Below are 72089 nucleotides of genomic sequence, written 5' to 3'. Positions count from 1 at the left end.
GATTTCACTGAGTTTTCGGTTTGGTTCGGTTCGATTTTTAGAAACGGTTCGATTTTTGTGGTTTGAATGACCACCCCTAGAATCAGTAATGCACCCCTACTTGATGCTCTTCCAGACTACTGCCCTTCCATTAAGAATGAACACTGATCGTGATGTGGATTTCCTAGAATCCTCATTAGTCTAGAAATTAGAGTATGTTTATCCTATAAGGATCAAATCCTTATAACTATACATGAACATGTAGTCCCTTATTCTCCGTAGATACTTGAGAATGTTTTTAACGGTGGACCAGTGATCAAATCCTGGATTAGACTGATATCTACTGACTATCCCCACCGCATAGCAGAGGTCAGCTTTAGTACATAACATTGCATACATCAGGTTGCCCACAGCTAATGCATAGGAGATCTGTCTCATTTTCTCAACTTCTTGAGGTGTCTCAGAACACTGTTCCTTAGACAATATAACTCTATGCCTAAAAGGGAGTAAACCTCTCTTGGAGTTTTGCAACAAAAACTCGAAAAGCATCTTGTCAATGTACGATGCCTAAGATAGGGCTAGCGTTTTATTCTTTTGATCTCTAAAGATCTGAATGTCCATAACAAACTGTGACCTCTCCCAAATTTTTCACTTTGAATTGGGTTACTAGCCAATTCTTAATTTCAATCAGTAGACTTACATCATTCCCAATGAGTAGGATATCGTCTACATAAAACACTAGAAAACTATTAAACTATCGATGATTCTCTTGTATACACAATGCTCATCAACATTTTGATCAAAGCCATAAGATTTGATCGTAGTATCAAGTGTTATATTCCAAGATTGAGAAGCTTGCTTCAATCCATAAATGGACCGATTGAGCTTGTAAACCTTTTGCCCTTGACCTTGGATTATGAATCCCTCAGGCTGCTCCAGGTCTTCTCAAGATTTTCATTCAGAAAGGTAGTCTTGACGTCCATTTGCCAAATCTCATAGTCATAATATGAAGCAATGGATAGGAGGATCTTGATAGACTTCAACATGGCAACAGGTAAGAAAGTCTCCTTATAGTCGACTCCCTCAACTGGGATATAACCTTTTGTCATAAGTTTAGCCTTAAAGGTTTGCACATTCCCATCAACACCCTATTTTCTCTTATAGATCTACTTGCAACCTATAGATTTAACACCATCAGGTTGATCTACAAGATTCCAAACAGAATTGAAGTACATGGACTCCATTTTTAGATTCATAGTTTTGATCAACTCATCTTTGTCAACATCCTCCATTACCTTCTTGTAAGACAATGGATTATCAACATCTCTGTCAGCTACGATAGCTAGGGTTTCTGTTAAACCCATATAATGAACAGGCGAGTTCGTAAACCTCCCACCACCTTGAGGCTCCCTCAACACTTGAGGTGGATTTGACATGCTAGATGATCCAACTTCAACAACCCTTGTTGAAGGTTCAGTTGTTTCATTGGAAAGTTCACTCAACACAATCTTACTGCAGGGTTTATGCTTCCTTATGTAGTCCTCTTCTAAAAAGTAACGTTTGTTGACACAAACACCTTATTATACTTAGGATCATAGAAGTAACCACCTCTTGTTCCTTTAGGGTAATCTACAAATAGGCACAATTTTGGATGAGATTCCAATTTCTTAGGATTTGCCTCAAGCACATGTGCTAAGCAACCCCAGATCCTGAAATAGTATAAACTACCTTGACGACCATTCCATAATTCCAGAGGTATTCCAGTAACACTTTTGGACGAAAAATAGTTCAAAATGTAAGCTGTAGCCTGTACCGCATAACACCAAAACGAGTCTGGTAGGGAAGCATAACTCATCATAGACCAAACCATGTCCAACAGGGTTTGATTTCTCCTTTCTAATACACCATTATGATAAGGTGTACCAGGTGCCAAGAGTTGGGATACAACTCCATGTTCTATCGAATAGTCTTGGAATTATATATCAAAATACTTTCTACCTCGATCAGATCAAAATATTTTAATGGTTTTATTTAATCCGTTTTCAACTTCAGCCTTGTACTTCTTGAACTTTTCAAGGGCTTCAGACTTATGTTGCATTAAATAAACATACGCATATATGGAATTATCATCAGTAAAAGTGATGAAATATTCAAACCCTCCTCTTGCCTTAACATTCATCAGACTACAGAGGTTTAAGTGTAAGTTCTAAGGGTATTTTGGCTCGTCACCTTTTCTAGTAAAAGATCTTTTAGTCATTTTGCCTTCAAGGTATGAATCGCACACATGTAAAGAATTTTCTTCCAATTTACTTAGAAGTACATTCTTGACTAGTCTCTCAATTCTATTTGAAGGAACCATTGAAGGTCCTTGAGCAGAAAAAGGGACCAGACCTAAAAATCAAAATTTACAGAATAATGAATTTTATAGCAAACAGACATTATGCATCTAATATTTAATTTCAACATGTTGAAGAAAAATTACAAAAGAGAAAAAATTGGGTTTAGAAACCCTTACCTTTGAAAAACATTCTTCAACAAAGAACCCTCGATTTGATAGGAACACCACCACAGTGGAAACCTCTGTATTCTTTAGGTGAGAATCCAAGAGGTGTGGGCTTTGGCTATTTTGGAAGAGGGAGATTTTTTTGAGTTGGGAGGAGGAGAAGATAGGGAAAAACTCAGAATGTCTTTGTGTAAAACTATGTTCTCTATTATTCTCTGTAAAAGCCAGAATGAGAAAAAGAAGATCAACTGAACCAATCCCCTATTCTCACTAACGTAGTAAAGAGAGAAAAGAGGGAGAGAGTTACAACTCCCTCCCTAAAGATATATTTCAAAAAATAAAAAAATAATAGATCAAAATAATTTTAATACAAACTTTAATATATAATTGTGTGATAACCACTTTATCATATAATATATATTAAACTATATGTTATATCAAATATAACATGTAACCTATAGTTTTATATTGTATCCAATACAATATAACCTATAGTTTAATTCTCTCTCACTAATGGCTTTTAATATAAATCACATTTATATTAAATTTAATTATATGAATCCAATTTAAATAATTCATATTTGAATCATATTCAAATATTTATTTTCTCTCAAATAAATTTTATATTATAATGTATCAAATACATTATTGTAACTATATCATATATAATTAGATTTAATTAATTATATCACATATAATTAATTCTCTAAATTAATTTGAACAGTTCAAATTAATCCAAAAATTGATTCTCATTAATTCTTGTAGAGCTACAGAGGAGACCTCATGGACCTGTACTTGAAACTCCAACGGTACGTGAATAATTACATAAACTCTTTAATTAAATTATTCACCATCTGTTAACTGTCGGGTACTCCACTAAAGATTGACAGTTGCACTCTTCGTACTACAAATATATTTCTATGTCCATTGTATATAACCAATCAACAGTATGGTGACCCATCACAAATTGCTCGTAAGTATAGTTGTCAATGTTTTGCCCCTATAGTTACATCTAACTTCTTAAGTACCACTGATCCCTCTAATGAACAATAAATCATAGTTCAACTATGAACAAACCTCTCTCGTGCCAATAATGAGTGTGGTGCTACATTGTTCAAGTCTCGGAATCAACCCTTAAGGGAGCAATTTATCTACTTACCCTGACGTTGGGGAAGGAATGAATTTCTTTTTGTGTAGCTGTGTTCCCAGCTCCCCAATCAGATAAATCACCAAAATGATAGGCTTGTTAAGTTGGCGATCTGGCCACTCTCACCCATACAAATCAAAGGACCACCTTCATAGGTAGGAGTTTACAACTCACTCAAGATTCAGGGAATGTCACCTATGGTCATCCTGGTAAAATGTAAATCTCTATTATGAACACCGTTATATAATGAGACTAGTCATTTCGTGGTCCTACCTTACACAAAATCCTTTGTATAGAATATCCTCACTCACATGTCTCCACATGAATGATTATACAATATACAATTATAAACTATAGAACCCTACGAGATTCAGGGCACCAACCCCAACAATCTACCACTTAACCTAAAACTAATGGGGTATACAATATAAAAGTCATACTAATATATAAAGTACACAAACAATAAACTGGGGTATAACACGACCATTACAAAATCTCCTACTTGCCCTAGACTATATATGGTCTATCCCATAGACCCACACTCTGTAGGTGACCTTCAAACACCTTAGCTGTGAGGGCCTTTTGTAAATGAATCGAAAATGTTGTGCTTCGAAGCTATTTGTGTGACGATCACGTCCCTCAATACACATTCTCGGATGAGATGATAATTTTGCTCTATGTGTTTTCCGCGTTTGTGACTCCCAGGCTCTCGGGAATTAGCCACAACACCACTATTATCACAATAAAGGGTGATGGGTTTTGACATATCTTGAACCACTTTTAGATCAGTCAGGAATTTCCTGAGGCACACAAATTTCTTAGCAGCTTCACAAGTTGCTACGTACTCAGCCTCCATGGTGGAGTCAATAATGCACCACTATTTGGTGCTCCTCTAAACTACTGCTTCTTCATTAAGAGTGAACATAGATCCTGATGTGGATTTCCTAGAATTCTTATCAGTCTGGAAATCAAAGTTTGTGTATCCTATAAGGATCATATCCTTAGATCCATACACGAGCATGTAGTTCCCCATTCTCCGTATATACGTGAGGATGTTCTTAATGGTGATCCAATGATCATATCTTGGATTAGACTGATATCTACTGATTATCCCTACCACATAGTAGATATCAACTCTAGTACATAACATCGCATACATCAGGCTGCCAATAGCCGATGCATAGGGGATCTGTCTCATTTTCTCAATCTCTTAAGATGTCTTAGGACACTATTCCTTAGACAATATAACTCCTGCCTGAAAGGTAGTAAACCTCTTTTGGAGTTCTGCATTGAATACTTGACACTCTCCCAAATCTTTCATTTAGAATTGGGTCGCTAGCCAATTATTAACTTCAGTCAGTACACCTACATCATTTTCGATGAGTAGGATATCGTCTATATACAACACAAGAAAAGCTACTGAACTGTTGATGATTTTCTTATATACACAAGGCTCATCAACATTCTGATCAATGCCATACGATTTTATCACAGTATCAAATCTTATATTCCAAGATCGAGAAGCTTGCTTCAATCTAGAAATGGATCGACTAAGCCTACAAACCATTTTCTCTTGATCTTGGGTTATGAATCCCTTAGGTTACTGCATATAAATGGTCTTCTCAAGATTGTCATTCAGAAAGGCAGTCTTGACGTCCATTTTCCAGATCTCATAGTCATAATATGAGGCAATGGACAGGAGAATTCAGATAGACTTTAACATGGCAACAGGTGAGAAAGTCTCCTCATAGTAGACTCCTTCAACTTGGTTATAACCCTTTGCCACCTGTCTAGCCTTGAAGGTTTGCACCTTCCCATCAGCACCCCGTTTTCTCTTGTAGATCCTTTTGCAACCTATAGGTTTATCCCCATCAGGTTGATCTATATGATTCCAAACTGAATTAAAGTACATTGACTCCATTTCGAGATCCATAGCTTTGATCTGTTCATCTTTGTCAACATCCTTCATTGCCTTCTTGTAAGAAAATGGATCCTCAACATCTCCGTCAGCTACTAAAGCTAGGATTTCTATTAAACTCATATAACAGATGTTTGTTTGCTATCGTGAGATGCTTTAGGAGTGTATAAAGTAAAACAAATTAGAAGAATAAAGTCTAAGTATTGCGTTCTGCCTCGATGCGTTTAAATGAATGCAACGCGTTGGGGCTTTAATATTATGCACAGAAGGCATACAACTCCTTATAATAACGTTCAAGTTTTCCTAGATTAAACCCAAGTATAAATCTAATCTAGGTTCCTGGCAAGTCCAGGGTCGATTACAGGGATTCAGTTTCACTAACACGGATTATGCGTTGTACTTGCAGTAGGAGGTTTTTCCTAAATAAATGTGAAAGATGTATTATTTACACTAACATACTATGCCTGTGTAAGACAATACAAAAGAGTTGAGTGGAAAATGAAGAATCATGTGAAAATGGAATTTAAGTAGGTGGACACGTCGGTTAAAGATAATTGCACACAACTGATGTAATGTGGATGAAATGGGATGGGTTGCTTATCTTTCTGTTTATGCGTTAGACATCATTCAACACTTCTCAATGCGAATAACATACAAGCCTATCTCTAGGGTGCATGCATCTAACTTAGAATGCAAGAAACACAAGTAAGTCTATCTCTGGTTGTACTAGGCGTTCTACTTAATGCAGTTAACTATTCTTTCAAACAACTAAGTAAAGAAGCTTTCACCAAGTTGTCAAGTTGGTTTAGACGTTGGAACAAAATTTTGCATGAAGTATTAATGCTTTCAACAGAAGATAAACAGTAACAAAAGTGATGATAAAAAATATGAATTTTATAAAGGATCAATGAGTCTTTATAAAGAACTATATTCAATCAAAATGAAATGAAAATGATATTAAGAGAGAAACTGAGTTAAGCCAAAGAATACAATCTCTTGTAGTTCTTTGGCTCAATCTTGTTGTGTACAATCACTTTAAAGAGCCGAGGACAGAGTATCTTTCTCAAGAACTTTCTCCACTCCCTGGCTGGTAGTGGTGATGGTTCTCAGCTCCTTCGATCATCTTACACCTCGACACAGCTTGTACAAACTAAAACCAAGTCTACAAATTTACAGAGAGTATGGAGCTTTTGATTGTCTGAACTCTTAATTCTGGAGGGTCTTCAAGTATTTATAGGCGTTGGTCTCGTCCACTTGGAGGATGGGCTGCATTTAAGTCCATGCCCTGGTCAGTATTAAACTCCATGTCCTGGTTGGCCGCCTGACCTTTGGAAGCTTTTTAGACGCCACCTGCTGCTGGAAGCTTTTTAGACGCTGCCTGTTGTAGGTGCCCATGCTTGCAAGTGGTGATGTGACACAATCAGCCCGGAGCATTGAATCTTCTATGCATTGAATTCCCTCCGACGCATGGCTCATGTGTTAGCGCATTTCCTGCGGCATTTGTCTAATGCGTTATTGTCAGTTCATGCGTTGAAATCTTGCAAAGTAGTGCGTTAGCGTTGCGATTTTTAGTGATAAACTTATTTTACATGAAATTGCTATTGTTTAAGTAAATCCATGCGTTTATATTAAAAATGAGGATAACTTATCATTAAAAACCCTAATTGTTCTAACTTAAGAGCACAGATAACTTGTATTTTTACAAGTTATCAACAGACAGACGGGTTCGCAACCCTTCCACTATGTCGAGGCTCCCTTAACATTTGAGGTGGATTTGACCTACTAGATGATACAACTTCAACAACTCTTGTTGAGGTGTTGGGTTCTTCAACAACTCTAGTTGAAGGTTCAATAGTTTCTTTGGAAAGTTCATTCAACACTATTTTACTGTGGGGCTTTTGCTCACTTATGTAGTCTTCTTCTAGAAAAGTAACGTTTGTCGACACAACACTTTATTTTCCTTAGGGTCGAAGAAGTAACCACCTCTCGTTCCTTTGGGGTAGCTTACAAATAGGCACAATTTTGAATGAGGTTCCAGTCTCTTAGCATTTTCCTTAAGCTCATGTTCTGGGAAACCCTAGATTTTGAAATGACGTAAATTAGCTTTACGACCATTCCATAATTCCAAAGGTGTTTTAGTAACACTCTTGAATGGAACAAGTTCAAAATATACGCTACAGTCTGTACTACAAAACTTTAAAACGAATCGGATAAGGAAACGTAACTCATCATAGACTGAACCATGTCCAACAGAGTTCAATTTCTCCTTTCTGATATACCATTCTACTGAGGTATACCAGGTGCTAAGAGTTGGGATACAATTCCATGCTTTATCAAATAGTTTTGGAATGTAAGATCCAAAAACTCTCTACCTCGATCAAATCAAAATATTTAAATTGTTTTATTTAATGCATTTCAACTTCGGCCTTAAACTCTTTGAACTTTTCAAATGATTCAGACTTATGTTGCATTAAACAAACATATCCATACTTTGAATAATCATCAGTAAATTTGATGAAATATCCAAACCCTCCTCTTGCTTTTACATTCATCGGACCATAGAAGTCTGAATGTACTAGCTCTAAGGGTTCTTTGGCCCTGTGATCTTTTCTAGTAAAAGATATTTTAGTCATTTTACCTTCAAGGTATGACTCACACACAGGTAAAGAATTTTCTTCTAACTCACTTAGAAGTCCATTCTTTACCAATCTCTCAATCCTATTGAGATTAATGTGTCCTAATCTCAGGTGCCAAAGTTAGGCATTTTCTTTAGGAGAAATTCTAAGTCTTTCATTTTGAGTTACCGCAATTTTAAACATTTTAATGTTAAGTAAAGATTATCTTCGAGATTTGCAGAATAAATATATATGTCATTTTTGTAAATAAATACTTTAGTTACATTAAAAGGCATAGTATAATTTTGTTCTAACAGACATTTTACAGAAAAAAGGTTCCTTTTCAAACTTGGAACCAAAACTACATTATCTAGTATAACATATGATTTCTGTAAACAATGTCGAAATCTTCCCACTGCTTTAGCTGAGACGACGTGTCTAGTTCCAACCCGCATTTTCATTTCCCCAGCTTCCAATTGTCGTCAGGAACTAATTCCCAGAAATGAAGAACAAACATGGTCAGGAATGAATTATCCTGTCCGAATCATTATTCTCAATTAAACAGGTTTCGAAAACAAGCAAATCATATTTATCTTGCTTGACCTTTTTCTTTTCTACAAGTATTTGAGACACTTTCTCTTCCAATATCCCTTTTGGTTGCAATGGAAACAGATTCCCTTTGCAACCTTGGCCTTCTTGCCCTTTTGGACAGCTGTTGGTGGGTTAGCTTTCCCCTTTCCACCTTTATTTTTCTTCCACTTTTTGGTGCTGAAAGAAGAAGGCACAGACTTTGTCCCAACCTCTGAAGAACTTCTTAGAAGATGAAGCAACATTTGCCTCACCCTTATTTCCTTGGTTTTCATCAAGGATTGGAAGGTCTATAGCTCATTGAGCAAGGTGAACAGGATGTAGTCAATCTTGTTCATAACAACATTGTTAAAAAACTGCAAGAAACTTTCAGGAAAAGATTCCAGTACGAAGTTAACTTGATTGGCGTCATTGATGACAGACCCATTCATCTCTGCCATGTTGAAGTGGACCATCATGTTGAAAACGTATTTTCATACAAATGCCCCTTATTGCATACGAGCATTGAAGATGCTTTTTAAAGCGTCATGCCTAAGTTGTGCAAACATTTTTCTGTGTTGAGGATGATGCCCTAAACTCTTATGTCCTGTAGTTTGTAAACACAGTTTTGAACAAACGCTTGTGATGTATAATATATGATATTTTCTTCACTTCTGTATATAATCGTTGGATGTTTTATTTGCTTTATCACAAACCAATAAACTAAGATCCCTGGTTGTCGTTTGTAACTTAAGCATGTATGTGGAGACATACAAATAGATCATGTCTAAAGTGATAACCAAAATGGTCTATAGTGTAGATATAGGAGGGAAACCTTATCTTGGAAACGCTACGGGTGCGGCTCGCTTTGTAGAATAGTTACAAGTGTTATAACTTGCTACAGATGGTCAAATCCTGATCATTCATGTAGAGACATGTGAGCGGGGGCGTCCTATACAAATGAGTTTGTATGAGACCGGACCACGAAGTGTTATAGTATCGTTATATAATGTCGTTCATGACAGGGACTTCACTTCACTAGGATGACCATAGGTAACATGACCTCAATCCTGACTGAGTGGGAACTCCTGCCTTTGAGGGTGGTCCTTTGATTTGCTTGGTTGCCAGTGGCAGTTCGCCAGCTCAAAACCTACCACTTTGGGGATTCATCTAATTTGGGAGCTGGGAACTCAGCTACACAAGATGGAATTCACTCCTTTCCGAAGTAGGGGTTAGTAGATAGATTGCTCCCTTAAGGGCTGAGTCCGGGATTGAACGATGTGGTGCCACACACCTTCTCATGGCCCGCGAGGTGTCCACATATAGTAAGACTATGTTGTATTGTTCATTAGAGGGATCGGTGGTACTTAAGGAGTTAGATGTAACTACAAGGGTAAAATGGTAAATTGGCCCAACTGTACCTACGTGCATCTGTGAATGGTTATCGTACTATTGATTGGTTATATTCGATGGATACAGAAATATATCTGTGGTGAGAAGAGTGTCGCTATCGATCTTTAGTAAAATGTCTGACAGTTAACAGATGGTGGATCTCGTGGCTAAAGAGTTTAGTCAGCTATTCACGTACCGTTGGAGCTTCGAGCCATAGGTCCATAAGGTCCCCTTGGTAGCTCAATGAATTCAAGTAGAGAATCAATTTTTGGGTCAGTTTTAAGTGTTCAAATTCACAAAAGGGAGTTTGATTATATATGATTGAACTGGTCAATTATATATGATATGGTTGACTTTATGTATGAGATACATTAATTGGAGGAAAATGATATAAATATGGTTTATATCTAGTGGAGGAGAAAAAGACTATGGTTCATAGGTTGCATTTGATGTGATATTAAACCATAGGTTAATGAATATAATATGATTATATTTATTATTTAATTTGACAATTATAGGATAATTGTTATGACGATTTTTTCTCCGTAACTGTGTGATAGTGGGAGGTTGTTTTCAGTTTTCGTAACTGAAGGATAAAATGAAAATTGTTTTCATTTTGCAAAGAGATCAGACATTCGCTCATGTTTAGTGTATACTTTCTATCGCATAGCAATCTGAGAGCCTACATGATAGCTCAACATTTCTAAATGATCGTAAACCGTCGCGTAGTTTACTAAACGATCACATAGAATTTGCTAAAAAATCGTCTAGTTTTTTCCTACACAATCGCTCGCTCGAGAGTTTACTAAACAATTGTCTATATGATCGTGGCCTATTTACTAAACGATCGTGTACCTCTTCCTAAACGATCAAGCATCGTCTATACAATATACTTCAATATTCTTCTAGTTGCTTGGTCGTGGTATATGATCTTCTCTTCCTCCTTCCCTCTACCAAATCCAACAAAGCCCACACCTCCTGGATTCTCACATCGAGAATACCGAGGGTTCTAAGTGGTGGTGTCCTCCCTACTGTTGTGTACATGATGAGGCTGTTTGTGGCTAGACGATTTGGTGGACGATTGCTTGGGCATTCTCAACGAGAGCGAGAGGAGCAGTCCTTGTATGAGAACAAGTTCTAAGGCGAAGAAGGGTTCTTCAACTGGTACATTTCTTGTTCTCTTGTTGTTTAAGTTTCAAAGCATGCGTGTAATTAGTTGTTAAATGCATATCTATTTTGTTTGATTATGATTACATTAAATCTGTCACAATGATTTTGGAACGTCTCGTTTCCGCTCAGAGGTACTCTTTGATAAGAGTTCCTTCAATTGGTATCAGAGCTAGGTTCTGATATTCCAAATTCATTGATGCAAAGAATAACATTTACTTTCTTGGTGGGTAAAGCATGTTTGCTGCCTGTTTAAGCGTTAAAGAGTTTGTGGATGTGGGATTAATGGAGTTTCTGGGATAAAGCCTCTGGTTGTTTAAATTCTTTTACATTTGAAGTTAATTGTAAGGGCCCCTGCATTTTGGGTGTATTAACTTGCTATCGAGTCTGTAATTTCAAAGTTGTTTGAGTCTGTGAGTCGCTCATGAAGAAGCTTAATGGCAAGGATTTGTTGTTCTTCGAAGATGAAAACGACCAAGCATTGGTCGAGTCATGTAAACAATGGGGTAAATGATCGTAAAGTATCGGATACTCGGGAGCAGGTTGACACGCGCACATTAGACGATCATGTAACTCAGCAAGCTTCATAGCTTAGTTCCTGACTACACAATTGCGGAGTAAATTTACTTAATCGTTTGTTAAGTGATTGTCTAGACGATCGCGCTTCACAACTACGTTGTCATCTAAATGATCGTTTAGAACTCACATGTTTTGTCTTGTGCGTTAAACGATCGGGTATCTCATGCTTCATCGCATAATTATTGGTACTCAATCGTAGCTAAATAATTGTATACCCAGTTGTGTTTACTAAATGATGGGAGCTTCGCCCGACGATTCAAGACCCAGTTCGCTTGTGAATCGGTTTGCTCGATGGTTTATGTAATAGATAGATTTTTTCTTTCCAGTTTTAAAGTGGTTCATCCCAGTCCATTAATCTTTTTTGAATGTACATAGGATGTATGTTTATTTATATGTCATATGGTATGCCATATAGAAGAAATCCTACCTTAGGTTATGTATTGGTCATGCATCTTCTCTTGATTATAAATGTTATGATTTAGAGAAGTATGATTTAAATTACGTAAAAGCATGCTCATCTCAGGGAAACTCGAGAGAGAACCCAAAGGCGTGGAAAAGCAGAGAGTGGGTCGACTCTCGTGAGAGCGAGACTATCTTTTGAACAAAGTAGAAAAGACAGTGTAAAAGCCTTGGGAAGCAAGAGATTGCTACCAGACTCTTTATTCTTATCTTGCATTGTTATTTTGTACTTCAACTCTATATCTATACAATGGAATTTCTTTATCTACATCTGTTCACTCTCTTGAAAGCACACATGAGTAGCTAAATTTACTGAATGGGTTGAGAAGAACTAAGCTAACATGACCTAGGATCTTCATCGAATGCGATTATCTTGTTTTATGCTTTGCCCAACACCCCTTTAGAGCTACTCGAGAGAAAGTCTAAAGAAAGAACCTAAGACTTAAGAGAGCTAGGTTAGAATTTAGACTCGAGAGAGCAAGATTAGATATGCATAAGCAAGAGATAGGGACTTAAAGATAAGCTCTGTTTGCCAACCTGCATCGCATGCACCCTAGAGATAGGTTATGATATTATGTGGTCGCCATATTTGTTTGTGTGTCATTTTGTCATCACATAAATAAGAATAGAGGCTTATGTGTAGGTCCTATAGACTCATCACATATATCGCATGCGTTCTAGTATTAGAAGCCGTAGCATTTGCGTCAAGAGATGGTTTGCTATTGTATGTGTGTTGCATGATTGCATAACATGAACATATCTTAGGAAGTGTTAGCCGAACCCCTTCTCAACTCGTTCACCGCATATTCATCGCATCTTCCGTATTATCAACTTTTTTCGTGACTCTGCCACATTCGTTTATTTTATTACCGCAACAATAAACCAAAAAAACTATTTGATTTCTTGGTTACCGCAAAATCTTCTTGAAAATTACCACCGCATACCATTTTCCTTAGTCCCTGAGTTCAACCCTGGACTTACCAGGAAACTCAGTAGGGTTTATAATTGGATTCCGCTGAGAAAACTTGTTGCTCAACGCATTTCCGTCACCGCATTTCATTCCATAATTTCACCTCATAAAATAATGCATCAACAGTAGATGATATCCTACTCATTGGGATTGATGTAGGACTACTGACTGAAGTAAAAAACTGGCTAGCGACCCAATTCCAAATGAAAGATTTGGGAAAGGCTTAGTTTGTTTTGGGTATACAAATCTTTTGAGAGCGTAAGAACAAAGTGCTAACGCTGTCTCAGGCATCGTACATTGACAAGATGTTGCTTAAGTACTCGATGAAGAACTTCAAAAGGGGTCTACTTTGTTCAGGCATGGAGTTACTTTGTCTAAGGAAATGTGTCCTAAGACGCCGTTGGCAGTTTGATGTATGTGATGCTCTGTACTAGACCAGACATCTACTATACTGTGGGAATAGTCAGTAGGTATCATCCTAACCCAAGCAAGGGTCATTGGATCGTAGTTAAGAACATCCTCAAGTATCTTCAGAGAACGAGGGACTACATGGTCGTGTATGGAACTAGAGATTTGATCCTTACTGAATACACAGATTTTGACTTTCAGACTGATAAGGACTCTCGCAAGTCTACTTCAGGGTTAGTTTTTACTCTTAACGGAGAAGCAGTAGTGTGGCGAAGCACTAAGCAGGGGTACATCGCTGACTCCACGATGGAGCCGAGCATGTAGCGGCTTATGAAGCTGCTAAGAAGGCTGTTTGGCTTAAGAAGTTCCTATGACTTGGAAGTTGTTCCAGAATGTCTAGGCTCATCACCCTCTATTATGACAATAGTGGTGTTGTGGCGAACTCCAAGGAGCCCAAAAGTCATAGGCACGACAAACACATAGAGCGAAAGTATCATCTCAAATGCGAGATAGTGCATCGAGATGTAATAGTCACAAAGATCACTCTGGAGCAAAACGTTGCTGACCCATTTACGAAGGCTCTCATGGCTATAGTTTTTTAGGGTCACCTTCAGAGCATGGGTCTACAGGACCGCTCGCGGCTGGACTAGGGGAAGTGGGAGATATTTTTGTACTGGGCCTTAGTGCCCTAGTTTATTGTTTTGTACTAGTTATTTGTACACTGATGACGGGCATAAATGCACGTAATTGTAGGCCTTTTATTTAGAATTATGAGAGCTGTTAAGTAGAATATGCGATGAATATGTTAGGAATTCATGAGAAAACGAGTTTGCGCCGATCGGCATTAAGAATCTCAGCTAACCCACTATTATGCATTATTATACATTCAATTTTTTATTTTTGTAGCAACCGCAGAAAGAGATCGCATGCCTGTCTCTTATACACATCTAGATGTGTATAAGAGACAGACCGTAAGGTTGGTGGAATGCAAACATGAACGCATACCTTGGGAGTATCAAAAGATGATGTTGACATTTCACCTACCACGCCGTTAGTAGCAGAGATTTAGAAAAGGACCATCGCATCGCGAATGTCAGATTTAGAGCAGGTCCAGAAATGCTATTGGCGATCAAGCTCTATAAATAGAAGTTGTAAAGCAGAATTTCAAATCATCCAAGTTTCTACCTTTGGGTGGATCCTTGTGATCCAGACCAAAGCGTGAGAAGATAGCTTGAGAGTTCTTCATTCTGAGTGACGACCGGAGCCTTCGCCAGAGTCAGAGCTCGAGAGAGTCTACTCCACCGCCCATCCATGGCACCACCGGCAGCCTTGACACACATCTACTGTTAGCAAGATATTGCTTCCAGCTGGCCCTCCATTTCTCTTCTTTCCTTGTATTGTATTACAATTTGGCTTAAGGAATTAATACATTTTGTGATCAATGCATTTCTATATTTTCCTTCGATTCCATCTCCATCTTCATTTACTTAGCATCATTTACTTTCATCGCATCACTAAGTAATATTGTTAGAGTATCGCATACTTAATCATGCGGCATAAGAATATGAAGCATCTAACAAACCACTGGGAGGTGTGCGTTGCGCGAGTGTTGTGAGAAAACCTTATTTGCTTAGGGTGAAGCTATAAAAACGCTTGTTGGATGTAATGCTTGTTTATGAGTAGAATCAGCAGCAACTAACTGTGTGGGAGGGTAAGTGGTTGGTTGTATTAAGCAATATAAGCAAGTGTTCACTAGAGATAGGAATAATTTTACGTCAACTAGGTTTATGCGATTACCTTGTCTTATGAGCGCATCATTCATCATTTAGGCATACTTAGGAGAGTAGTCTAAAAACCAAATCTAAGTCTCGGAAGAGCGGATTAGATCGCATAAGCAAGAATGGGAACTTAAGAATAAGCTTCGTTTGCTATTACACAGCGTATGCACCCTTTAAGTAGGATATGGTCGTATGCGGTGATTTCGCTTATGTGTGAGAGCATGTGAGCGGGCATATGGAGGCTTAGAAATAGGCTTTTCAACACTATTGCATATACATCGCATGCGTCTACGTTAAGTATGTATAGCATGATCGCATAGCTTGCGTTGGCCGGGGTTGCCCTTACGGTCAAGTTTAGTGTTGTAGTGAAGACACCCTCACCTTTTCATCTATTTTTCCATGCATTTTACTATGCATTAACAGTTTTCGTGTCTCTACCTCTTAGTTATACTTGGCTTTGTCTGTTAGTTAGGAGTAGGAGTAGTGCTTAGCCCATAACACTCATCATTCTTTTATATATTTGCTGCATACACATTACCGCATACCATTTAGCTACAAGTCCCTGAGTTCTACCTCAAATCACCCAAGAAACTTGTGTTCTCGTTATACTTGGCGAGAGCGCAAGAAAACTTGTGACAGGAATGCATGGTCATTGCATATAAGATCAACATATACATTCCATTCCAACGCATGACCACCGACGCATGAGAACTAACGCATAACTTAAGACATGCATTGCAATATTATGTTCACAAATTTACGTCACCAAGTTTTGGTGCCTTGCCGGGGACTTGGTAGCTAATTGTGTGTTGAGTTTTGTGTTTTCGCAAGCAACCTTTTTACTTTGGGAGTATTGTAGCTTGTGCGACCAAGTTACAAACAATATTGAAGTGTAGGCGATGCGCCGAAAGCCAGTATTGACCCTAAGATAGAAGGAAAATCAGTCACATGAGCTAAAGGTAGTTCTAAGCGCATGACGGCCGACACGTGCCCACCAATTGTCGGTAGTTCTAGTGGTCAGAACGAGCTTCTTGACCTAAGCAGTTGAGAGCGATCTCTTGCATGAGAGACTCCTTGCGGTGACCTCACTCCAATTTCTCCAGGGATGTCTTCTACTCTATCTTTACCTTGCTTTCCTAGTTAGTTTATTTTTATTGTTATTTTAGATATGCGACTGCTTTCTTGGATGTGGTGCGTTTGCTCTTTGTAGGTGCGGCAATTATTCTCCTTGGTGCACAGTTACAACGGAAGGATCCTTCTCATCATTCAAAGCATGGCTTCGACCGCATAAATTCCAAAGCATGGTCGCAAGTGTTATTCTACTTAAAGTTCTTTTCTTGTTATCTTTTATGCATTATCCTTTTGAAATTCTCTTTGTCCAATTGCTTTCCTTTGTGATGCATCTATGATGGTACATATAATTCACTACATCCGCTAACTAAGTATTGCAAAGCTCACCTTACTTTTAATAGCATCGTTAAATTTTAACAGTCTAAGTTTTATTAGGTGCAAACCTCTACTCAAACATTTGTTACTGCATTCCTGTTGTGTTTGTCTTTAGCTTTGCGGCGAGAGCACTGCCAACCTCTAATTTGGGGGTGGCAGCGATCACGGAGAAATGCGTTCACTATATTGCGATGTTATTCAAAAAAAAAAATTGGGAATAACAACTCCACTGTCAGCATAGGGGAAAACCATGCTAATAAGAGTTAAATTGTGAAAGACACTTACCCGTAGTTGGATGTCCGCATGATACCTGTGGGGGCAAGCTAAAACGAAAGTAAGTCGCCAGGATCAATGCATAAGTGCAACTTCTCTGTCTGGCGCAAGCCAAATTAAGCAAAGACAAGAGTTAAATTGAATATGGCACACAATCAAAGTTGGTTGTCTGCATGACACACGTGGGGGCAAGCCAAAACGAAGAGTATAACCAGGTTCAACGCCGCATTCTAATAAGAAATCGAAAAACTTTGAATTGTTCCAACGAATGCATTCTTAAAAGCTAAATGCAAAGTTGCGGGGAATGAGTAGAAGCTTTTTGAGCAGAGGCTTTCCGGATTTAAGCTTAGAATAGGGAAGTAGCCAAAGTGGAGGCGAGCGTGGCTACCATGGTTAGAGGTATGAGTAAATTATATCCTGAGAGGCTGGTCATCGCAAAGGAAAGTCAGAGGATGAGTTATGAATTTCTTGAGTATAAAGCATGCTTGAGGACATGCATGATTCTGTTTGGGGGTATGATGATGGGTAGAAATGCATGTCATTATAGGCGTTTTATTTAGAATTATGAGGGTTGTTAAGAAGAATATGTGGCGAATATGTTAGGAATTCATGAGAAAACAAGTTTGCACCGATCTGTATTAAGAATCTCAGCTAACCCACTATTATGCATTATTATGTGTTCAATTGTTTATTTTTGTAGCAACTGCAGAAAGCGATCGCATGGGCGGAAGCCAGGCTATCGTAAAGATGACTGCATGCGGGGACCTCTCCATCGCAGAGGCGAATGCATACGTTCAACGCATGGATGTTGCGGCCATCAAGCGAATTCGGTCATCACACAGAAGTTGTGGCTACAGAATAATAACCATAATAGAGGGATGACCTCAAGGTTGGTGGAATGCAAACATGAACGCATACCTCGGGAGTATGAAAAGATGATGTTGACATTTCACCTACCATGTCGTTAGCAGCAGAGATTCAGAAAATGACCATCTCGCCACGAATGTCAGATTCATAGCAGGTCCAGAAATGCTATTGGCGATCAAGCTCTATAAATAGAAGTCGTAGAGCAAAATTTCAAATCATCCAAGTTTCTTCTTTCGGGTGGATCCTTGTGATCCAGACCAAAGCGTGAGAATATAGCTTGAGAGTTCTTCATCCTCTTCAATCATTCTGAGTGACGACCGGAGCCTTCGCCAGAGTCAGAGCTCAAGAGAGTCTACTCCACCGCCCATCCGTGGCACCACCGGCAGCCTTGACAGACATCTGCTGTTAGCAAGATATTGCTTCCAGCTATCCCTCCATTTCTCTTCTTTCCTTGTACTGTATTACATTTTGGCTTAAGGAATTAATACATTTTGTGATAAATGCGTTTCTATATTTTCCTTCGATTCCATCTCCATCTTCATTTACTTAGCATCATTTACTTTCATCGCATCACTAAGTAAGATTGTTAGAGTATCGCATACTTAATCATGCGACATAGGAATATGAACCACCGAGAGGTGTGCGTTGCGCGAGCGTTGTGAGAAAACTTTATTTGCTTAGTGTGAAGCTGTAGCAACGCTTGTCTATAAGCGGACGCAATGCTTGTCTATGAGTAGAATCAACAGCAACTAACTGCCAAGGAGGGTAAGTGGTTGGTTGCATTTAGCAATGTAAACATAGTTTTGAACAAACGCTCGTGATATATAATATATGATATTTCCTTCACTTTTGTTTATAAATATTGGATGTTTTATATGCTTTACCACAAACCAATAACCTAAGATTCCTGGTTGTCGTTTGTAACTTAAGCATGTATGTGGAGACAAACAGGTGGATCATGTCTTAAGTGATAACCAAAATGGTCTGTAGTATATGTATATAGGAGGGAAACCTTATCCTGGTAACGCTACGGATGCGGCCCGCTTTGTAGAATAGTTACAAGTGTTGTGACTTGCTACAGATGGTCTGATCTTGATCATTCATGTGAAGACATGCGAGCGGAGGCGTCCTATACAAAAGAGTTTGTATAAGACCGGACCACGAAGTGTTATAGTCTCGTTATATAACGTCTTTCATGATAGAGACTTCACTTCACTAGGATGATCATAGGTAACATAACCTCAATCCTGAGTGAGTTGGGAACTTCTGCCTTTGAGGGTGGTCCTTTGATTTGCATGGGTACGAGTGGCCAGTTCGCCGACTCAAACCTACCAGTTTAGGGATTCGTCTGATTTGGGAGTTGGAAACTTGGCTACACAAGATGGAATTCACTCATTCCTCGAAGTAGGGGTAAGTAGATAGATTGTTCTCTTAAGGGCTGATTCCGGGGCTTGAACGATGTGGCGCCACACACCTTCTCATGGCCTGAGAGGTGTCAACACATAGTAGGACTATGTTATATTGTTCATTAGAGGGATCAATAGTACTTAAGGAATTAGATGTAACTACAGGGGCAAAACGGAAAATTGTCTAGCTGTACTTACGAGCATCTGTGAAAGGTTATCGTACAGTTGATTGGTTATATCCGATGGACACAGAAATATATCTATGGTGAGAAGAGTGCAGCTATCGATCTTTGTGGAATGCCTGGCAGTTAACGGATGGTGGATTTCGTGGCTAAAGAGTTTAGTCAGTTATTCACGTACCATTTGAGCTTCAAGCCATTGGTCCATAAGGTCCCCTTGGTAGCTTAATGGATTCAAGTTTAGAATCAGATTTTAGGTCAGTTTGAAATGTTAAAATTGACAAGAGAGAGTTCGATTAGATATGATTGAATTGGTTAATTATATATGATATGGTTGACTTTATGTATGAGATACATTAATTGGAGGAAAATGATATAAATATGATTTATATCTAGTGGAGGAGAAAAAGACTATGGTTCATATGTTGCATTTGATGTGATATTAAACTATAGGTTAATGAATATAATATGATTATATTTATTATTTAATTATACAATTATATGATAATTGTTGTGCCGGTTTTTTCTTCGTAACTGTGTGATAGTGGGAGGTTGCTTTCAGTTTTTATAACTGAAGGATAAAATGAAAATCGTTTTCATTTTGCAAAAAGATCAGAAATTCGCTCACGTTTAGTGTATACTGTCTATCACATAGCAAACGTTTCTAAACGATTGTATACACGCATGAAGTTTACTAAACGATCGCATAGGATTTGCTAAACGATCATCTAGCTTTTTTCTAAACGATAGCACGCCTGAGCATTTACCAAACGATCGTCTATACGATCACAGCCTATTTATTAAATGATTGTGTACCTTTTCCTAAATGATCAAGCATCGTCTATACGATAGACACCAGTATTCTCCTACTTGCTTGGTCGTGGTATACAATCTTCTCTTCCCCTTTCTCTCTACCAAATTCAACAGAGCCCACACCTCATGGATTCTCACACCGAGAATACCGAGAGTTCTAAGTGGTGGTGTCCTTCCTACTGCTGTGTACGTGACGAGTCATAATGAATTTGCTGAAACATACAAATTATTTACATTAGAAATCAAGCATTACCCATTTGAAAAACCAATCAAATTTAGCAATAATATCATGCACCCTATGTGACATCTATTTTGTAATGATATTTTAGTGAGTTAGGGTAAAAGTCACCGTAGGGTGATCAGGTACCCTTCACTAAAATGGGATCGTCTCAACCAATATACAGAACAACTCCTTGTCATTGTAAATATTAGTCACCATTGTTAGGTCCAAAAACTGTTAACTTTCTTAACATTTTCTTGCAAGTGTAACTCCTCATTTTAGATTCTAGAGTTCCGCCCCAATGAGCCAATCGTAGGGAAAACCGATTCAGGAAAGATCAAGCATTGCCTTAAAGGTTTGCACCTTCCTATCTACACCTCGTTTTCTCTTGTAGATCCAGTTATACGTTATAGGTTTTACCCCATCATGCTGATCCACAAGGCTAGACTCGTGGCAAAGAGTTATACCCAGGTCGAGAGAGTGGACTATGAGGAAAATTTCTCACATGTTGTCATGTTGAAGTCTATCAGAATTCTTCTGTCCATGGCCACGTTTTATGATTATGAGATATGGCAAATGGACGTCAAGACTGCCTTTCTGAATGGTAATCTTGAGAAGACCATCTACATGGCTCAACTAGAGGGATTCATTGTTCTAGATCAAGAGCAAAAGGTTTGCAAGCTTAATAGGTCTATTTATGAGCTGAAACAAGTATCTAGATCATGGAACATTAGATTTGATAGTGTGATCAAATCATTTAGCTTTGATCTAAATGTTGATGAGCCCTGTGTTTACAAGAAAATCATCAACAGCTCAGTAGCTTCCCTGGTGTTGTATGTGGATGATATCCTACTCATTGGGAATGATGTAGGTTTTCTGACTGACATTAAAAAGTGGCTAGTCGCCTAATTCCAAATGAAAGATTTAGGAGAGGCACAGTTTGTTCTAGGGATCCAGATCATTCAAGATCGTAAGAACAAGAGGTTGACCTTGTCTCAGGGATCATATTGACAAGTTGTTGATCAGGTACTCAATGCAGAATTCCAAGTAGTGTTTATTACCCTTCAGGCACGGATTCCCTATGCTTCGGTTGTTGGAAGCCTCATGTATGCAATATTATGTACTAGACCTGACATTTGCTATGTAGTAGGGATTTTCAGTTGATATCAGTCCAATCCAGGATTAGATCACTAGACGGCGGTCAAAACGATTTTCAAGTATCTTCGAAAAACGAGAGACTATATACTCGTGTATGGAGATAAGGATTTAATCCTTATAGGATACACAAACTCTGACTTTCAGACTAATAGAGATTCTCAGAAATCAACATCGGGTTCAATATTCACTCTGAATGGAGGGGTTGTATTTTGAGAAGCATCAAGTAGGGATGCATCGCAGACTCCACTATGGAAGTGGAGTACGTAACCACTTGTGAAGCTGCTAAATAGGCTGTTTGGCTTAGGAAGTTGCTTACAAATTTGGAAGTTGTTCCAAATATGTCTTTGTCGATCACACTTTATTGTGATAACAATGGGACTGTGGCAAATTCTAAGGAACCTCAGAGTCACCGAAGAGGCAAGCATATTGAACGGAAGTATCATTTGATCAGGGAGATTGTGCATCGTGGTGATGTGATAGTCACGAAGATCGTGTCGGAGCACAACGTTGTTGATCTGTTTACAAAGGCTCTCACGACGAAAGTGTTCGAGGGTCATCTAGAAAGTCTGGGTCTACAGGACATGCGACACCTTGTCTAGGGGAAGTGGGAGATGATACTGGGGTATATAGTATACCCTAGTTTATTGTATATTGTACTATTTTTTATATGTATTGTACATTATCTCCCGAGGTATTAGGACAAGTGGGAGATTGTTGGGATTGATGTCCTAATTCTCCTGGTGGTCTCGTAGTTTGTAAATATTTTGTACACATTGTTATTAATAAAATAAATGTTATTTTATATGCATTTACTCAAATCCAATAAACTAAGATCCGTGGTTATTTCATGTAACTTAAGCATGTATATGAGACATACAAGTGGATCATGCCTTAAGTAATAACCTAAATGATCTGTAGTATAAGGATAAGGGAGGGATACCTTATCCTGGTGACACTACGGATACGGCAAATGAGTTTCAAGCTACATGTCCATGAGGTCCCCTTGGTAGCTCAATGGGTTCAAGTTAAGAATCAGATTTTGGATTGATTTGAAGTGTTCAAATTAACAAGAGGAAATTCAATTATATCTGATATAATTGATATGATGTATTAGATACATTAATTGGAGGAATTAATATAAATGTGATTTATACCATAAAATAGAAAAAGAACTATGGTTTATATATTTCATATGATGAAATATTAAAATTATGGGTTATAAATATAATATGATAAGTTGGTTATCATATTTATTTATAATATATTTATTATATGATAATTAATTCTTTTTCTCTAATAACCGAATTGAGTGGGTTATTGGAAATTTTATGGTAACCGTGAGATAAAAAGAAAAATTATTTTTCAAAATTAGATTGATGATTCATTTGAAAAATCTCACGAAAAAGGCTATCGAATAAAAAGTGTTTTTACTAAGCGATAGCGTTGAGAGCATACACGATCGAGCTACGAGTTGACTATACGATAATTACTCGCTTGATTATTGCTACATGATCGAGTAGCAAAGTCTATACGATGGGCTTCATCTTCTAAACGATCGAGTACATCGTCTATACGATAGACGATCTTCATCTCCCACTTACTCGATCATCTACGTCCTGTCTTCCTCAATCCAAGATCATACAGAGCCCACAACTCTTGAATTCTCACACCGAGAATACCAAGGTAACATTTGTGGTGGTGTTCTATTTCAGTTCTAGGATCAAGTTGGACTCGATTGGGTTTGAGGTGCATCTAGTTGTTTGTGTTGTTGACTGTTCCGTTTGTTGCATTTGAATGCTTCATTGGACGCGTAAGAAATCGATCGAGGGATACTTGAAGAATAGTTCTTCAAAGGTACGCATACTCTATCCCTTGTATCTTCTTGTAGCATGCTGTAATCTCTGTTTATGCATAATCTGTTCGTTTCCGTTAAGACTGTAATTGTTGTGTTCATTCTGAATGGATTTAGAACAATCCACTTCCGCTGCTCATGGAGATCTCTATTTAGATTTTCTTTAGGTACGAAGGGTATCTTCTGCATCAGTTTAAGGGGGATCATCATTATTACGAGGTCCCCTATTATTGTCATCATCACCATTATTATCATCACGAGGCCCCTCATTACTATTACTATCCTAAACAAATCAAACGAACTATTATGTCAAGGGAGGTAATACATCGTTTAAGATTATGTAAACGATCGTTTAGACAATCTAAAAACTATCATCTGAAAAATCTAAAAGATTGTCTACAAAATCTAAACAATCGTCTACAAAATTTAAACTATCGTCTACAAAAGCTAAATGATCGTTATCGCCTCGAATTTCATACCTCATTCGGACAATGGACCATCATCTCTATTTCGTTCAATTGGCCCATTAGATGATGTTGGATAGTAAATGTATCTACCATCTGACGGACCATGGTAGTTAAGTTCACCAAATCTTTGCAAACTTCTTTAATTTCCTCCTTAAGAATCTTGTATGATTTGGAATGACGATGCCTTGAGGACTTCAGTTGCCTATGTGGTTTCAGCTCTATTGGGTTTGCCTAAATTGGCATATGTGGTTCTGACTCTATACCTTGCAAAAATTCTGAGCTTTCTACATAGGGTTCATGCTTTTCGTGCCCCCCCAAAGGACTCGTGAGTATCGATTGAGTGTTCAACCCCTTCAATCCTTCTTTCTCCAACAACAAGAACACCATTACGTTCTTCTAGTCGGTTCTCCTTGTACCTTATCTCCTTTGTGCTAGGTACAAGTCCCGACACAACTATAGTCTGTATATAAACAAATGAGTAAATCAGAATGCATGAAAATATAAACAAATGAGCAAGTCAGAAGTGATCAGTTATGTACTTTTTTTGGTGAAAAACTTTATTGCTCAATGATTTATAAGATGGAGCACGAGAACAAGTCCATCTAAGAATTCTAGGAATTTCATTCTTGCTGACTTTGGTGGCTATAAACTTACTTGATGTGGATAAAATTTCATAAGTCCAAACCTACAATATGGAAACTTTATTACACGTACATTACACATAGATTCAATGTATATTAAAGTGAATTAGAAACAAAAGTACAAACCTGGAAAGAAAGTACGAATCCTTTTATATAGTAATGTGAGGCATGATGATCACTTTGGCTTTTTTTGAATCATATGCCTCTTTCTTCCCACGCATGATATTCTTCATGCTATTCAATGTATGTTGGTAAAAGAGAGAAGACCAGTCGTAATGTACGAAGACGTCGTGGTCATCGACAATCCCAAATGGTTTTTTTGTCTTTCCCAATCATCACTGTTTCAATAAACAGTGCCAATGCAACCTTGACAGCGTCTTCGTCATTAGTAAAATTGAAGTTCTCGAATGTGGTCTCCACACCCTTGTAAGAACTATCCTTTCCATTTGGGTCCTTCGATCCAAGAATGAGTTCTCACAGCCTTTCACCGCTTGTTTCTCTTTCTACTGTTTCCCTGGTCGGCCACAACCCAGTTGTCAAATTAAAATCCTCTTAGGAGAATGTTACCTTCTTCTCTAGAATATTGAATGATATAACGTCTGGGTTCGTATCTACTACCTCCCTTAATAGAAAATGGTGCAAAATTTGTCCATTAAAAATAATATCTATATAAAACAGTGGACCAAAGGCCCTTTTTCTATATAATCCCATCTGTTCTTTTATCAACTTATTTTTAATCATAGGGGTAATTTTGTGGACTTGGCAAGCGACTGTAGCAGGAAAATATTTCTTAACAGGGACGACCATCTTAACAATCTGACAATTGTGTACATTACAAGTAAATCTAAACAACCGTCTAGAAAATCTAAATGATCGTCTAGAAAATCTAAATGATCGTCTAGAAAACCTAAATGATTACATAACAAAAATTAAACGATCGCATAATGAAAATTAAACAATCGTATAATAGATATCTAAACGATCGCGTAACAGTTGGCTAAACGATCACACAAATACGCGATTAAACCCTAAAAGATAGTCAAACCTCGAATATCAACATGCATTCTTCAAGGAGAAGAGTCTCATACTTTTCAGATCATAACGACGGTGGAAATGAAGCTCGAAGAGAAACCTGTGAGGAGTTCTCGGCTGAAGTTTGGAAAAAAACAGAAGTAAATTTGAGAGAAAATTCTTCGAAGATAAATGCTTTGAGAAGGAAATGAAAGAAATGAAGTGAAAGGACCTATCGTTGTAAAGTATTTGTAGAGACACGCAAACGGTCTAAAGGATTTTTAAAATTAGGGGTATTTTTGGAATTTTGCATGGGAAAAAGGTTAGTGGTTGAATAGTTTTTAGGAAGAGGTCATTGGTAGAAAAGGTTTTGGTTTTTGGGTCATTTTGTGAAATTTTCTATTTTTGCTCAATCTTTGACGAGAAACTGAAGTTATTAGAATTCTTCAACATAATGGGCAATTCGCATTTTCACTCTATAAAATGGCACACGAGCAATTACAGGAACCCGCAATATCAGGACAAATTGGGGAAAATGGCCTATTAGAAGTTTGATATTGTATTTTTTACTCCTTTTTTAAAAACAAGTTTTTTTTTTTACCCCTTGATGATGAAAATATTGTAAGCATGGTAAATATTGGTTGTATAATTAATCTTATGCCCCTTATTAAATTCCCACTTTCAATTTCAACCACCAAACTACCAAATTACTTCACATTCTCCATCTAATTTATTCACCAAAAATTAATTTATCCAAAAATCATTAACAAAAAATTATTCACACAAAAAATTCCAATGATTCTTATGCCCTTATTAAACTCCCACCTCCAATTTCAACAACCAACCTACTAAATTAATTCACCAAAAATTATCCACCTAAATTTATTCACAAAAAATTAATTTATCCAAAAACCATTAACAAAAAAATATTCACACAAAAAATTCTCCACCACCAAATTTGATTTGTTTACAACCCCACAAAAAGTTCTCTTCACCAAATTATTTCAGAATGAAATTTGTCAAGTCCAAAACTTATATTTCACGAAGTTGTAATTTTGTACACTCCGTAAGAAGGTATGTATTTTATTTTGTATGTATTCAATAGTTCGATCATTTCTGAAAAAACTGACAAAAGTAAATGACCTTTTTGGAGTTTGATTTATTCTTTCTTTTTTGATTGTTTCTTTTCTTTCTATAATGCTTTGCATTTGATATTTATAAATTAAAAAAAAAACATGAAAAAAATAGATTTTTTTTTTTGAAGATACCCGGTCGGGCTTCATCGAATATTCACCGGGTAGGAAGCAAATGAGTGAGATTACTCGGTCGGACTTCATCGGGTACAAAATAATTGTTGGAATAAGTTTCATTCCCAGTTAGGCTTCATCGGGTCGTCACTGGGTAGAAAGAAAATGAGTTGAAATTACCCAGTCGGACTTCACCGGATACAAAATAATTGTTGAAATAAGTTTGATTCTTGGTTGGGCTTTATCGGGTCTTCATCGGGTACAAAATAATTGTTGGAATAAGTTTGATTCTTAGTCGGGCTTCACCAAGTCTTCACTGGGCATGAAATTAATTGATTGACCCGGTCTGTCTTCCCGGATACAGGATAGAAACTGGGTTAGGACTGGTCTAGGGCTCGATAGATTTAAATTTGGCCCGGTCTGGCGTACAAAAAACTAAGCATTCTATTTTTTTGGCTCGGTGTTGTACCCGGTCAGGTGGACGATCGAGCCTTTTTTTTAGTTTCTTTTTTTTTATTTTTCCTTTTCTTTAACTTTGTTATAAATTATAGGAAAATACCTCGTGTTTGAATGTGTTTCGGTGACGTTTGGAATGAAAGAGAAAAGGATTACAATGGAGGAGAGTTGTGGGGTATGACATTGAGGTCGACACGACCAAAAGGATAAGTGGTATAATGTCAGATGAGTATAATCTTGTTATAAGATGTTACTTCAATTGAGATCTAAAACCCCTGCATTTGTAATTCAGAATGATGAAGATCTACACACATTCCTTACATGGGAAGAGGTCTCAATAATACCTCTTTACATATCCACGCTTCCAAAGTGTTCAAGTAATCAAGGATTTCATCTAAAACATTCATATATCCGACGAACTGAAGAAATCCCTTCAACATCTAGGTCAGTACATTGCAAGATGGAGTCGGATAGTCCATTTTCTCACATATTTTAACTCATCACTTACTTCGTCGCCTAGTAATTTGGCGACTTATAACTTAGGGGATGATGTATACCAAGGTCAATATTTCAATGATTGGTCTTAGAGGGAGAAGGATGATGGAGAGGAACCCAAGATTAATACCCACTATACACTGCATGGAGAAGAATGAACAATCGAAGACTATGGAGGTTCGTCACATGCAACGGGTTGTAACTTGACACATTCATCTAGAAGCACAATCGTCATACTAGGTCAATCTTCACATCCATCTAGTAGCACAATCGTCATGTTAGGTCAATCTTATTCTTCTAAAGATGTGCAACTTAGTGACATATTAATGCATGGTTAATATGATGAAATAATAGTGTATAATACGATGGTGGTGTATGCGTTGTGCATGCAAGTTTTCCTAGCAAAATCCAAGTATAAATTTTACTAGGTTGCCTAAAGCCCAGGGTCAAACACAGCGACTATGGAGACAGTATGCGACAGTGATTTCTGATAACTTTGCGATGACAAATAAAACAATGCATTGGTTGGTATGTTGTTTAAGGTATAGTAACTATGTAGCGGAATTGAGGAAAGAGTTAATAACACGAAAGATACAATGAGTATGCGGGGGAACAAGTTAAGAAGGGTTTTAGCTAACACTTCCTAAGATTGCGTTCGCGTTATGCGATCATGCTACATATATACAACAGTAAGTCATCTCTCAATGCAAATGCTATAGCTCCTAGTTCTAGAACGCACACAATGTATGCGATGATGTCTATAGGACTTATGTCTAAGCCCCTATTCTTGTCTATGCGATGATGAATGACACACACATACACAAGGCAACCGCATACTACTATAACCTATTTCTAGGGTGCATGTGATGCATGTTAGCAAACAGAGCCTATCTCTAAGTCTCTATCTCTTGCTTATGCGGATCTAATCTTGCTTTCTCAAGTTTAGATTCTAACCTAGCTCTCCAAGTCTAGGTTCTTTCTTTAGACTCTCTCTCGAGTAGCTCTAAAGGGGTGATGGACACAACATAAGACAAGATGATCACATTCAATGAAGATCTTAGGTCATGCTAGCTAAGTATTTCTCAACCCATCCGGATGTTTAGTTACTCATGCGTAATGTAAAGAGAGTGAGCAAATATAGAGATGCAAGTTCCATTTTATAAATAAATCAAGATACAGGATGATAATGAAAGGTAAAGATAGGGCGCCTGGTAGCAATTTCTTGCTTCCCAAGGCTTTTACACTGTTTTTCTCTACTCTGCCCCAAAGAATATTCTTGCTCTCGCAAGAGTCGGCCCTCTCTCTGTTCTCACCACATTCTAGCACTCTGCTCAGGCTGACCAAGGAACGATCTTCAGCGTCTTCTTCTCTCTCGCCTCTGCCTTCTATGTGTAAGAAACTATGAACAAAGGCTAACTATCTTTTATGTGATGACTCTCTATATGGCTCAGCTGAAATGAACCGAACTTCTTTAACGAAGGTGGCTTTCGGTATTTATAGAGCTTCAGGGTGAAGAGCTTTTCTCTCAAAATGATTGCATTGATGGGATGTCATTAATTCTCTGTCTGATGCGGCCGATTTAATTGTCACCGAAAAAAGTTTGAGTGTATTGCTAATAGTTGGTGTCGTTAATGACTAGTCAACTAAATTCGGATTCGACCGTCATTAGCTTTTTGTCCCATCGTGATTTATTAAGCTATCACCTTGATGCGCGGGCTTTATGCGATCACCTTCTGAGCGGTCTTCGCGACGTATATGAATCAAATAGCCTTGCGGTTGCAATTTCTTAATGCGCTCGGACGCTGAATTTCTTGGATCTCAATTCTGCCTTATGACAACGTCATTTTTCTGGCACAAAATACTAAATTAGCCACTTTAATGCGATGGACACATGCGATTGCAATGTTTCTAAACTTAATGCTTTGGAACGATTTTATATATTTTTAAACCGTCGCAATCCTGCATTGTTTTATATTTTTGCGTTGTAATAACGGCATTTCTGCGCCGTCATCAACCCCATGTAAATTTAAAAACAATGCTTGTCCTCAAAGCATAAACTAAAGATTTTCTCCTAGAAAGTCGACCAAATTTCTCAGGTTGCCTTATTTCAAAAAATCCTATGTACTAAAATCTCCTTAATTCTTATCTAGGTATCTTCTTAGAATATTTTTAAAAATTTAGGGATAGCAAGTTTAACCTTAAAAAAAGTCTTTACTAGTTTCCACGACATCACATGATTTATTTCATTAAAAAAAAAAAAAAATCAACTGGGGTGTTTTCAAAATGATTTTTATCCTTGCGTAGTTTAGATATTTTTTCTATGACCTTGCACTGATCCGAGTGCCTAGCCTTTGTTTTGGCTTATCCCCACGGGTGTCATACGAGCATCCAACTACGAGCAAGGCGTTCTTCCTCAGACTAAACTATGCTCATTTAGCAGTGGGAGTTGCGATCAATTTTTATTTTATGCGTTGATCTCGATTCCTGCCTTCGTTTTGGCTTCCCCCATGGGTTGTCATACAGACATCCAAACGAGTAAGGATCCGATTCACAACGTTATGAATTATTTTTTGAACTGCCAAAAATAGCAAGGTTGAAAAATGACTACCGCACCCCCAAATTTAAATGCAGCAATGTCCTCATTGTTGAAAGATTGAAAGAATTCATGCGATGCTCTTTGGAGGTTTCGTACAAGTCAGTTTGAAAGGAAGCTGGTGGACCACTAACTTCTAGAAATATTTTATGAATTGACTGTCCTAAGATTAAGTCAACTCTAGTGCATGTGATGAAAAATAAAGGCATACGTTTCATCATTGAAATCATAATTGGCAAAGAAAAACAATGTGGTGACTTACTAAATTAATCAATGTATAATGATTGCACTGACTAAAGAGGATGCGATGATAAAGTTGTCGAAGTTAGAGTGAGATGCGATAGTGCAAAATTTGGAATAAAGTCAAGGAAAGATACAACCCCCAAATTTTCTCTGTCGCCCGCATTATTTGTTATCGCATCCTTCTTTGCGGCGAGATAATTTCTTCGATTGCGGTGGCTAATTGCGTCTTTCGGTTATCGTGTGGCTCCCCCGCAATCGTTCACCACAATCGTTGCAAAAAACATCGAGAGGGTTAAATAAAAGACAGATTTAATAATTATTTGTTTTTTTAGAGATGCAAAGGAAAAAGAAATGATAATGAATATAAAGAGGTAGAATTAAGTTCATGAATCGAAGGTTTCAAAGGATACTTCATAAAACTTGCGTCCCTGATGAATTTGAATCGTATGATTGTGCAGGGACTGCCCACTTCTTTTTCAGTCAGAATTCCTCAGGTGCACGGAGGTGTTCTCGCAATGCAAGTCTTCTCCGTGATATATTTTGTCTCTTTGCCCATTGACTTTGAATGTGTTGGTTCCATCCTCATTGGATAACTCAACCGCTTGATGCGGGAATACCTCTCTGATTATGAAAGGACCAAACGACCGTGACTTTAATTTACCGAGAAAGAGTCGTAATCACGAATTGAATAGTAAGACCTTTTGTTCGACTTGGAGATTCTTCTCGCATAATTGTTTGTCATGCCAACATTTTGCGTGCTCCTTGTAGATTTTGGCATTCTCATATGCGTGAGTCCTCCATTCATCAAGCTCGACTAATTGAAGTTTCCTTGCTTCCCCTACAGCCTTTAAATCAAAATTAAGCTTTTTCACTACCCACAATGCTTTATGCTCCAGCTCAAGCAGTAAATGACATGCCTTTTCGAACACCAGCGCATACGAAGACATGCCTATAGGTGTCTTATATGCGGTCCTGTATGCCCACAAGGCATCGTCCAGCTTCATTGCCCAATCTTTTTGTGAAGGTTTTACCACCTTCTTTAAAATCAGCTTGATCTCCCTGTTGGACACTTCAGCTTGACCATTTGTTTGTGGATGGTATGCGATGGCCACCTTATGGAGGATATTATACTTGAGCAGCAATTTGTTGATGATGTAATTAACAAAGTAAGAGCCTTCGTCACTTATTATAGCACGTGGAGTGCCAAAACGAGTGAAAATATTCTTCCTCAAGAACTTGGAGACTACTGCCACATCGCTTGCGATGCACGATACCGCTTCTACCATAGTCGACGGCTAAAGAATGTATCTGTGACCATTTGATGGTGGAAATGGTCCCTATGAAGTCTAATGCCCCAGACGTCAAAAATAGTTCCAATTCTAAGATGAATTTTTTCAATGGGCAATAGCATGCTTCCATGAAATGTTTCCCGTGCGTTGGCACCAAGTCATCATTTCATTAACATAGTCTCTTGCATCCTTAAAATAAAGTTGGCCAAAAATAATTCCACTTTGTAGGCACCTTTGAAGCTGTGCGTTGGCCTTTAAAGTGTCCCTCCATATGGTAAGTCATGACATTGTGGGACAGTATAGTGTTGGTGAGCAGCGTCTGGTACGCAATAGGCGTAAAATCTGTCTGATCTCCTCTTATAAAGATTCGGCTGTCCCAATAATGATGGATCTACATTCCATGTCTGAGTCGCCTTTTCTGGTGGGCTGTCAACCTTAGGGAATTGTTCGCAAAACCAGAAAAATTGACCACTATCCGCATACCAATGTAATTCTTCATTTTAAATAGTTGGCTCGTCTGGGAAAGGTTGCGTTTCACCTCTGACTAGTTACGGTCGTACTTCCTGGATTTTCTTAGTCTTACAATGGTCCGCAACCTGGTCTCCGTCCTTTTGGAATCAATGATTTCCCATTTTGAAATTCTGAAGAAGGAGACCGATCAAATCAATCTTGGCTTTCAAAAACGTCTTTCTTTGTCATCAAAATATTTTAATTGCCAAAGTTGGTTAGTGTGAACTATTACTTTAGCTCTAGCAGGAAAGCTCTGAAATTTTTTCAAGCAAATATACCGCAAACAATTCTTTTTCTTAGTAGTGTAATTTGTTTGAGCAGGGTTAAGGTTTTACTTGGCCTATGCGATGGGGTGTAGTCAATTGTTTTTCTTTCTTTTGCGCCAAGCTACTGCCCCATCGCATAACCTCTTACATCGCACATTAGCTCAAAGGGTGTATCCAGTCCGGTGCAATCAACACAGGTGGGGGTTGTTATGCATTCTTTAATATCTTGAATGGTTTGAGGCATTGGTCATCGAAGTCAAAACGCTCTTTCTGCCTTCAGCAACCGCCTCAATGGTCGTACAATCTTTTGAAAAAGTCTTTACACAAAACGTCGATAAAAAGCCCGCATGTCCTAACAAGCTCTTTTGAAAACCTTCACATTTTGGCTGGAGTGGGAGCTTTTTAATCGCCTCAATCTTTGCCTTGGTCCACCTCTAGCCGTCCCTTGGAGATTTGTGCCCAAGCACAATACCTTCCTCACCATGAAGTGGCATTTCTCCCAGTTCAAGCACCAGGTTCGTCTTCTTCACATCTCTTCAGTATTTTCTCTAGATTGTTTTGAGACAGACTTCGTATGTTTCCGTAACAACCGAGAAGTCCGTCCATGAAAATTTCTCTACCCAAAAATCTTCCAAGATACTCTGGAAAAGATGGCCATCGTACACTCTGGAATGTGCTCAGCGTATTGCATAGGTCGAACGACATGTGGTCCGAAAACGCAAATGTTCCATAAAGGCAGGTGAATGTGGTTTTCTCTTGATCCTCAGGAGCAATCATGATCTGGTTGTAGCTGGCATATCCATCCAAGAAGCAGTAGTAATCATTTCCTGCTAGGCGGTCTAACTTCTGGTCGATAAAAGGCAAAGGAAAATGATTCTTCTTTGTCGCCACATTCAGTTTGCGGTAGTCTATGCAGATCCGCCAGCTAGTGACGGTTCTCATCGGTATTAGTTCATTATTTTCATTTAGGACTACCGTCATCCTTCCTTTCTTCGGCACACATTGCACAGGGTTGACCCAGGTGCTGTTGGCGATTGGATAGATAATCTCTGCGTCCAACCATTTGATTTTTTCCTTCTTCATGACCTTCTTTATCGCAGGGTTGAGTCTATGTTGATGTTCGATCGATCCCTTTCTAATTGTTCTTAAGACATATCCTGTGCATGATATATGCGGGGTTGATTCCTCTAATGTTTGCTAGCATTTAGCCAATTGCTTTTATGTACCTTTTCAGGATGCTTAACAGTGCATTCTCTTTATCTTCATTAAGTGCAGAGGAAATTATTACAGGTAGTGTTTCATTCTGCCCTAGAAAAGCATACTTCGGGTGGTTTGGAAAGGTTTTCAGCTCTATTGTCGGTGGTTGTTCCAAGGATGGTTTGTGGGTTTTTCTTTCTTCATTCACTGTCAGCTTTTCTTCTCTGGTTGTTGTTTCTGTGATCGCATTGCAGGCTTCTATGGATGCGGTCGCATCGTCATCTTTATTTTCATCTTCAGACTTTTCTTCTTCATTCAAACTAGGATTATCATCGAATTCAGTGAGGTCTTCTTCTTCTGGGTATTTCATGACTCTGATAATATCAAACCTGAGCTTCTGTCCATTCACGCTCAGTGTGATCTCTCCCTTGTACACATCAATCTGAGCGCGACCAATGGATAAAAATGGTTATCCTAGGATGATGGGTACATCCTTGTCCACTTCATAATCCAGGATGATGAAGTTTGTCGGTAAGATAAATTTGTCAATCGTGACTAGGACATCCTTCACCTTCCCTTCTGGAAGCACAAGGGATCTGTCAGCTAATTGGAGAGTCACTGTCGTGGGCGCCAGCTGTCCCACATTTAGTTGCTTAAAAATTGAGAGGGGCATTAAGTTGATGTTGGCCCCGAGATCGCAAAGCACTTGACCAATATATAACCCTCTAATTGAGCAGGGTATTGTGAAACTCCCAGGGTCGCACATTTTCGGTGGAATAATGGTTTTTGCCCTTTGCGTCAATGCCATCGTTGAGAACTTACCTGTGCTTCTTTCTTCGTCACCATATCCTTCAGAAACTTTTCATATTTCGACATTTGATCAATCGCTTCAGTGAAAGATATGTTGATATGCAACTGTTTCAGCATGTCCATGAAGCGTTGATACTGCACTTCATCATTTTTCTTCTTTTTAAGTCTCTGGAGGAATAGTGGCAACTGTATTTTCACGGTTCCCTATTCTTTCGGCTTTGAAGTGGATGCAATCTCTGTTTCCATCACCTTCTTTTCTTTTGTTTCTTCTTGAGTCAACGGGGTCTGTGGTTCCATCGCAATTGGAGTAGTCTGGCTAGGCTCATTCTTCTCCTCCGCTACTGTCTTTCCACTTCCCAACATCACAACTTGACATTGCTCTTTTCCCGTACTCCCTGGGTTGCGCGGGAGTTCTGTTGAACTCGGCAGTGCCCCTTGCGGTTTATTCTTGAGTTCGCCCGCAATCTGTCCTATCTGAAGTTCAAGATTGCGGATGGACGTCGCTTGATTCTGAAGCACTGTTTTATTCATCTCAATATAATGCTTCAGTAAGCTTTCCAAAGATGAAGATTGTGGCGCCTGCGAACTGCTGGCTTGATTTTGCGTTTGACCATTTGTTCGCGGGAAAAATCCTTGTGGCCCTTCTTTTTGTGCCATTGGTTGAAAATTTTGTTGTTGATTTTTCCACGCGAAATTAACGTGGTTTCTCCACCCAGGGTTGTAAGTATTGGAAAAAGGATTATTTTTCACGAAATAGATAGACTGTGGGTTCCTCGGACACTCTTCCATTGGATGGCCTTCACTGCAAGTGGTACAACTTACGCTCATTTAGTCGATTGTGTTGACCTGCCCCTTTGCATTCCTAGACTGCTGATTATTATTCCTTGTATCAAATTCATCATCGCAGCCATTTGGTTCTGTAGGGATGCGATGGCCCCGTTATTTGCATCACTGTCCTTAATTCTTAGTCTTTGATCGCTTTCTCTCTAGTCTTCATGGTTCTTTGAAATGCGATCAAGTATGTTCTTAGCTTCGTCATAAGTTTTGTGGAGCAGACCTTCAGTTGTTGGCGCATTCGCAGCCTTCTACGATGCAAGGTTCAAACTATGGTAGAAAATTTCCATATGTAGACAATCTGGTAAGCCATTATGCGGGCAATCTCTTACCAGCCTCTTAAACATCGCCCAGGCGTCACTGAGTGATTCATCGATATCTTGTTCAAAATTGGTAATCAGCTTCCTCCTTCTGGCGTTTTCCATCAGAGGGAAGTACTTCTTCATGAACTTTTCCACTACATGTTCCCATGATGTAATCTCCCCTGGTTCGAGAGAATAAGCCCATTTCTGTGCTTGGTCACACAACAAAAACGGGAACAGTGTTAATTGAACCTCCTCAGCAGAGATTTTTGGGAACACAAACGTATTGCAGATCTCAATAAAACTCTGGAGGTGGGCGTGCGGATCCTCGCCACGCCTACCGCCAAACTGTTCGGTAGTTTGAATCATCTGCAACATCACCAATTTCATCTCGAATCTCGATCCGTCAAGAGCTGACCTCATAATTTGTGGTGAGAAATCATAAAGGTTGGGCGACGCATAGTCCTGGATGGGCCGATTGCAGTCGTTTGCCAAGAGGATGGGATTCGCCATGATATTATTTGCGTTTGGTGCTCTGTCTTTTGGTTGCTCCGCCATATTGGGATCTTTCTCTTGTTGTTGTTGTTGGCGGTTGTTTCTTCTTCTTCTTCGGAAAGTTCTCTCAATCTTTAGGTCGTAATTGGGCTCAGGATTTTGTCCTTCACTCATACGACGCCTGCTTCTTCCCTTACCTAAGGAGAGGCAATGCACAGAGACGGAGAGTCTGCAAAGAAAATAAAAAAATTACCATTAGCACGATGTATTGTCGTAGTCCCCAGCAACGGCGCCAAAAACTTGATGTGTGGTTAATATGATGAAATAATAGTGTATAATGCGATGGTGGTGTATGCATTATGCATGCAAGTTTTCCTAGCAAAATCCAAGTATAAATTCTACTAGGTTGCCTGGTAAGCCTAGGGTTGAACACAAAGACTATGGAGACAGTATGTGACGGTGATTTCTGATAACTTTGCGATAGGAAATAGACAATGCGTTGGTTGATATGTTATTTAAGGTATAGATTCTATGCGGCGAAATTGAGGAAATAGTTAATAACACGAAAGATACAATGAGTATGCGGGGGAACGGGTTGAGAAGGGTTTTAGCTAACACTTCCTAAGATTGCATTCACGTTATGCAATCATGCTACATACATACAACAACAAGTCATATTTCAATGCAAATGCTATAGCTCCTAGTTTTAAAATACATGCGATGTATGCGATGATGTCTATAGAACTTATGTCTAAGCCCCTATTCTTGTCTATGCGATGATGAATGACACACACATATACAAGGTAACCGTATACTACCATAACCTATTTCTAGGGTGCATGTGATGCATGTCAACAAACAAAGCTTATCTCTAAGTCTCTATCTCTTGCTTATGCAGATCTAATCTTGCTTTCTCAAGTCTAGATTCTAACCTAGCTCTCTCAAGTCTAGGTTCTTTCTTTAGACTCTTTCTCGAGTAGCTCTAAAGGGGTGATGGACGCAACATAAGACAAGATGATCGCATTCAATGAAGATCTTAGGTCATGCTAGCTAAGTATTTCTCAACCCATCTGGATGTTTAGTTACTCATGCGTAATGTAAAGAGAGTGAGCAGATATAGAGACGCAAGTTCCATCTTATAAATGAAATCAAGATACAGGATGACAATGGAAAGTAAAGATAGGGAGCCTGGTAGCAATTTCTTGCTTCCCAAGGCTTTTACACTGTTTTTCTCTACTCTGCCCCAAAGAATATTCTTGCTCTCGTAAGAGTCGGCCCTCTCTCTGTTCTCAACGCTTCCCGGCACTCTCTCGAGCTGACCAGGAACAATCTTCCGGTGTCTTCTTTTTTCTCTCACCTCCGCCTTTTAAGTGTAAGAAAACTATGAACAAAGGTTAATTATCTTCTGTGTGGTGACTCTCTATATGGCTCAGCTAGAATAGAACCGAACTTCTTTAATGAAGGTGGCCTTCGGTATTTATAGAGCTTCAGGGTGAAGAGCTTTTTCTCTCAAATGATTGCACTAATGGGATGTCATTAATTCTCTGTCTGACGCGCCGATTAATTGTCATCGAAAAGTTGAGTGTACTTGCTACAGTGTGTCATTAACGGCTTGTCAACTAAATTCGGATTTGATCGTCATCAGCTCTCTGTCCCATCGTGATTTATTAAGCTTTCACCTTGATGCGCCGGCTTTATGCGACCACCTTCTTGAGCGGATCTTCGCGAACGCATACGATCACATAGCCTTGCGGTCACAATTTCTTAATGCGCTCGGACACTAAATTTCTTGGATCGCAATTCTACCTTGCGCCAACGCATTTTTCCGCTCAAAATACGTAAATTAGCTGCTTTAATTCAATGGACGCATGCGATCGCAATGTTCTAAACTTAATGCTTTTGGACACGATTTTATATATTTTTACAGTCGCAATCCTTCATTGTTTTATATCTTTGCGTTGTAATAACATGCATTTCTGCCCGTTATCACATATTTATATCTAAGAAGGATTTAAAGATGCAGTTATCTATGTTAGCAATTAGAGGTAACTTTCAGTTTAGGGTAAAGAAGTTGAACACAACATTATACAAAGGTATATGCTTAATTGAAGAATGCAAATGGAGATTTCGAGCCGCTAAATTGAACAATTGTGAAATATTTAAGATCTCTAAGTATGACAATGTCCACACATATAGAAATGAAATATTTACTAACGATCATAGACAAGCTTCTAGTTGGGTTTTCAGACATTTTATTTCATCGAAGTTTGAAGACTTTAGTCATTCATATAGACCGAAGGACATTGTGAAGGATATAAAACAAGAGTATGGTGTGAGTTTAAGTTATGACAAGACATGGAGGGCAAGGGAAGAGGCGTTAATGCTTGTTATGAGGTCACTAGAAGAATCCTACAATAAGTTACCTAAATTTGGTGAAGCCTTATAAATTGAAAATCTTGGTTCAGCATTTAAATATAATTTGCAGGGAGATAAATATGTCAAGCACGTCTTCATGGCTCTTGGTGCTTCCATTAGGGGGTTTCTTAACTGCATTCGCCCTGTTTTAATTGTAGATGGAACACATTTAAGGGGTAAGTAAAGTGGTAAACTCCTACTTGCGACTGGGATTGATGGAAATAATCAAATATACCCAGTCGCGTTTGGTATATCTAGTAGAGAAACTGATGAATCTTGGGTGTGGTTTTTTCAGCAACTAAGATGTGCAATTGGGCAAGTTTGTGATTTGGTTATCGTATCAGATAGACACCCAAGCATAAAAAAGGTAATTATCATGGTCTTCCCAGAAGCATTTCATGGTATCTGCATCCATCACTTGAAAGCTAATTTATTAACTAATTTTAAGAATAAAGATATTTTGGATATTTTCAATAAAGCAGCCAAGGCAAGTCGTGAGTCTATATTTAACTACCATTGGAGTCAATTTGCAGGGTATCCAGATCCATGCAAATACCTAAAAGATATTGGTCTTGAGCGGTGGGCTAGGGTGTACCAATATAACAGAAGGTACAATCAAATGACAACAAACCTCGCAGAGTGCATAAACGGGGTGTTAAAAGATGCACGACAGCTACCAATCACGTAATTTCTATACCATATTAGAGGTTGGTTACATGACTTGTTAGACGTCGAACGGATGCAAATGGTACGTCAAAACTGTCGGACTATGCAATGGCAATAATTCGTGACACAGCAGACAGAGCAAGCAGACATGAAGTTAGGCCAATTGACCAACATGAGTTCGAGGTGATAGATGGAGGTTTAGAAGGCTGTGTAAATATTTACGCAAGAACATACACTTGTCGCAAGTTTGATTATTATGAAATCCCTTGTTCACACGTGATTGCTGCATGCAGGGTTCGGAATATTGATCCTATCTCTCTTTCTTTACAGGTATACTCTGTTGAATCAGTGTTGGTTGCGTATGTTGAACCTATTCGACCACTTGGACAATTTTCGGAGAGGAAGCAATCATCGGAATTCGTCGATGTGGAAACATTGCCTCCAAAAAGAGTTCCAAGAGTAGGTCGCCCACGAACAACAAGATTTCCTTCTGCAGGTGAATTTTGTCTAGTCCACAGGTGTTCTAGATGTGGGAAAGGGGTCACAACAAAATGACATGCAATCAACTTTTCAATACTGTCGAGTGATGTATGAATCTTTATTACTAATTATGTTGCATATCTTTATGGATTTTTATGCATTTGGATGATTTTTGTATGATTTTTTACATGAGCGAGGGCCCGGGAATTGGTATTATTTTATGATTTTTTGCATGAGCTCGACCAGGAATTGGTGTCTATTTGCATGGGTCCAACCGAAAATTGGTATTATTTTATGATTTTTTGTATGAGCTCGGCTAGGAATTGGCGACTATTTGCATGAGCCCAACCGGAAATTGGTATTATTTTCAGATTTTTTGCATGAGCCTGACCGGGAATTGGTATTATTTGCATGGGCCCGACCGAGAATTAGTATTATTTTATGATTTTTTGCGTGAGCCCAGTCGAAAATTGGTATTATTTGCATGGGCCCGACCAAAATTAGTATTATTTTATGATTTTTTGCATGAGCCCAACTAGGATTGGTATTATTTACATGGGTCTGGCCGGAATTGGTATTATTTTATGATTTTTTGCATGAGCCTGGCTGAAAATTGCGCCTATTTGCATGAGCCCGATCAGGAATTGGTATTATTTCATGATTTTTTACATGAGCCCGTCCGGGAATTGGCGCCTATTTGCATGAGCCCGATATACTTTGATGATTTTCTTATATATCCTTACCATTAATTATAAAAACAATCTAAGTCAACTATAAATTTTCATTCATCACTTCAACTATTAATTACAAAAAAGTTTACTAACCTCTAAAATAATGCTTTATTTGCCCAAATCTGAATGGCATATTGTCTACGAAAATATGTCATTCTATCTTGTGTTAAGGTGTCCATTTTGGACCCGGTTACATCATATTCAAAAAATTTACATGTGAACATACCACAGTCACCATTCTCATGTTGTTGAGGTACGAAAGCATCTCGGCGTAGAGTCCATCGATCCACTAGAAGATTACGAGGCTAAATTACCGCACCAGTACGGAGTAAATCGGGAAAGTTTTCGCACACTGATCTCATTTGGTGTTCCAAGTCTGCATTCGAATGTAATCCAATCAATGAATCGAACATGATTACTTCTCTAACCTGGAAGTCCGCACAAACAAGCACTCAGTGCATCCCAGAGAGGTTGAAAGCCATGTAAACAACATCGACATTGCTCCAAGGTACATCATGGTCAGTGTGTTTACCATTGACGTACTTTAATACATTACTCCAATCTTTTGTCGGCAAACCCATACCCGGCCGTTTCTTCCTCGTCCCGCCCCCCTTCCCAGTCAAACCCCTTCCCACCCCATCTCGCCTGACCCGTCCCCCCTTCCTGGTCAAGCCTTCCCCGCCCGGTTGCCTGCCCGGTATCTAAAGAAGCCCAGTCGGGCTTCATCGAATTGGAGATTCTCAAAGTTCGAAAATCGAAATTTAAAGCAAAAATATGATTGCTAATGTACAAATCAACTCATAAACCTACAATAGGCCTCAAAATCATTCTAAAATGCAATGTTTTTTTAACAAATAAATCAGAAAAAATTATGAAACCCCATTAAAATCCATAAAATCAAAATGCCAAAAAATCCAAAACCAAAACCCTCCTAAAATACTTACTTGATGAAGATGAACTGATGAACCTAAAGATGATGAACTGAATATTGATGAAAAACTAAAAGAATGTGACGAGTTGTGAGAAATTTTGAGAGAAATTTTAAGGGTTACAAGAAAACGGTCATTGAGGAAAGGAGGGTTTTGAATCTTTTTCCTAAAAAAAGAGGGTATAATGGTCTTTTCCTATCTACAAGTGATAAAAAATACATGATTTTTAAAAATTGTCATTTTTCTAAAATAAAACCTCCAATAGGCCATTTTCCCCAATTATGGAGGATCTCAAGCATCTTCTTGTTTGATGTTAGTTCTCCATGCTTCATCGCCACGCCAATGCTGCTTTATCTAATTTTTACTTCTAGTTTACTCTGTAAGTTGAAACAATGCTTCTAACTCCCTTTACACGCCATGAGAAATGCATTGGACGTCCGTGTTTTGGCGAACCGGTACGCCGCACAATTGCAACTCTGTTGCCCACAAAATCCTTCTTCATATTCACTTGCTCGGACTGTTCATGCCCACATGATTGCTTCGGGATTCAAGCCTCGTGGGCACCTTGTCAATCGTCTTCTTGATATATATTGGAAATCGTCGGATTTTGTTTGTGCCCGCCAACTGTTCGACGAAATTCCCCACCCAGATGCTGTAGCGAGAACTACATTGATTTCGGCGTACTCTGCGTTGGGGAATTTGAATATGGCTCGAGATATATTCAATGGAACTCCATTGAATATGAGGGACACTATTTTCTACAATGCAATGATTACAGCGTATTCGCACAAGGATGATGGCCATTCTGCTATTGAATTGTTTCATGCTATGAGACGGGCCAATTTTCAGCCTGATGACTTTACATTTACAAGCGTGCTCAGTGCTTTAGCGTTGATTGTTGATGATGAGCACCAGTGTGGGCAAATGCATGGTGCAGTGGTGAAATTTGGAATTGGGCTTGTTTCTTCAGTGTTGAATGCTCTTCTATCTGTTTATGTTAAGTGTGCTTCTTCACCATTGGTGTCATCGTCGTCATTGATGGCATCAGCTAGGAAACTGTTTGATGAAATGCCAGAGAGGGATGAGTTGACATGGACGACTTTGATTACTGGGTACGTGCGGAATGATGATCTGACTGGGGCACGTGAACTTCTTGACACAATGACTGAACATTTAAGTGTAGCATGGAATGCCATGATCTCTGGATATGTACATCATGGTCTTTTTGAGGATGCCTTGACATTGTTTAGGAAAATGCGTTTGCTTGGTGTCCAGCACGATGAGTTCACCTACACTAGCGTGATCAGTGCTTGTGCCAATGGTGGTTTTTTTCAACTGGGAAAAGAGGTGCATGCTTACATTTTGAAAAATGAATTGAACCCAAATCATGATTTTTTATTGTCTGTGAGTAATGCATTGATTACTTTGTACTGGAAATATGGTAAGGTTGATGGGGCACGGAAGATTTTTTATGAGATGCCAGTTAAAGATATTGTTTCATGGAATGCAATCTTATCGGGGTATGTAAATGCAGGGCGTATGGAGGATGCAAAATCTTTCTTTGCACAAATGCCAGAGAAATGCCTTCTTACATGGACTGTGATAATTTCAGGATTAGCACAAAATGGATTTGGAGAAGAGAGTTTGAAGCTGTTTAACCAAATGAGGTTAGATGGCTATGAACCCTGTGATTATGCATTTGCAGGTGCCATCACAGCTTGTTCTGTGCTTGGAGCATTGGAGAATGGTCGTCAACTCCATGCTCAGATTGTTCATCTCGGCCATAATTCAAGCCTCTCAGTTGGCAATGCAATGATCTCAATGTATGCAAGATGTGGAGTGGTTGAAGCTGCCAGAACTGTGTTTCTAACCATGCCTTTTGTGGACTCCGTTTCATGGAATGCGATGATTGCAGCACTGGGACAACATGGGCATGGCGTAAAAGCAATAGAACTTTATGAACAAATGTTGAAAGAGGGTATACTCCCTGATAGAATAACGTTTCTTACAGTTCTCTCCGCGTGTAGTCATGCAGGTCTGGTTGAAGAAGGACGCCGCTACTTTAATTCAATGCTTGAAAATTATGGTATTACCCCGGGTGAGGATCATTACGCTCGGATGATCGATTTGTTTTGTCGAGCAGGGAAGTTTTCAGATGCAAAGAATGTCATCGATTCCATGCCTTGTGAAGCTGGGGCACCAATGTGGGAGGCTCTTCTTGCTGGTTGCCGGATTCATGGAAACATGGAGTTAGGAGTAGAAGCTGCTGAAAAGCTTTTCGAGCTATTACCACAACACGATGGAACCTATATACTTTTATCAAACATGTACGCCAATGTTGGGCGATGGAACGATGTCGCTAGGACGCGAAAACTAATGAGGGATCGAGGGATTAAAAAGGAGCCTGCTTGTAGTTGGACTGAGGTCGAGAACAAAGTTCATGTGTTCTTAGCGGATGATACAGTGCACCCTGAGGTGTTATCTGTGTACAAATATCTAGAGAAGTTGAACCTTGAAATGAAGAAATTAGGATATATTCCAGACACAAAGTATGTGTTACATGATATGGAATCTGAACACAAAGAATATGCCTTATCTACTCACAGTGAGAAGCTTGCAGTTGGGTTTGGGCTAATGAAGCTACCTCAAGGGGCCACTGTAAGGGTTTTCAAGAACCTTAGGATATGTGGGGATTGTCACAATGCATTCAAGTTTATGTCTAGAGTGGTGAGGAGGGAGATAGTAGTAAGAGATGGAAAGAGGTTTCATCATTTCAAAAATGGCGAATGTTCGTGCGGTAATTATTGGTAATATTATTACACTCTGTTCTTAGTGGTGATGATGGGGGTGTTTCTCAAATTAAGAGTGATGTTTGGGACTTTTTTTTTAATTATTATTATTATTATTATTATTATTATTATTATTATATCAAATAACTTTAGTGTCTCTAAATCGCAGAAGGTGTGTCTATTTGTCTAATATGTCCTTCAACTTTTCTTTTTGGATCTAATATCTCTAAATTTTCAATTTTGTATATGATAAAACTTGGATAACTTCAAAACATTTTAAGATAATTGATCTATTAGATATGATTTAGTATCATGTCTTAGGAAACACTAAACTTTCAATTTTGGCCATATTAGATTCAAGTTAAGAGATTAATTTTGTAACTTTTAAAGTTTAAGGACCAAATAGACACAAACCCTCTCTATGATATAAGACTGCGTTTACCCACCTGTAAACATAATAAATCAATGATAATCTGAAAAGTTTGTCCCATTTGATTACGTTTGTTGTTGTTTATTGTATTCCATAATTGTAATGAAATGTGAAGGCCACTTTGAATTTTGTTACAAAGAATTTAATCTGAGTGGGGTATCGAGAGTGCTTATTGCTCATCAATCTGATTGCATTTGAAATTTACGTGGGACCTACCAGTCGTTATCATTATCTTTACTGTTATCGTTACAGATACTGTTATTGCTATAGTATTAAAATTATGAATATGTCAAATTGATTGGTATCGTTTATCATTATCGTTACCATTACTACTAGGATCTAGAGGTGCCAATAACAGTATTAATAAATAGATTTGTAATTCTAAGTAAACGCGATAAAAAAAACAATCTAATTACATTTGTGGTTCAGACTCATTACCATTACGATTACATCACTTTTAATTACGATTTGGTGAATGTTGCCTAAAATTACTAGTTATATTAGTACATGTGTAAGAGACAAAATATTAATGTTCTTTTAGAGCAATGTGAGATAAGGTCATGATCATTTATATATTGATGTTTTTTTAGAGTAATGTAATAGACAATATATATATATATATAATATATATATATATATATATATATATATTATATATATATATATATATCAACAATATGAGATAAGGTCATGATCATTTAAGGATATTCATTTATCCAATTGAAACCCACCTCGAAAGGCCAGGGAATCTTCGTTTGAGGGAGAGCGGGAAAAATTGTCCAAAATTGTTCGTCTCCAAGGTTTGAGAAAATGTTTTAAATATTGTTGTCGCTACAAGTGCTACTATAATCACTACCAAGGATGAGCAAGCCATAGAGACGTCGGAAAAGTTACATAGGTCCTAGTTAAATAAGTTAAATTAAGATCTGGGTTAACTTGCTCACCAGCATAATGGTCGAGCTGATAAATATGACATTGTAACTACATGACAATTTGTCAGTTCATTTATAGCTCACTAACAAGGAATATATTTAATTTTGTTAACATCAGAATCAAAATTCTGAATCAATGGAGTTTGAAGTCTTGAAAGTTGATAGTTGAAATTCTGCCAAATTTACATATTCCCTTTCTGTTGCTTTCTTCCTACTCTGTTGTGCTTGTGCTTGCTTTTCAAAACTACTTTTATTCTTTTGATTTGACATTTTGCAAATTTCACTATAAACAAGAATCAGTTTGAAAAGTATTAAGGCGAAACTGGTTGGAAGATAATGAGTGATCTTGACTCAAGCAAGTGAAATGTCAATAGCATCTTTTATTATTTTTGTGACTATAATGTAGGTTGGTTGCATATGCACCAGTTTAGGAAGCATTTTTTTTCCAGTTCAGTCACAGCGTTCACTACAAAAGAAAGAAAACAAAAATATGCACAGGTATGGTCACCGAACGCTGTTTCACACTACGGCAACAGGTAGCCACCTCTGGTGCGATTTCTATCTCAGACTACTCCGGCAGGGAGGCGCACGATGAGCTGACCACCAAGAACACTGCAACAATAGTATTGAAAGAGCTCACAAACTTATACATAGCAAGAAGAACAAACATGATTTCTTACATTAACAAGACTTTTTAAATCTCAAACATGATTTAAGGTAAATTTAATTATAATATTTAACCCTTAATTCATCCGACCCAATTTTAGTCATTGCCACAGAAATATTACTTACGAGTCAATGAATACATGATAACACTCCATTTATAATGTAAATTGAATCCACATCACAATTTTCACAACCAACACTAAACATAGAAATATGATGAGATCTGGAGGACTTAGAAAACAGAGGGTAATATATTCATCAAAAGAGCCAAAGAACAGCCTAAGGGCAGGGGACTCGAACTAAAATGTTCAGATGCCCAGAATTAAGACTTTGAAAATTGAGATACCAAAACAGGGAGAAATTTGATAAAACTTAAAAGGCACTTGTGGCAACCATCTGGTTTTTGAAAATTAAGCCTATAAACACTCATTCCATCTCTAAATTTCTTGAATTAGTATCTACCTTCCCCCATGTTTCTAAGAAGGAAGCCAAATTTTGAAAGCTAAAAAAATAGTTTTGAAAAACTTGGTTATTTTCTTTTTTAAAAATTTGGTTAAGAACTCAACTCTTATACTTTTTTTTGTTTTATCCACGAGTGTCCGGACCAATTTATGTGCACCTCGACTCTTGTACTTGAGAAAGATGCAAATCATTGTGAGATTATGAAGGAATAGGCTTAATTTTCGAAAATAAAAAACAAAACTATTACCAAACGAGACCTTAGGAACAAATCCAATAGTAATAATGATATAAATCATTAAAGGGAGTAGAGCACCAACCTTTTAACATAGTAATAACAAAAATCTGCAAGAACAAAAGTTTGGACAATTTCTGCAAGGAGAACCATAGGTGGCCAAAATCCAGTTCCCAATGCTACCAGCATTCTCCCACGTGTTGCTACCATCTATGCATTATTATTTTTGAAAAAACAAGAGAAAAAGAACGTTAACTATAGATCAAGTCTATGTATATTCAAATTACAGACTAAAGTTGATATAAAGGACATGCAACAAAATCAATGAATCAATAAAGAAATAATGTTAAGAGCCAAATCAATCAAGTCCTGCCTTTGGTTACGGAGGTAAGGTTAAAATATGGTTTTCGTCCTTCAACTTTTATCCACTTTTCATTTTGGAAAGCTCAATTTTAGAACTCAAGTTTTCATTGAAGTACAAATTTAGTCCCTGCCATAAAAGTAGGGATCAATTACGGTAAGATGTATATACATACATTACAGATAACGTGTAACATTACCTCATGTTTTAAAAAACTTAGGATATGACATATATATGGCATGGACTAAATCTGAAGTTTAAAGTTGTAGGACTAGAATGAAATTTTGAAAGTCAAGAGACCAGATTAGAGAAGTACATAAAATTTTGGGCATCGAAATCAAATTTTTAAAAGAAATTAATAAAACTCCCAACCAAAAGATTTGAACAAGTTTAAAAAAAAAATTAAGGTACAAATGCAACATATGAAGTTTGAGATTCATGGAAAAACCTGAAGAACCCAATGTGCACAGCTCAGGAACCTGGCAACTCCCAAGGCAAATACATAGTGTGCAGTGAATGGCTCAACGATCTGGACCAGTGAAAGCAATAAATGAAAGGAATACAAAATTTAAGAGAGTTGCAAAAGAAACAAAATTTAAATATAAGCAATTTTGAACTTTCTACTCGGCCACAATGAGCAAAATTCTTTTTGAGGAATTCATCTTTTTACCTTAGAATTACTCAATGACATGTGCCAATTGTAGCATTATACTTTCAACTTTATCAAATTTAACCCAAAATGACTGATATGGATTACTACGTGAGCATTGGTGTCTATTCCCCCCTTCCCCCCCCCTCCTGAGTTTAAGTATTCATTTACCTACTTGGTTCTGTAGCTAAGTTTAGGTATTGCGTAGTTTGGTTAAGATGTTCTTGTAATATATATACATATATATATACATAGAGGAGAGTGTTTGAATCAACTTGCACCACTTTGACTATTTCAACAAGACAACCATATGATCCTACTACATTTGATCGCCATAGAAACTATTAGGATATTAAATCCTAGATAAGGTGACCACCATGACTTTTACTCATTCCCTTTCAACCCTTTTACTATTTACATGAGCTCTTATTAACCAGTAGGCCAAATTATGGTGGTTGTTGTGCCTTGATTGTGAGTTGGTTTTGAGTGTTCTTTTGTTGAAATATGTACAACTTATTGATTAATTTTTTGGACAATTTTCGAATAAAGAAAATATGGAAGAATATGTAAAATTAATATTCACTTTTTTTTCAATGATAAACCAACATTTCATTGAGAAAAAATGAAAAAACAGAAACAGAAACAAAGGTAGAACAGAAATAAAGGGGAGAGGAACCTTTATGTTCTGCATTACTCGCAACTGAGGTAGAACAGAAACAGCTTCAAGGTAAACACAAAACGCCCAGAAAATTCTTTGTAAAAAAGAAACTCTTGCAGGTGTCGGATGAATCAAAATGGCGAGTAAAATACATGGTACCACCTGCATCCAAGAATAATATCCAATGAATTGAGTTATGAAGAGCTATAGGCTGAACATTACCATTGAGTATTGAACTACAACACATCAAACAATTTTTGAAGCATTCAAGTCTTCTCCAAGCCAAGTCAAGAGTCTTTGCAATTAACCATCAGTAGCAGAATTTGCTGATCAAGCCGCATGTATTACAAACTATAAAATCTAACAATAATGAAACTTCATAGAAGAAGTAATTTGGTTTTTTTTTTTTTCTTTCTTTTTTATGAAATATATCTCAATGCATTCTTCTCGATGAAAGTTTGGTTTTTCTTTTCTTTTATGAAATATGTCTCAAGCCATTTTGTGGGCTCCTGTGTATGTATTATATATTTCCATTCTTCTCAACGAAAGTTTGCTTTTTTTTTATTACAGAAAATTTCTGACTGCATTCTAAAAGTTCAACTTGGAGGCAACAAGTTTGGGCTTCAAGACTTAAGCCTAAAAAGCTTTTTAAACCATTGATAGAAACAGTTAAAACGAAGTCAATGGCAGACTTCAGTCTGCATTATCAGACTGATTTTCAATAAACAGACATCTCAAAGATGAAAACTCACATGACTTGCAAAACATATAGGCAATGATTCCAAACAAATCAAATTTGTAGACTTGCTTCAAAAAGTAAGCCAAAAATTTCAGCAAAGAAAGCAAATCGCTCCATTTATTGAAGTGGTTAGATTCAGTGCACATATGCAAATATCTGTGAAAGGTCATTCAAAGGTTCAACCCACATCACAATTTTGCCGAACAAGATGAAAAACCCAAGTTCAAGAAGTAGACTCACCAAGTATAGAACTTTGAAATTATCTTTATCTCCCATGTAGCTGGCTTTGAGCTTATAACGAATCATGTAAATAACCCAAAGAGTTGCTACTAAAGTAGCCAAATCAAGAAATGTGTGCACATCATATTCGATCACAAAGCTGCAATAGAGTCTAGCAGCTAGAAAATAGGCCGTTAATTCCTGTGATTTGAGCGAAAGACCTGCAGAAAAAAGAAAAAAACGAAGGATATAGAACTCAAGTTTACTCTAAATTGTTGAAAGTAAAGCTCAATCCAGATCAAAGGGCAAACCCGAACATCAAAATCAGAAAAACAACCAGAAGAAGCTGAACCAACTAACCATCAAAATCCGAAACAAAAACCAATTCCATCAACCACTAGTTAATCAGGCTCGAAAGAAACTCAACTAAGCAACACCGATCAAATCAAAACCAAAGAAAAATAACGAGAAATTCAAATTAAAATTACAGAGACACAGAATTATACCTGCACAACTCCTCTCCTTCATGAGCTTAAAAATAAGAACCGCAATTCCGATGGCATGAACAGCCTCAGCAGCCACAAAAAGCTTGTTGTGATCATGAACCATCACATAGAGAAGAAGAAGAGAGATAATCGCAGACACCACTCCCAAAAACGCTTTCATCTTCGGCGGTTGCCTCCGAACCCATGTCGTAATTGCATGAATCGGCCTCCTGGGAATCTTCATTCCTTCTCGATTCTCTCTTCTAACCCTAAAATTTCCCTAACACCCGATACCCTCTAAAGAAGTCGCAAGCTCAAGAGAGTTTGGTGAAGAAATTAGGTATTAATTTGAAGCAATGTTTGGGCCCGGTCCTTGGAATTAATGGGAACTCATTGAAGTTGCGTCCCAATTGAAATGGGGCGGGCAACGGGTATAGGATGTCAGTAAAATAATGAAAAGGGGAATAAGTTTCGCCATTAATGAGGGCATTAGCGAGCTCCATCGCTACAGAACTGAACCCACTGAGAATTAAATTATTCGGATTATTGCAATGATCACGTTGCGACAGAACAAGAAGCGTGGTGGCATTGCTAATCCAATCCTCAAAAGAATTGCGATATCGACTGGGCATAGCGTATTGACACGACGAACTCGCATTATGGAAAATTATGGTTGGTGTGGTTGGTGGATAACTGCAATTTATTAATGCATTGAGATATGATGTGAGAGAGGCCAAAAGCTCCCCTCCACACTCCAAGTGCAACAAGGACCCAGGAAGAACAACGGCAATTTAATGTAACATTCAAATGAAAATAATATTTTAGAGTCTCACTATAATTTTCAATGTGATTTTCTGACAGTACTTTATTTTCTAAAACAATTGACAGTGTAACCTACATTTTAAAAAATTATATTGATTTAAAAACTTTTGGTTTAGTTCTTATACTTTTATTTTATTTTTTTTATTCGTTTTGATCCATCCACTCTTAAAATGTTTATTTTTTTCTTATACTTTCATCTTTAATTCATTTTTGTCTCTATGCTTTAAAACGTTATCATTTTGATCTTTTCATTTTCACTTTTAAAAGATAAAAATTGTCACTTTTTTTAAAGTTCAAAAACAAAAATGAACTAAAGTTGAAAGTAAAATAATCAAAATCGAAAGTATAAGAATTAAAGTAGAATTTAAATCAAAACTCTTTGTAATCATTGAGAGAGGTTACTCTCCAAAAAGTGACTTTAAACTAGAGTGATTGACCCAAAAAAAAAAGTATCATAGAATGTAATAATTAGACAAATACATTTGTGATTAGTAGATTTAAGGTAGGTTTCACTCATTTTTGGACTACTAATCACAAAGTAGAATCACTTTTGAATGTAGTGCTCTAAACACATTTTCTTAAAACTAAACAAATACATATTAAAAGTAGTTCCCCAAAAAAGAACATCTTAAACCGATGTGAAAGAGTGAAATCTACCTTAAATCTCCTTAGTTTTTCTTTTTTCTTTTTCTTTTTCTTTTTTTGAATAAAAGTTTTCATAGTTTTAAGGTTAAATACAGTTTAATCCTTAAAAGTCCATTTTTGTAAATTACATTATAAGACAACATTAAATAAATCAAAATGTATATTGCATTTTATATTTTAATTCATTTTATCATAAATCAAAATTAATTTATTTTTAAAAGTTTTATTTATTTTTAATTTTTTAGTACAAATAAAAATTGTGTACTCAATACTATTACTATTACTTAAAGATTTGAATTCTCATCCTACCATGTTGAACTAAGAAAAATACAAATCCAAGGTATGGAATGTGAACAAATTTAAATTAAACTTGATAATTATGCTTCTACAACTCTCTTTTGATATATTTGGTTTTTAAAAGTTAAGCTTTTACTTTCACTATTGATTTCTTTGCTTCATTATCTATCTTTTTCAAAAAAAAAAATTGATGAAATAACTACTACTATGAAAAGAATTTCCAAAAAAAAATAATTTTTTTTGGAATAACCAATAAATGTATCTCTACAAAAAAATCCAAATTGTTAGAAAATATTTCTATAAGCACCGTTTTTGAAGTAACTACATCTCTAGAAGCATTTCCAATAACTTTTAAATATTAAAAAACATTTTACCACATTAAAAAAAAAAAGAAAAAAAAAAGGCCATTCTTTCTAAGACTTTTTTTAAAAATATATATATATTTTAGTTCAACTACCAATGAAAACCATAAATTTATCTAACCTCTTGATCAAAGACATGCATTTAAACTAGTTGAACTACATTCAAATTCACTTCTAAAATCAATTTTACTAAATTAGAAATACTATAGATGGTTAAATGGAAAATTAGATCTCTATGATTCAAAGAAATTTAGAATTTAGTCCAAAAATTAGAGGATTAAATTTTAGTTTTTCAAAATTATAGAGACTAAAGTTTAAAAATGACATAACCAAATTTGTAATTATAAGACACGGAAACAATGGTAAGGAAAAAGGAAGTTGTTGAATTAACCTTGGGAGGTGGAGGAGCAGCAGCAGTGGCAGTATTAATCTTAGAAAATATATCAAACAAAGTAGTTTGAAAGTAGGAAGCAGCTCTTCGAAAGTAGAGAAATGCAGCATCGCTGGCTTTTAGCTTCAACTCCGACAAGTTCCGATCAATTACAGGTTCGTGCTTTGAAACATATGGTCTGAAAAACGAATCATACACATGGTTCGCTCCCTGTCAACACAATGTTGCTTACCAAACATTTTAATCATCAATTTCATTCCTCAAAGTTATCGTTAATATATGTATGGAACTAAATATAAATTGATCATTCTAATCCCGCCGGCAAGAAAGCTTCAAGATTAGTCAAGATTCAAAGAAGCAAAAATCTTGAAGTCTTTCAGTTGAATTTCAAAACAGATATGGCAATAGCAAGGTATGGCATTGAGAAATTTGATGGGAAAGATGATTTTGGTTTGTTGAAAGCCAAAATTAAGGCTATCTTGGGACAACAGAGGGCACATAAGGCCCTAGATGATCCAACAAAGTTGTCAAGCACAGCAATAGAAGAAGAAAAAGAAAACATGGAGCTAATTGCTCATGGAACACTAGTTTTAAACTTGTCAGATAATGTCCTAAGGCAAGTGATTGATCAAGAGAGGGCTTATAAGATATGGACAAATTGAATGAGCTATATGAGACAAGAAATCTTTCCAACAAACTTTTCCTAAGAGAAAGGTTCTTTACATTCAAAATGAGTGCTTCAAAGTCTTTAACAGAGAATCTAGATGATTTCAAGAGAATTACTACTAAGTTCAAGACTCAAGGAGAAGAAATTGGGGCAGATAATGAAGCATTTGTGCTTCTTAACTCATTGCCTAATTCCTATAGAGAAGTGAAGACAACCTTAAAATATGGGAGAGATTCCATTACTACTGATATCATAATTTCTGCTCTTAAGATCAGAGAAATGGAGCTCATTACAAGCAAAGAAGACAAGTTTAGTGCAGAGGGCTTGTTTGTAAAGGGGAAGTCAAAACAGAACAACAAGGAAAAAGGCAAACAGAGCTCAAATGAAGAAGAGGAAGAGAAGACCAAGGTCAGATGCAAATATTGTAAAAAACTTGGACATTTGATCAAAGATTGCAGAACATTGAAGTGGAAAAATGAGCAGAGAAATAAGCAATCTCAACCACAACCCAAAGTCCAACCTAATCAGTTAGGTGAAGCCTTAGTTTGTGAGGACTCTTATTTTTATTCTGATGCTTTGGCTACTTCTAATTGCAGGGCAGAAGAAGAAGCTAATAAGAACCTAGATTGGGTTTTAGATTCAGGGTGTTCTTTCCACATGACACCTTATAAAGGCTGGTTTAGTACTTACAGAGAATTAGATGGAGGATCAGTCTACATGGGAAACAATAAATCATGTTCAGTGGTTGGGATTGGCTCAGTCTCATTAAAACTAGAAGATGGAACAGCCAAGCTCTTAAGAAATGTCAGACATGTGCCTAAACTGAAGAGAAATCTAATTTCACTAGGCATGCTTGATTCCATTGGTTGTGAATACAAGGGTAAGAAAGGTTACTGTGAAGTTTTGAAGAACAGTAAGCCTATCCTTAGAGGGGTGAAGATTAATAGAGTGTATGTAGTACAAGGAGTTCATAAGGTACACTCAACTTTGATTGTGACTCAAAATCAGCCTACTGAAGGAGATCCATGGCACAAAAGACTCTTACACATTAGTGCCAAAGGTCTACAAGCTCTAGCCAACCAAGGTATTCTACCTAAGGGAGTTCATCAGAGCCTATTCTTTTGTAAACATTGTGTAATAGGGAAGGCTACTAGGCAGAGCTTTGTGAAGGCTCAGCACACAACTAAGGCCATCCTTGATTATGTGCATTCAGACCTATGGGGTTTTTCACCTTTTCAATCATTAAGTGGAGTTAGGTATTTCTTAATTTTTGTTGATGACTATTCAAGAAAAAGTTAGATCTATTTCCTTAAATCTAAGGATTTAGTTTTTGAAAAATTTAAGGAATGGAAGATCATGGTTGAAAAAATGTCTAACTGTCAGATTAAGTGTCTAAGAACTGATAATGGGCTTGAGTACTGTGCAGAGGAGTTCACTGTTTATTACAGACAACATGGTATAACTAGACACAAGACAGTTAGGTATACACCTCAGCAAATTGGGGTGGCAGAGAGGTTGAACAGAACAATAATGGAGAGAGTAAGAAGCCTATTGTCTGATGCTATACTTCCTGAGAAATTTTGAGCAAAGGTAGCCTCATATACTATCTATACACTGAATAAATGCCCTCATGCATCTCTTAACCTTCTAACCTGAAGAAAGGTGGACCAAACAGCCTCTTAACCTGAATAACCTAAGGGTGTTTGGCTGCACTGGCTTTGTTCATCAGAGTAAAGGGAAATTAGCTGCCAGAGCTGTGAAGTGTATGTTTTTGGGCTTCACAGAAGGTGTTAAGGGGTTTAAAATGTGGCACCCTACTGAGAAAAGATGCATAACTAGTAGAGATGTAGTTTTCAGAGAAGATGAGGTGTATATGCAGAGATCTAATCCTAATGTTTCAGTACCTCAAGAGAAGAATGATAAAATTGAGGTGGAGCAAGTTTTAATTCCTACTTCTGATCCTTCAAGCTTTGAATCATATCTTGATCAATTACCTCATCTAGAAGAAGAAGTAGAAGATGCTACTATTGATCCTGAGCAAGAAGAACCAGAGTTGAGAAGTTATAGCATAGCTAGAGATAAGCAGAGAAGAAACATTGTGCCACCATCAAGGTATAAAGAGTACTTAGCTTTGAATGCTTCCGATCTAACTAATGATTCAGAACCCTCAACCTTTGAGGAAGCAGTGAGTTGTTCTAAAGCTAAGATGTGGATAGAAGCTATGAATGAAGAGGTTAATTCACTGATGAGAAACAACATATGGGAGTTGACTCATTTGCCTAAAGGATGCAAACCAATTGCATCCAAATGGGTATACAAGTTGAAGGAAGGTTTCCCTAATGATCAAGGGCCTAGATTTAAAGCTAGGCTGGTTGCTAAGGGCTTTACACAGAGGCGAGATGTTGATTTTAATGAGATTTTTTCTCCAGTGGTAAAACAGACTTCTATCAGATTATTGTTGTTTATTGTGGCTCAAAATAACCTAGATCTGGAGCAATTAGATGTCAAAACAGCTTTTCTACATGGCTTTCTAGAGGAAGTTATCTACATGAGCCAACCGAAGGGGTATGAGGTCAAAGGGAAGGAAGATTATGTGTGCCTACTGAAAAAATCTATCTATGGCCTCAAACAGTCCCCTAGATGCTGGAATAGAAGGTTTAGTGATTTTTTTCAGAAGAATGGTTTCTATAAAATCTCCTATGATAGCCGTGTTAACATAAATACAGAGTCCTATACTTATCCTAACTACTTGTTACTATGTGGATGACATGCTTCTAGCAGGAGCAACCATGAAAGAGCTGAATAAAGTAAAAGATCTACTGAAATCAGAGTTCGAAATGAAAGACATGGGAAATGCAACAAGAATACTAGGAATTGACATTATTAGAAACAGAAAAAATAGTATTCTAAGCATTGATCAGTCACAATACTGCAGTAAATTGTTAAAAAAGTATTAGATGACAAAGGCTAAAGCAGTAACTACTTCTATTGCTAACCATTTCAAACTCTCAGTAGACAATTCACCCAGAGAATCAAATATTGAACATCGGCAAATCATGTCAACAGTCCCTATTCCCAAGTTGTGGGAATTTGATGTATCTAATGGTCTCTATAAGACCTAACATTGCCTATGCTACTAGCCTAGTGAGTAGATACATGGTTAATCCGAGTAAGAGGCACTGGGAGGCTACAAAGTGGATTATGAGGTATCTAAAGGGTACTACTAATGCTAAACTAATGTACCAACAGCTACCAGACAGTGAACCAGAGTTTATTGGTTATGTAGATTCAGATTATGCCGGAGATCTAGACAAGAAGAGGTCATTATCAGGGTATATCTTCCTCTTTGAAAGGTGTGTCCTAAGCTGGAAGGCTACCTTACAATCAGTAGTAGCCCTTTCAACTATTGAAGCAGAGTTCATAGCACTATCAGAAGCAGTGAAGGAAGGCCTATGGCTAAAGGGTCTCCTAAGTGACTTGGAATTAAACATAACACAGTGAAGTTTTTTTGTGATAATCAGAGTACAATTTAGTTATCTAAGCATCCTCAGTACCATAACAGAACTAAACATATAGATGTTAAATATCGTTTCATTCGACAGCAAATAGAAGCTAAACAGATTGAAGTTCTGAAAGTTCATACCTCAGAGAATGCCTCCGACATGTTGACAAAAACAATCACTCAGCTCAAACTCCAAAAGTGCCTTGATATAATAAGGTTTTAGCTGAGAGACAAAGGTTAAAGGAAAAAGACAGTCAGATCAGAGAAGCTGAAGAAAGTATGAAGTTCATTTCAAGGTGGAGATTGTTATACAGAAAGGTGAAAATAACTTCATTCAGTTACAAAATTTGTTACAAATCAAGCTACCTTTAAATACATTGTGTAACTAATTGTAAAGAGAGAGAGAGTAAAAATTGTAATTGAGTGATCAAACTTATCTTGAAGCAATCTTAAATAAAACTCCCGTCAGCTTCTCCGTGGACATAGGCCTTCCTTGGCCGAACCACGTAAAACTATCATGTTCTTCTTCTTCCTATCGTATACCTCTGACCCACCGATCATGTAGCTTTTAGAAAACAATCGTCTAGCTTTTAGCCAATGATCATTTACTTCTACAAGCCTCATTGTGTAGACGACCATTGTTTAGACGCCTTCTTCTAGACGATCTTCAGTAAAGCCTTCATCGTCTAGACGGCTTGTCCCTTATCGTCTAGATGACCTCCAGCTTTACCTATCATTGCCTAGACGACCGAAGACTCATCATCCTCTGCGATTTCTGGAAGCCTTCCGGCGACTCTCTCTTTTCTCTTCTCTCATTCTTTCTCTGCAAAAGAAAAGAAAAGTTAGTCTTTCGAAGTGCACAATCAGCAGAAGTGTGAACTCTAATCTCAGCCATCAAAGTGTAAGGTCGAGATCCTTCATTACACGGATTGTGCTTTCAACACGTTGTTTTGTGTTTGTGTAAAGAAATAAGGTGGTCTCTGGTATTCGTTTAAGGGCCATCGCATTGTCAAAGCCTAAAAGGATCAGTAAGTCTGTTCTTTACAGCCCATTATTCTCAACTCAAGCCCAACAAAAACAATTAATTATACAGCGGAAAACTTAATGAAAATAACTGAAATTGCAACTTTGTTTAGAAAACCAGTTTATACTTTTTAAAATATGTTTTATAATAGTAGCCCCACCCGACTACAAAATTTATTCTAGTAATTAATCTATCTCGTGGTAGACCTTGACCACTTTCTGCAACCCGGACTCTTCTGCTACTTGCAAGGAAGACATGAAAATAAAAGTGAGCTTTGAAGCCTAGTGAGTGGAATCATAGTTCTATAAGTCTGTTTCAACTTATAAATATCTCAACATATCATAATATGAGGTTACTACGTAAACCTCCATCCTAAATGAAGCCTCTCACAAACCTACCTACACACACGGTAGATAGTTAACATCTCACATTTAAATTATTCACAACCTTATGTGTACATAATTCTCCCTCTTATGGGCTCAAAAGCTAGGACCGTCGACCCTTTGACCATCACATGCAAGGTTCCTCCCACAGGCTCAAGAACTAGACTTCTCGATCCCCTGACCATCATGTGAGATTTTATCTCGAGCTTAGAAGCTAGGTTCGTTGACCTCCTGATTATCTCAATCCCATGCTTTCCTCATGGTAACAAGCATTCACTCATAACAATAGCATATAATTCAGAATATGCTAAAAGACTAAAGTAAGAAACCACCCACAGTGATCTGTTGGGATTTCTCTTCCTTCCTAGTTTACCCGGTTTCCTTTGGCCTTCTATTGAACCCTATTTTAGATTCACTTTGGAGCTTAGATTTCTCATCATTCCAGACATATCTCAAGACACTTCCTTCTATAAACATGTTTATAAATGTCTTAACCAGCTTACCTTAAAGTCTGGCCCTGAGATTCCCTCTCAAGACTTTGGAGTCTCAAGTTTTCTCCATATGGCTCAGTTGTTTCCTTTCTGATGAACACCTCTGGGTTTCCTTTAATTTTGATAGCCTTATACTTAAAGTTTTCTTATAGTAGCCCTCATACAAAAACAATTGAATTTAAAAGTTTTTGGTCTAAGAATCACTTGATTTGCATGAGTAGTTCGGAAGAACTCTTTGTTTGAACTTAGTACTGATGTATGTCTGCACAGTCTAAATAGCCCCTGCATCCTTGCTTTGATCAACGCATGGATCAACGTAACCCTTCCTCTGTTTGACACAAAGTTCCCTCTAAATTACTCTCAACCTCTCCTCTTAAGTGATTCTCGAAGTGGAAATGTTCTTGTGAACTGAAGTAAAGTCCTTTGCCCTATTTATAGGCGTTCCCACTTCACTTGGTCTTGACACCTCCAGCTTGTTGCATCCCCAGGCATCCCCTACTCAGGCTGCCAACGCCCTCTCTTGCCACCACCAGCTTGAAGTGTCTGCCTCTTCTTCCTCCAGCTCAACCTAACCAATTTGCATGCCTTCTCTTTCGCCCAGGTCAAATTGCATGGACTTCAGACATCCCTTTGATTACCACATGTCTGGTTAAGTTCTTTCAGCCCACAGCCCTCAGATGTCCTTAGCTCATAGCATATCGTATATCTTTTGCACTCATCGCGTGGCTCATTGCTAATAATCTCTCGTTGTCACTCATCATCCAACCCTCTCGCTGCTATTCATCGTTTAGCTATCTCTCGCTGTCTCTCATCATCTAGCCCTTTTGTTGTCGCTCATCGTCTAGTGCTTGCGCCCATCGCATAGCTCTCACTGTCGCTCATCGTGTAGCGCTAACTCCATTGTCTAACGCATCATGCCCATTATCTAGCGCTCACGCCTAACGTATCGTCTAGCACTGTAAGCAACTACACGATCGTCCGCGCACATGCTCCATCCCCTAGCGCCTTGTGCTTATTGTCCATCCCTCTTATCATCCCAATGCATGAGCAGCATTTTGTCATGCCAACCCCGACCTCATGCCCACGCTCGGCCATCATACATCTACCACAGTTTGACTCAAAGCTTGGTATTTTGGTCGCGCATCCTATACCAACGCATAGTCTTTTATGCATCCACCTCTTAGTCAACATGACACCCTTTCACATGAAGACTAACACATAATCATGCGCCCATGCCTCACAAGCCTCAATGCATGGTTGTCTTAGGCTTCAACAATTAGTCAAATGTCCACCTGTTAAGTCTCAACTTAAAGTTAATCAACGGTTACTCATGATACCTTATGTTCATGGCTTGGTCTCTCATCCACGTGTTATGGAAGTTTACCCTATGCATCCAAGCCTCGATTTCAACACCTAACTTATTCTTAGGTTCCACATAACCTTGCAGACTCTTTGGAAATCCTAGCCACTCCTACACAAAGCCCCATGCATCCTGGTTACCTAACACCCACACATGTCTAATTTTGTACTTAGCCAATTTTTACCACCCTATTTAATTATCCTTAGGTGAGGGTATCACAAGTAAGGTATATTTTGTTTGGGAAAAAACTTGGGTACAACCCAATGGAAAAATGACATGTGGTCATTTAAAGATCCCCATAAGGATTGGATACAATCTAGACTGCAACTAATCATTGTCCTTTTGTTTGAGTTGAAAAACTTTTGACATTTGATTAACGGACACTTTTTCTATTATTAGGTTTTATTTTTATTAAAAGACTATTCTTAATAATTTCAAGATTCTCAAATTAAAAGGAATTTAGATACCTTCTAAGAAACTAGAAAGGAACTTGAAATTTGTATGAGAATAAGAATGAAACAATTTTTTTTAAAAAAAAATTAAAACCAATTTTTAGACAGCGTGATCAAGTGATTTCTAATATCAACATTTTTCTTCGAGCACGTTAAAAATTCCAACGGTTTCAGAAAGCATGTCATACCATTCGTAAATACAATCATAAAAAATAATTTTAAGAAAAACTGTACAATATCCAACTACTTCGGAACAAGGTTTTATGAATGATATGTCGATGACATTTTTATTGATATTTTTAAATATTATGACTTTATCTTAACATAAAAAAAATAATAGATATTTTCCTTATTTCGCAAAAAGTTCATGAAATATTTTTTTAAAAAAAAAAGAAAAGAAAAGAAAACCAACAACAAAATTTCAATATAATATGTTAGCTTATTTAAAAAGGGATGTTCATTTATTAAACTTTTTGTTTTTTTTTTATAAATTTTTAAGAAAATTTTATAAATATTTTAAACCTTGGTTATATGAGCTTTTAATGAAATTTTCATCAATAGTTAATTAATAAAATTGATACATCAACATTTTTGTTCACATGATATTTTAAATAATAATAATAATAATGATGATGATGATGATGAAATTTGAGGAGTTGTGTAACTTGCCAGTAATGGCACCAATAATGAAGTTGCTTAATCTCTGGCTGGCTAGTTTTAACAATTTTGTAGCACTCATAAGCAGGATAGGCATAGCCCAAAATCATCCTACCGCCACGGTCAAAACTCAATTACAATTTGTAGAGCAAGAATTTCAAACATATAAATCGAGAGTACAATTATAATTTATAAACATACGTGAGTCCTCTGGTGATTAGTGCTCCTATCTTTTGTATAAAGGACCTATGATTTAGAACAAAAAAGGGACAGTTGCAAATATAGACATTAGATCCAAAGTATTAGCAGATATAATATAATGTAAAAAAAAATTGCAAATATGACCAAATTTAAATAATCTATCAGTGATAGACCATATTATTGATAGAAGTCTATCAGTGATAGACCATATGTAACATCCCACATCTTTTTATTTATTTATTAATAATGTAAAACTTTTCCTTTTTCAGTAATTGTCCTTAGTTGAAGGGCATGTTTGGAATTTTGAATTTAAAATATAAGTGCGAGGATTTAAGTGTTGTCATGGAAATTATTCAAAAATTATTCAATTTGAAAAGTTATGGCAGGAATTAATTATTTTTGGAAAAAGGAAAGGAATTAAATAGTATAAAGTGGGTTAAGGAAAGGATTTAATTAGGGTTATACTATTTTCCTTTTATTATTATTATTAATTATTATAGATTTTTTTTTTAAATAAAAAAGGAACCCCCCACTCCGTTTTTTCCGCTCACGAAGACACCGCCTCACTGCGCGCGCACCTCTCCAAGCCATCCAATCGTCGCCGTTCATGGGGTTCCGGTTGGCCAATCCACCTAGACATGCTGTCAGTCGCCCAGCTCTCAGTCGAGCGCTCGTCCAGACTGCGCCACACCCGAGCCAAGCTGGTCTCCACCGCCGTTCGCCGTGTAAGCTTCTGGTCTAGCCGACTCCTTCGTCGTACGTCTGCCGCTCTCAGCCCCGACCAGATTCGAGGCCGCCTACGTCCTCTTCCGCCCAGATCCGAGCCGAGTCTCTCCTCCATCGCCCACCGCATCGTTGCCGACTGCTTCCAGCGCCGCAGCCCTGTTCGTCGCTAGGACCCGCCTACACCATTAGACTTGTGTTTTGAGTAAGCGATTGATTATTTTTTGGACAAGATTTTGGTTGATCTAGTTTGATTACCTATTTGGATTTTGGGTTAAAAATTTGTTATCTCTATATTTGGAATCCAGATCCAAGATTGGAGTACTTCAGAGTGCGCAGCGTACTGTTTAGCAGATTTGAGTTCGTTCGGCAAGTATTTTTGGTAAGCGTTGTGACCTCTTGTTGATTGTTAGGCACCTTTTGGTTGTTGGACTGATGGAGAGTTGGTTTAGTTTCTCGAAGGTTCCAAGTTGTCGTCTTTTGGGTTCTAAAATCTGCTAAGAGGAAATTTTGAGTCGAAATCTCCGAGTATTGGTTGATCAAGTTTCGTTGGGTAAGTTCATTGGTGATCCCTAAATTTTAATTTGTATGTATGATCTTTGGTTCCCAAAATTTAAAATTTGTGTTATGTTCTGTATAGGGGACTTAGTTCAGGGGTTTTGTTTGGAGATCATTAGCTTGGATTTAAAATCGGAATTTGATTCCGAGGTAAGTAATCTTACTATGGAACTGCCACGGGCCGAGGCTTTGTTGTATGCAGCATGATAAGTGTATTGTTATGGTAAATTGTTAGCATGTTGATTGACAGTATGACCTGAATCAAATTATGTTCTGGCACGAATTCTGTTTTGTTTACGTACACACCTAAGTACTTGATCGTTAATATGTGATAGTATGGTGTTTTCATATGTCGATGTCTGATCTGCTGGTGTTGAGCCATACTTACATGTTGTGGATTTATGATGTAAGTTATACATGGAATGATGTATAATATGTTATTAAGAAATATGTGTATGTGATGAAGCCATGGTATCAAGAATTTTTATGTATGTTTTAGAATTGTACAATGTTGAATCTTAGCACGTTAAGACTGTGTGAATATCCTCATTGATTAGTTAGATGCTCACCAGTTTGTGTTTCCTTCGGGATTCACCAGTTTGTGTTTTCTTCGGGATTCACCAGTTTGTGTTTCCTTCGGGATTCATCAGTTTGTGTTTTCTTCGGGATTCACCAGTTTTGTGTTTCCTTTGAGATTCACCAGTTTGTGGTTCCTTGGGGATTCACCAGTTTTGTGTTTCCTTCAGGATTCACCAGTTTGTGTTTTCTTTGGGATTCACCAGTTTTGTGTTTCCTTCGGGATTCACCAGTTTTGTGGGCATACTTAACTACAATAGGATAGGACTTAGTCTCTCGTTTCTTCCATTTGTTTATGTGTCATCGATGGGTATCTAGAGGACATAGATACCTAGTCTGACCCCAGTGGTGGGGTTACTTACTGAGTATTTTATGCTCATTCTTTCCTATGTTGATGTTTCAAGTAAGGTAGAGATGCACTGGCGATGGCTCAGCGGAATTCGTGATCGTGCCACTAGGACTAGTTTTTACGCTTCTGCATCATGACATTTAGAGTCCTTATTTTTCCCTAAGTGTTTAGTTTTATTGTTTTAAACTTATTATTAAGGATTATCTCTTTAATATACTTTTAATAGTCTTTACGAATTACGGGTACCCTATTATTGTTTTAACAATTGCATTTCATAAATGTCTTTTGAACTTCTCTTGTTTAATTAACATTTATTTCAACATAACTGTGCGTCGTTTTAAATTCTATGCATGCATTTATTTTAGTAACGACCTAACCTAAGTCCTAGGGGGTCGGGTCGTTACACCATATTATTGATAGAAGTCTATCAGTGATAGTCACTGGTAAAAGTCTATCAACGATAGAAGTAATCGCTGATATACTTAGGAGTCTATAACGATAAAAGTCTATCGCTGATAGATTTGTATATATTTGTAATTTTTTTTTAAATGATGTTATACACTTAGTTATTATTCCAAAAATGCTATCGATTGCAATTACCCAACAAAAAATGATGAATTAGATAAACTGATACCTAAAGTATAATTACATTTTTAATGAGATTGAAAGTGAATAAGCAGGGGGAATTCAAATAAAAAAATAAAATTAAACTACAACGCCAGTTTAAACTACAAAATTTTGTGAAAGAACATAAAATTTAGCCGATTGTGGTGTGTCAATACATAATCTACAAAGAACATAGGCATTCACACGAATACAAGTGGAGTGAATGCTATGCACAAAGAACAAATGCATTCACACGAATACAAGCAATACTTCAATGATCAGAAGAACACATCCTTCACTTTTCGTGAGCATTTCAAATGCTAGCCGGAAACAAAACGAAACAGTAATAAAAGCAAAATGACTCTTAATTTAACCGTGCATAATCGAAAAAAGAAGAAACAACCAGACGAACGAATTGATTACTTAGTAGAAAATCAAGTGGAAACAATATTGAGGAAAAGAAAGAAGGGGTCCACGTCAGCAAAACAGATGGAGTTGTAGAGCCACCTGGGACAACAGTCAGCAGGTGACTAGGATTATTCCCACTCAACATAATTTGTTAAGGAGATTTATAATTGGTCCAAGGACCACCTACAGAAAGTTGACACCTGTATACTAATGATTCTTTATTCATTTATTATTTTGTCCTCTTATCCTAGGGTTTGTATATTTAATTGTAAAGGTCGATTGAATAGATTGATGAGAAGAAATTCAATAGAGAAAGTTGTCCCTTAAGATTCCTCAACCTTTCATCTTCTGGCTTTTCATATTCAGCAGCATTCATTCTCATCTTACTTTTTCAGTCTTACATTAACTTGGTATTAGAGCCTTTATTATGGCCAATGTTAATTCCAATACCAACTTCTTTTTTAACCCTTCGAATACAGTCTTCAACAGCCCTCCACTAAACCAACTCCTTAATCAAATCACCTCGATAAAACTCAACCGAAGCAATTTTCTGTTGTGAAAGAATCTTGCGTTACCGATTTTGAGGAGCTATAGAATTGAAGGCCATCTCACCGGTGAAAAACCGTGTCCTCCAATGTATCTTCAACCTGCAAGTGGAGATGCAACTATCTCAGGAGCTGCGTTGTTCGGCAAAGTTGCTGTCGGAGCTTCCACATCTGATGGAGGCTATCTTCAACCTGCAAGTGGAGATGCAACTATCTCAGGAGCTGCGTTGTTCGGCAAAGTTGCTGTCGGAGCTTCCACATCTGATGGAGGCTTAAGTGGAAGTGCAGGAAGCTCGAACTCCACCTTGGTCACTGAGGTGAATCCTCAATATGAAGCTTGGATGGCAGTTGATTAGCTACTACTTGAGTGGTTGTACAACTCAATGACCCCTGAAGTTACGGTTCAAGTCATGGGGTGTGAGAGTGCCAGAGCGTTATGGGACAGCATCAACCAACTTTTTGGTGTTCAATCGCACGCTGAAAAAGATTACCTCAAGCAAGTTTTTCATTCCACTCGCAAAGGTAACTTGAAAATGGAAGAGTATCTAAGGATCATGAAAAACAACTCTGACAATCTTGAACAAGCTGGTAGTCCAGTCTCTACTAGGGCTTTAGTGTCACAGGTTCTTCTAGGTTTGGATGAGGAATACAATGCAGTGGTGGCCACTATTCAAAGCAAAACGGATGTGTCCTGGTTAGATATGCAGTCAGAATTGCTCCTATTTGAGCAATGCTTAGACCATCAAGCTATGCACAAAGTGTCAAACAGATTTAGTCACAATGCCACGTCAATCTGGCTAACACAAGAGGCCCCCCTATCAGTTCAAATCCAAGGTCTCAAGGAAGTAACAACAATAGCATAGACGGAAATCATAGAGGTAATAATGGTAACAGAGGTTGAGGCAGGGGAAGAGGCAACAAACTAACCTGTCAAGTGTGTGGTCGACTTAGTCACACTGTATACTATTGTTATGGGCGCTACAACAGAGAGCTGGCACCACTAAATTTCTCACAAAACAAGGAGGTCACACCAGTCAATAGCAAAACAAGGGACCCCTCCCTCACAATCAATCTGCTCTTGTGGCTTCTCATACTCCCCAACCCTACACGGCAGGTCCTGAAATCCTCACTAATCCAAGCTGGTATGCTGATAGTGGTGCCTCAAGCCATGTAACAGTGGAATACACCAACCTAGGGAACCCGAATGAATATGGAGGTAAGGAATTAGTTGTAGTTACAAACGGTGACAATCTTAGGATTTCTTATATAGGTGATGCCTATCTTGTGAATGGAAATACTAAGCTGAATTTGAAAGATATATTGTGTGTACCTAATATTACCAAAAATCTTGTGAGTGTGTCCAAACTTACTAAAGATAACAACATACTTATTAAGATTCACAATGGTTTTTGTCTCATTAAGGACAAGGATACAGGGCTAATCATGTTGAAGGAGCAACTTAAAGAGGGTCTATATCAACTTGAGGATGTTAAAGTCTGTTCGAGAGGAAGTCCTATTGAAGAGTCTGATCAGAAGCATACAATGCATATAAATAACCATCTGTCTGCTTTAAGTTTGTCTAGTCTTAGTCAGTCCCCTAGAATCAAAGTGTCTAAAAACTTAAAGCACAAACGTCTTGGTCATCCTGCCTTGAGAACTCTAGAACTTGTCATTAAACATTGTAATCTTCCTATTACTATGAATGATGAAGTTCAATTTTGTGACTACTATCAATATGAGAAATCTCATTCTCTTGCATTTCTAAATTCTAAGTCGAGATCTACTAATTTGTTTGATTTAGTACACACTGATTTGTGGGGGCCTGCATCAATCTTGTCATCTGAAGGGTATAGATATTATGTTATATTTGTGGATGATTATAGTAGGTACACTTGGATATATCCCCTATGGTAAAAGAGTGATACTATGGCTGCCTATCAACACTTCACTGCTATGATTAAACAACAAGACAATGGGGCTATGAAAATACTTCAATCAGACAATGGGGGGGAGTATGCCAAAGTGCATCAGTTTTGTGGACAACAGGGTACCCTCTCAAGGTTCTCATGTCCTTATACTTCGGCGCAAAATGGAAAGGCTAAGAGGCGATATAGGGACATTGTTGAAAAAGGATTGACATTGTTTGCTTAGGCCTCTATTCCTCTTTCCTATTGGTGGGAAGCCTTTGCTTATGCTACCTACCTCATCAATGGTTTGCCAACTCTGGTCCTACAAGATAAGTCTCCTATTGAACTATTGGCTGGTAAGAGGTTAGTGTTTGAAGATTTAAAAGTGTTCGGTTGTGCTTGTTTTCCCTGCCTAAGACCATATAATGACCAAAAACTGAGCTATCGCAAGGAAAAATGTGTTTACCTTGGGCCTAGCTTACATCACAAAGGCTACAAGTGTTTAAACATGTCTAGCAGGCTTTTCATATCTAGAAATGTTATTTTTAATGAGGATGAATTTCCCTTTCAGTCCAATTTTACAGGTGCAAAAAAAGTGTCAACACAACCATCAACCTCGGTTTCTTGGCTACCCATTGCCCCTACAGTGTCGACTGTTTCCCCAGTCCCTTTTTACCCTTACATTGATGTCCCTGCCTCAGCCATCACACCAGACCCCTCCAATATATCAGTATCATGTCCTACTCATGGCATGGCCTCACCAGCCACTCCCTCCACCAACTCTCTGCCTTCCAACCAACATAATTTACAGTCTCTAGAACAATCACCACTCCCTACCTCTCAATCATCCCCTGATGCACCTATTTCAACCCCAACATCCCTTCCTACCACAGCTAACCAATCATCAAGCATAATCAATCCACCAGCCCAACTCCCTCTCCCTACTCATCCTATGATAACCCAAGGGAAGGCTGGCATTTTCAAACCCTGGATATTACTTACTCAGTCAAAAAGAGATGCATTTTCAAACCCTGGATATTACTTACTCAGTCAAAAAGAGATTGGTCCATCACCGAGCCTACTAGGGTTACTGATGCACTCAAAACACCACAATGGAAAAGTGCAATGGATGAAGAGTACTCTACCTTGATGAAAAATGGTACATGGAACATCATTCCTTTCTCTCCCTCTTTGAATGTTGTAGGTGCCAAATGGGTCTTCAAAATAAAGAGGCATCATGATGGTATGATCCAACACTACAAGGCACGACTAGTAGCCAAAGGATTCCATCAGACTCCAGGTGTGAACTTCTTTGAGACTTTTAGTCCTGTTGTTAAAGCTTCAACCATTCGAGTAGTCCTCACTTTTGTTGTAGCCCACGGTTGGACGATGAGACAACTTGACTTCAACAATGCCGTCCTCAATGGCAAGCTACAAGAAGAGGTATACATGAGCCAACCACCAGGGTACATTGATCCTCATCATCCCTAGCATGTGTGCAAGCTAAATAGGGCCATCTATGGCCTCAAACAAGCTCCGAGGGCCTGGAATAACACTCTTAAAGAAGAACTATTGTCATAAGGATTTCAAAACGCAAGGTCAGATACTTTCCTATTTATTTTCAAAAGAGGTTCAACGGTTGTGCTGCTATTAGTTTATGTGGATGATGTGATATTGACTGGAAATGATGTTGCCCTTATACAAAGATTGGCCACCATGCTAGATAATCGTTTTACCTTAAAGGACCTCGATCCTCTTCACTATTTCTTTGGTGTACAGATTCATTATCTAGAACAAGGTGTCCTACTTAGCCAAGAAAAGTATGTTGAAGACCTTCTAATTAAGTTGAATATGTCTGATCTCAAGGCTGCCCCTTCACCAAATGTAATGAACAAACAACTGTCTCTTAACAGTTGCACTCCCCTTGCTGATCCTTTCCTCTATCGAAGTACTATCGGGCTCTCCAATATCTCACCAACACTCGGTCTGACATAACCTTTATAGTAAATCAACTCAATCAGTTTCTAAAGTGTCCCACTGATAGGCATTGGTCTGCTGTCAAACGACTTCTTCGATATATCAGTGGCACCAAACACTTTGGTCTCTACATCCAATCAAATTATGATCTGTCCATTTCAGTGTTCTCCAATGCCGACTGGGCTGCAAACATAGATGACCGCAAGTCATCTAATCAGTGGCACCAAACACTTTGGTCTCTACATCCAATCAAATTTTGATCTGTCCATTTCAGTGTTCTCCAATGCTGACTGGGCTGCAAACATAGATGACCGCAAGTCAGTTGCGGCTTATTGTATATTCCTTGGCAGCACACTTGTGTCATGGTCTTCGAAAAAGCAATTAGTGGTGGCCCGATCAAGCACTAAATTTGAGTATAGGGCACTTGCACGTGGTGTTCCTCAACGCAGCAAGTCTATCCTATGGTGTGACAACTTAAGTGCTGGTGCATTGGTTGTTAACCCAGTTTTTCATGCCCAAACAAAACACATTGAGATTGACATCCATTTTACACGAGATTGAGTTCTCTAAGGCCTCCTAGATGTTCGGTATATCCCTTCGATTGATCAAGTGGCTGATTGCCTTACCAAAACACTTACACATAGTCAGTTCTTCACTCTTCCAGACAAACTCGAAGTCGTTGAACTACCACCTCGTTTAAGGGGGGTATTGAGGAAAGAAAGAAGATGTCCACGTCAGAAAAACAGATGGAGCTGTAGAGCCACCTGGGACAACAGTCAGCAGGTGACTAGGATTATTCCCACTCAACAAAATTTTTTAGGGAGATTTATAATTGGTCCAAGGACTACCTACAAAAAGTTGACACCTGTATACTAATGATTCTTTATTCATTTATTATTTTGTCCTCTTGTCTTAGGGTTTGTATATTTAATTGTAAAGGTCGATTGAATAGATTGATGAGAAGAAATTCGATAGAGAAAGTTGTCCCTTAAGCTTCCTTGACCCTTCATCTTTTCGCTTTTCATATTCTGCAGCATTCATTTTCATCTTACTTTTTCAGTCTTACATTAACTAACAACAACTCAAGCATCATCAAGTAAATTAGGGTAGCTCTCAAGCAAGTATCAGAAAATTGTAAAGAAAAATACATAAAATAAAGCGAAATGTAACGAAATCCATCAGCACGATCAGTTCAATTCAACACAGATAAATGATCGAGTAAAAACATAAAGAAAATCAAGATTAGCTAGGAAGATCAAATGATAAATACATTAAGTGTAGAGAATATATAGTTTAAACTAACCGATCAAGAGAAATGAAAAAGTAGCGAAAGACGAGTGAGAATTGATCGATACTCACTCCATACAGAAAGCTGAAGAACAAATTACATTATGACCGAAACTCCAGACTATCGACGGCGGTGGCGGCAGTGAAGTGGTCTGTGAGCGGCTAGGTCAAATAGAACTTCACAGAGACCTCTCGATTTCGCTATGTTCACTGGTATCTGTTTTAGATTTGATTTTTGCCGCTGAGAATTTACGGTAATTGGAGGGCGTCGGTGGGGCTATTTATATGGTAGCATGTTGGAGCGAGAGCGAAAGAGATTTGTGTGTAACCGTCTAGCCATGTGAACAGAATTTTGATCCTGCCTTTTGTTATAACTAGCTATAAAACACATACGGTCCACGTGACTAAAAACATTCATTTTGTTTATGAAATGTAAGAACAAATGAATTTAGATTTTATTAAATGTAAATAACAAATATCTAACATGAGAATTAAAACAAAACCATTAATAACCAAAATTATATATATCTTATTTTAGGTTAATTCATAACCAAACATACTAGTAAAACTAGCAATCATCAAAATTTATGTTTGAAGTATTTCAAATATCCAAAAAATATGCAACTCTTTTTATTGGAGAAAATTTGAGAATAAATTAAGATAAAAAGTGAGAGATATGTATGATATATACTGATATATTTTTTTTTAGATCTTTTGAATCTATCGAATTTGATTATGTTATTCTTTATTGTTGGCATGGGTAGTTCTCCTAACATAATGAATGAAAAATATTAAATTGAAACACATGAAAACCAAATAAAAATTTTGGCTCTTAGAAATCTAATCAAAGATCAAACTAAAAATAATAAAATAACAACAATATAAAATTTCACGAACTAACAAAGACTACATGCTCAACATTAACATTATAATCTAAAAATGAGACAAATTTATTAATCTTTCTTATGGTTGAAAAGGGATACTCAATAAAATTGTGCGCTACCAAAAGGAAAAAATTTTAAAATAGACTAAATATTTTGCCAATTAAGAGAAAATCTATTTGAACTTGAAAATTAAAATTAAAAAGTATCATGTAATTTCTCACAAATAACGGAACACACAGTAATGAATAAAATTGTGGCATCTTTACGTTTCATGTCTTGTGAGGCCAAGTCGCAATTTGCAACTGTTATATTTGTGAATACAAAATAATCGTCATTATTAGCACTCTCTCTTGAATCTTATTTTTACTTTCGCATCTCTTATTCGTCCCATTTTCTCCGTTCAAACTCATTTTCATTTCTTCTCAAAAGATTTAATTCTTGTTTATTTTTGCTTCTTCATGTTCAATCCAAATTCTACTTCATATATTAAATAATTGACCAATTTGGAGAAGACCCATTTAGCAAATTGAAAGAAAAAAACTTATCATAATTTATCTCTGTCGTCTCCTTAAAATTCATATAAAAAGATTAAAAAAAATATGGAAATTGGTCATTACCTT

General features: G+C 37.6%; 2 protein-coding genes and 1 non-coding gene across 3 annotated transcripts; 2 read left to right on the top strand and 1 right to left on the bottom strand.

Moving 5' to 3' along the window:
- Positions 1–36061: 36061 nt before the first annotated feature.
- LOC120076915 lies at positions 36062–36168 on the top strand. Its single transcript, XR_005481662.1, has one exon. It is a non-coding gene; the product is annotated as a small nucleolar RNA R71 (small nucleolar RNA).
- Positions 36169–42030: 5862 nt separating this feature from the next.
- Positions 42031–44725, top strand: LOC120076789 (pentatricopeptide repeat-containing protein At1g25360-like). Its single transcript, XM_039030705.1, has one exon. The coding sequence runs from the start codon at positions 42191–42193 to the stop codon at positions 44582–44584; it is 2394 nt and encodes a 797-aa protein (XP_038886633.1). The 5' UTR covers positions 42031–42190; the 3' UTR covers positions 44585–44725.
- A 1553-nt stretch (positions 44726–46278) lies between these two features.
- On the bottom strand, positions 46279–50985 carry LOC120076757 (ER lumen protein-retaining receptor erd-2.2-like). Its single transcript, XM_039030658.1, has 6 exons — positions 50417–50985; positions 49932–50131; positions 48971–49114; positions 48094–48174; positions 47370–47494; positions 46279–46536 (listed from the first exon to the last, which is right to left on the bottom strand). The coding sequence occupies exons 1-6, from the start codon at positions 50637–50639 to the stop codon at positions 46488–46490; spliced, it is 822 nt and encodes a 273-aa protein (XP_038886586.1). The 5' UTR covers positions 50640–50985; the 3' UTR covers positions 46279–46487.
- Between the last annotated feature and the right edge of the window lie 21104 nt (positions 50986–72089).

This window comes from Benincasa hispida, chromosome 4 (assembly GCF_009727055.1).
Source record: "Benincasa hispida cultivar B227 chromosome 4, ASM972705v1, whole genome shotgun sequence".
NCBI classification, from domain to species: Eukaryota; Viridiplantae; Streptophyta; class Magnoliopsida; order Cucurbitales; family Cucurbitaceae; genus Benincasa; species Benincasa hispida.
The sequence above is the reverse complement of the archived record's forward strand: the minus strand, read 5'-3'. Positions and strand labels throughout refer to the sequence as shown.

What these genes read in the sequence shown, in the direction of transcription:
- LOC120076757 (XM_039030658.1), bottom strand. Translation starts at nt 50,639, where the DNA reads ATGAAGATTCCCAGGAGGCCGATTCATGCAATTACGACATGGGTTCGG. An exon ending in GAGTAATGCAGAACATAAAG is followed by an intron (nt 48,175 to 48,970) that starts GTTCCTCTCCCC and finishes TCACTGGTCCAG; the next exon opens with ATCGTTGAGCCATTCACTGC. An exon ending in GTGCACATTGGGTTCTTCAG is followed by an intron (nt 47,495 to 48,093) that starts GTTTTTCCATGA and finishes AATAATGCATAG; the next exon opens with ATGGTAGCAACACGTGGGAG.
- LOC120076789 (XM_039030705.1), top strand. Translation starts at nt 42,191, where the DNA reads ATGAGAAATGCATTGGACGTCCGTGTTTTGGCGAACCGGTACGCCGCA.